General features: G+C 38.3%; 3 protein-coding genes across 4 annotated transcripts; 2 read left to right on the top strand and 1 right to left on the bottom strand.

Moving 5' to 3' along the window:
• The first annotated feature begins 14,345 nt into the window (after positions 1 to 14,345).
• LOC109239569 (uncharacterized protein At4g38062) lies at positions 14,346 to 20,174 on the top strand. Its single transcript, XM_019406148.1, has 2 exons — positions 14,346 to 14,500; positions 16,325 to 20,174. The coding sequence occupies exon 2, from the start codon at positions 16,358 to 16,360 to the stop codon at positions 20,018 to 20,020; it is 3,663 nt and encodes a 1,220-aa protein (XP_019261693.1). The 5' UTR covers positions 14,346 to 14,500; positions 16,325 to 16,357; the 3' UTR covers positions 20,021 to 20,174.
• A 3,080-nt stretch (positions 20,175 to 23,254) lies between these two features.
• On the top strand, positions 23,255 to 31,681 carry LOC109239570 (mechanosensitive ion channel protein 2, chloroplastic). The gene is made up of 14 exons (XM_019406149.1): positions 23,255 to 23,378; positions 23,968 to 24,203; positions 24,297 to 24,356; positions 24,800 to 24,957; positions 25,783 to 25,906; positions 25,992 to 26,089; positions 26,184 to 26,297; positions 27,944 to 28,004; positions 28,118 to 28,267; positions 28,420 to 28,530; positions 28,669 to 28,836; positions 28,934 to 29,047; positions 29,914 to 29,970; positions 30,305 to 31,681. The coding sequence occupies exons 2-14, from the start codon at positions 24,117 to 24,119 to the stop codon at positions 31,247 to 31,249; spliced, it is 2,247 nt and encodes a 748-aa protein (XP_019261694.1). The 5' UTR covers positions 23,255 to 23,378; positions 23,968 to 24,116; the 3' UTR covers positions 31,250 to 31,681.
• A 434-nt stretch (positions 31,682 to 32,115) lies between these two features.
• LOC109239571 (uncharacterized protein At1g04910-like) lies at positions 32,116 to 37,568 on the bottom strand. Of its 2 annotated transcripts, none has more exons than XM_019406150.1 (10): positions 37,227 to 37,568; positions 35,632 to 35,694; positions 35,451 to 35,532; positions 35,246 to 35,313; positions 35,056 to 35,144; positions 34,768 to 34,971; positions 34,401 to 34,671; positions 33,906 to 34,133; positions 33,591 to 33,788; positions 32,116 to 32,658 (listed from the first exon to the last, which is right to left on the bottom strand). In XM_019406150.1, exons 1-10 carry the CDS (start codon positions 37,323 to 37,325, stop codon positions 32,449 to 32,451), a joined length of 1,512 nt encoding a protein of 503 aa, XP_019261695.1. In that variant the 5' UTR covers positions 37,326 to 37,568; the 3' UTR covers positions 32,116 to 32,448. The 2 variants fall into 2 exon arrangements, with proteins under 2 accessions (XP_019261695.1, XP_019261696.1); XM_019406151.1 differs by having other exon boundaries at positions 35,246 to 35,316.
• Positions 37,569 to 72,089: the final 34,521 nt, after the last annotated feature.

Here is a 72,089-nt window from a genome sequence, read left to right on the forward strand (position 1 = left end):
TCTATAGATACCTTTTAAGGTTTATAGCAAAATATTTAATTTTGGTTACCTCCTAGCCGTAAGCCACTAAATACGCTAATGAGTTACACTATTTTCTTTCTCTCTCTACTTTGATACATCCCACTCTCTCCCCCATCCCATTAAAATTCCGTCTACCACCACGGATTCCCTCCAATTATGTATTTATTCCCCTGGCGTTCTCTTTTAGTATAAACAACAACGTCTGGGAAGGTTTCATCGACGCTCATTGATGCGATTCAATGACCAAGACTGTGTGATCCTCCATAAAGAATGCTTATTAAGAATCTATATAGAAAATCTATACTGAGAGTCTTACCTAGTTTGAGTCATGCATGTTCTATTTACGAGTGCTACAATGGTGATTTCCTTGTCAAAGTCATAAACTTTACACAGACACTTCCTCTCTACGTCCCGGACCTCAATTCGATTATCGGAGTATATGCATATTAGCAAGCGGTGGGCATATAGTTCAACGCCCCCACAATAAATCCCTCTGCTACGCCGGCGGTGACAACCGTGTTGTCTCTGTTGACCGTCGTACCACCGCCGCGTCCCTCTCCGCCCTTACTGCCCATCTTTCCCGTTCCCTTTACATTGTAATTTAATGTGTCTCGTTGTATTCCATGTATTTCATTGTATTCACTATCTTTTTTTTTCATTGTATTTCAATGTATCCCGCTGTATTCTATGTATTTCATTGTATTCACTGTCTCGCTATATGTCATGAATGTATTCATAAGTCTTTTTTAATTAATATAATTTATGTATTCAGATGTATTATTTAATTTCTCTGAAGATTGCTATATTTTTGGGGTATTTTTCGGTTGACAATCTTTTTTATAACTGAAAATACAAATTTTGTGTGTCATAATTGATTTTGTTGAGTTATATTAGGAGTCTATTATGTTAATTGATTCACTTTCCGTTTTAAAAATAGTATAATCCCCTATTTCACGCCGTGAATACAGTCGAATACAATAATCTGTCCAGCTGTAATCCCATGTTTCACTCCATGAATACAGTCGAATACACTCGAATACAACAACTGATTAGCTGGACTTCCCTGATTCACGCCTATTTTTGCTACTGTATTCATGAATACAATAGCTTAAATACATCAAATACATCTTATAACCACATAAAAGGTATCTATAATCCTTAATATAGCAAATGGTATCTATAGATCACTAATTACTACTAAAATGGTATCTATAGATCACTAATTACTACTAATCCTTAATATAAAGTCTTTGGTAAAATCTTGATCCTCCCCCCCCCCCCTCTTCCCCCCATAAAATTGGGTGGTTCGAAGTTTGAAGTCGTGCAAGAGGGAGGGTACGTGTAATAAAAGATTTATGGAGTGAAGTAGTTGAGAAAGGACATATTATGATTTATGTCCACATCATTTAGTAACTTAATTCCCTATTCTTCTTATACGATAAGTATGCAACTCTTAAGCAACAAATTCATATGAATTTAATATTTTTAACGTAAAATATGAATTTATATGTAAGAATTTATTAATTTTAATAAATATTACTTTTTAACTTAAAATTTTAAAAGTATAATAAATTTAATGCTAAAAGTTTAGAAAGTAATTTTTTGATTTGGCGAGTGACTTGCTACAACGTGTCCAAAGATAGATTGGCTGATCTAGAAATAATTTCCTTATTTAAAATTGACCATCTTATAGTAAAACTTCAAGTTGTCTTTGATAATTCTCCAATTACATCATCGAAAACAAAACAAGCCTCAACAAGAATAGATTGTTTGAAAAGAAAGCACTAAGGAATTTAGAGATAGACCTACTAAATAATCAGGTTTTAGCGACGGACAAGTTCTGTAGTTAAACAAAAAAATCCGTTGCTAATTTTATTTAGCAACGGATTAATAATGGATTATCAAGAAATTCTTCTAGCTATGAACGTTTTAGCGACATATTAACGACGATGTTCGTAGCTAATTCCATTTTTTTGGTAGTTACAAGGAAATGACTTTGGCTACGTCTATAAATTCCATTACAAGTTAAAAGAAGAAGACAATAATAATTGGAGAACAAATTCCATTACCTAATATATCCTTCCTATTTTAGCTTTTATTAGTTTTGTCAATAGCTCAATAAAAAGAAACTAATTCAGATCCGTGCCACGTAGGGACATTTGTTAAAGGGAAAGTACTCCTTATCAGAATCTGTAATTCTCAGGGCTTGAACCCAAAACGTCTTACTTAAAGTTGGATCGAATTTTATCCATTGCACGTGGTTCAAATTCTTAATGTGTGCGACATATACTTAAGTTCTTCTATATATCTACGTAATTAAGCAACATAGAGAGAATCTGTATTAGGCCTCATTTGTTTGCACTTAATAGAGGTCTGCATCTTAATCATTCAGATCTCAGACATTAGGTGCGTTTGTATTTAAAGTCTGGATCTTAATTATTCAGATCTTAATCATTAAGTGTGTTTGTTTTTTTTACTTTACAACCACTTAATGGGTCCGAATAGGCCTGTATGATTAAGATCTATAACAGAGACTTAATTTCATTAAGATGCTATCACATATTCAATATTAACTGCCGCCACCGCCTATCATTATCAACTACCACCATGCCGCCGCCACCACCATACTCAACCACCACCACGCCACCATCATCCTCAATCATAGTCGCCACCATTATCTACCATCACCACCCACTATCCCCACCACTCCGACCACCATCATTCTCTCCCACAATCAACACTCATCCACCTTAACTATCACAACTGACCACCCCATCACCATCAACAACCACAATCGACACTGCCCATCATTATAACCTACCACCACCAACCCACCACCTTCCTCAGTCACAACTATTACCACCCCCCGTCATTATTAACTATCATCAACCACCACCACCATCCTCAATCATAATCGCATCCACTACCAATCACTACTAGTTACCGGCATGAACCACCATCATCAACCAAAACTACCACCAACCACCGCCTCTAGTCGGCATTCACCCGTTAGCCATCACCACCAACAACTATCATATTTTTAAAAACTATATATTTTATTGATAGAATATTAGATTAATTATTTCATTTGAATTTTAAGTTTATTAATTTTGAAATAAAGATAAATTTTATACATTCAGATGTTAAAAATCAAACAGTCATAATTTTTTCTATTCAGATCTTAATACACATCTTAATCTATTCAGATGTGTAGTGAGATTCAGATGTCTCAGATTCAGACGTCTTAATTTAAAAAAAAAGACAAATGAGGCCTTAATCTACTTTGTTGAACGTCAACCATATCTTATGATTTGGATCACATTAAAGAAGCAAATATTTAAAGTTTTAGCATATATGCCCTGGACTAAAGCTTTGAGAAAAAGATAGATAAAAGTAAATAAGGATAACCTTCTTTCTAGCTTATCCTTTTTATTTATTGTTTTAATCAAACAAATTAGGTTTAAAATAGAACATCAATATTGCATTAGTTATCTCTTTCTTAAATTTATCACCGTTTCAATAAATGATCTATACATTCATTTTTTTTAAAAAGTCATACTAATTAATCTCATCAATTTTTAGAAAAAAGTTGAGAAGAGAAAAATCGTAATTTAATCAATAAAGAAGGCTGCTCGGTGCACAAAGCATCTCACGTTCATGCAGGGTTCGAAGAAGGGCGCACCCCAAGAGGACGTGATATAGGCAGCCTACCCTAATATAAGCATTAATGACTGATTTTATGGCTCGAACTCATGACCTATAGGCCACGCACAAACAACTTTATTGTTTTTTTTCTTTTTCTAAAAACTTTATTATTGCTTCCCCTTCATTTCAAACGATTAATGTTATTAAATAATTTTCTTAACATATATCAAAACCTTAGACGACAAATAAAAAGATCGAGGAAGTATTAAATATCATGAACGTATCTATGAGCATAAAGTTTACTGTCATTGCACAAATGATTAATGAATAGAATAATAATTTGCACTCACCAATATAATTTAAATTAATTTGGATATCTACTTGTAAACGTATATTATTTTTGTTTTTTAAATAAAGATGGTGATGAAAAGATTTTGTTTGTGCACGGGACCTTAGCCGCACTTTATTTAACTTTTCTCTTACTTTAAACCAAAATATTCTGTTTACCTTAGCCTGAAAGGGTCCTTTTCCTTGGCAATGATGAATATTTTTTAAACCATTTTCCTACCCATTGTAAATTGTCATAAATTCCTATTGATTGGTGCACTACCCAACTTTTCATAAAATTAATATAAAAAAAAATTGGTAAACCAAAAAGTTGCTTTTGCAGCTGTAAGAAACCATTTACGAGTAATAAGTTTAATAATATTTAATAGGAAGTAAATCAAGACTAACGTGAGCTAGAGGGTTTTTTCCTATTTTATTATCTTTTTCTTCTTTTTTTTTTTTTCTCTTTTGATTTTCATTTTATATGGGGTAGTGGGGTAACGGTTCTATGATTTCATGATCCGCAGGGAAACATATCACTCGTTCTTTCATTGGGGACATATGCACAAATGACAACTCCAAACGTTACATATTCATTGCCTACCTATAGTTTAGGTGACACCAGCAAGATCCAGCTAAGTAAGGAACTTTATGTTGCGATTACTTCGCTTCACTGCGTTGCAGTCTCATGATCTAAACTTTGTTGCCTACCTGCACCTAAAGCGAATGAACTTAGTTTAGCTGGCTATATGGATCCTTTATATTCATCTTAGATTATCTAGGGCACTTCTATTCAACTACACAATAAACAAAAGGGATCTTTATACAGCTAACCGGTCATATTCATTATTTAATTTTTTAGTTATATACATTGATTATACATTAATTATATATGAGTGTACACATATTAAACATAAATTATGCATATATTATACCTCTGCCGGCCATTTTTAATTTAAGTGATTGATTGGGCGGCTAATCGGATTAATTCTTCTAAACAAAATATGGTTCTGTAAAACATAAACGGTTTTTTAGATTTTTAATTTACATGTTTTTCCCTTTAAAAAATTTGGTTGACCAATTGATGGAATACGTTGTTGTATGTGATGGTTGCGGGGGGTGGATGTAACCCTATAGTAACGGGTTTAATTAAACTCATAACTTTTGACGCGGAGCAAAAATTTATATGCAAAAATTCACTGAAATTGCAATGAATGTAGATATGAACCCATAACTTTAAGGATATAATGAGTTCAATACTAAGAACCTTAAAAGCTGAACCTATAGAATTTAAATCCTGAATCCGCCTCAGAATGATTGGGTATATATATATCGTAGACAGCAGATGTTTACACCAATTGTCATGAACTCAAGTCTATAAATATGAAACTTTGTAGAAAATATATCGTATATTAGTTCCTATATCTCATTTTTATGTATTACTGTATACGATCGAAATCGGGTATGCCCAATTTCCCGGGCTTGAGGGAACACCTTAAGCCCGAGTTGAGGATGGATCGAGTTCGAGCTCGATGGACCAGGCTCGAGCTCGATGACAGAGTACAAGGTTCGAAGAACTAAGTGTTCGAGAAATGTCGAAGCCTAATATGACTGGCCTCGAGATAATGCCGTTGTGGATTTGTAACAGAATGAGCAAGATTCTTACCACGTCCCCAAGATCGTGGCGTAAATACCGGAATAGATTTGTACGATTCCGTACTAGGCGGTTAGACAGCCGTACCAATAATATTCCTTACTGTAAATAGAAATGTACCTTATTTAGGGGTTTCCTATTATAAAAGGGCACCCAATCATTTGTAACATCATCTCATCATTGGCAAGAATATACTATCCTACTTTTCTCTCTTACTGTTCATCAGAATTGTCCTTTACATTTTGTTGTTCTTACTTAATTGCTCTTAATCCATCTCGAGGTCACTAAGCTCGAGGTCACTACTGCTGAGTAACATTGGTTTGACTCACTTGTTTCTTTCACTTCTACTTCTTATTTCTTGATTATTAATTAGTACTGAACTAAATCACATATCTTTAAAACCACAAATTAAATTAAATTGTTACTCGTATTTTCGAGGTAAATAGTTTGGCGCCCACCGTGGTGCCAAAGATAATAGTGGTTATTTCTTTACTGATTCTCGTTATACACGTTATTTTTACACTTTTTCTTGTCAAGATTTTATGATTCTCAGGATTAAACATGTCAAACTCACAAAATACACCTGTTCATGACAACGAAGGTCTTGGATTTCATGGGGAAAACAACAATGCAGGGGTCGGTGTACCACCAATAAACCTTGGAGAAGTACCAAATCTGGAACCAGTTGACGTTAGTTCGCACATTGCTTTAAATGCAGATTTAGGCGCAGACCCCGGAGGAAGCGTGCGTAGGGAAGCCCGATCTGGGGGCCAAGGAACACAAGGTATAGGAGATGGGGGAGTCAGCCTCCAAGTGATATTCGAGATGCTGCAAGCTCAACAGATTGCCATCACTCAACTTCAGAGTCAGAATAAAACTCCGAGTATATCCGAACCACAAAACACTCGACGTACTGAACCGGCTCCAGAGAGGTCGAACGAGAATGGCTCGGGGACTGACCCCACAATTATGAGGATGCTTGAAGAGCTCACCAAGAGGATCGAGTCCTGGGAAAAAAGGATTGAGGATAATGACAAAAAAAATGGAGGCTTATAACTCCCGTGTCGATCAAATATCGGGAGCTCCCCCGATCTTGAAGGGACTGGACGCCAAGAAATTCGTGCAAAGGTCGTTCCCTCTGAGTGCGGCTTTGAAGCCCATCCCAAAGAAGTTCTGTATGCCCGATATACCTAAATACAACGGAACCTCTGACCCAAATCAACACGTTACTTCTTACACGTGCACCATAAAAGGAAACGACTTGGAAGACGACGTAATCGAGTCTGTACTGCTGAAGAAGTTCGGGGAGACTCTATCGAAGGGTAACTTAATATGGTATCATAACTTACCCCCTAATTCTATTGATTCGTTTGCTATGCTTGCAGATTCTTTTGAAAAGGCACACGCCGGAGCCATTAAAATTGCAACAAGAAAGTCGGACCTTTTCAAGATAAGGCAGAAAAATAACGAGATGCTCAGGGAATTCGTATCTCGGTTCCAAGCAGAGAGAATGAATTTGCCTCCGGTTACCGCTGACTGGGCTGTTCAAGCTTTCACTCAAGGTCTCAACACTCGGAGTTCCATAGCTTCACAACGGTTGAAGCAAAGTTTAATCGAGTACCTGGCTGTCACTTGGACCGACGTACATAATCGGTATCAGTCAAAGATTAGGTTCGAGGATGATCAACTGGGGATTCCTTCGGAGTCCGTTTATCCTAGCAGGACAAAGGATATGATCAAAGGGGATATCGATCGAGAGCCGAGGTCGAACGGAGATCGATATCAACCGTACAGCGGAGACCACAGAGGCAGCGGTTCTGGGCAAAGATTCGCACGAAATAAGAGGAAAATTGATCGAGGTCAAAATTCACGGGGGCTTGATGCCGAGGAAGATCACGTTAAGTATCCAGAGTCCGAATAAAGGCACGACCCCAGTTCAATCCTTTCCATTTTTTTTCAACTAACACCTGCAGGCTATCGACAAGGATCGGCACGAAGCTTTGGATCTTAAAGCACGTGATGCACTCTTTTTCCCTTAGACCGGTTTTTTGTCCCAAATGGGTTTTTCCGGCGAGGTTTTTAACGAGGCAACCATTGTTCGTGCTAACTAAAAGCAATTCAATGGTATCCGAGGTTCCCTACAATAAGCCTCAAATACTGGAGGGCGTTACTCTTGAATGTCTGCTCTTTGGCAAGGAAATCACTTCGTGACAGCGGGCCTCGATAGGAAGGGCCAAACGGTCAGATGAACCGTGCCCATATAGGTTACTCGAGCCCTAAAAACATGCGCGCATGTGTAATCATCTATCGAGAGAAGTACTTTTTCTTTGCCGATATCCCCTGCCTTTATAAAATTTTCATATTTTATACTTTTGATCTATTGTGTAAACATGCTTAAGGGCCGACCACGGCAGAAATTCGAACAACTGACCCATGCTTGAGGATTGCTGTCCAAAAGCAAACGGAATCAAACTACTAATATTTCGAGAACATAAGACCTTAAAGTCAATCCTCGACTTTACGGGCCACGACCACCCCACTCGAGGACTGACACTTCGGGCAAGCTCAAAGTGAAACGGAAGATAGGCCCAAAGGGCAAGTTCCGAACTAAAGAGGCTACGGCCAAATTAACGCGGATCGGAGATACCAGAAATCCGCAACAAATACAAAATCCCAAGGGCTACCTTAGCCCGAGTTCGAGCAAACTCCCACTCGGGGACTATCTATGAAAGCCCAAGGGCTTACTTTACTTCGAGTTCGAGCAAATCCCCACTCGATCATAAAATCCCAAGGGCTGTCTTAACCCAAGTGCAAGCATACCTCGAACACTCGGGGACTACCAACTCGAGCAATCTAAGTTCGAAATCATAAGACCTCAAAGAGGCACCCTCGATATAAAGATCAAGGCCATCACACTCAGGGACTAACATTTCGAACAAGTTCGAAATGTTAACGGGAAACAAGTCCAAGAGACATACCCGAAGGCTACGGCCATATTAAGACTACGGTCATATAAAAGGGCTATGGCCGAAATAGTGCGGCTCGGAGACGTCCGATTTTCGCCATAAAATAAAGGCCTTTAAACACTTTAAAAAAACCGGTTAAATCAGGCTACCCTCGGTAAAAGCAAAGATAAAGGGCTTCGATAAAATCAGCCCTCGAATAATTTAGAGGCTTCGATAACATCATCCTTCGAGAAAACCTCAAGAGGTATTCGATTATATTTACACAAATAAATTACTAATAAGGTTCTGATCCATCGAACCTTCGAAAAACCCAACGGGTACAAAAAACACATGCTAAGCCATACAAAAATTTTCACTAAGTCTTTTAGCCGAAAAGAGGGAAAAATTATAGCCACTTTTAGAGGCCGAATTGGCCCAACATAAAGAGCCTAAGGGCCGACTTAAAAGTGCCTAAGGGCCAATATACAAAGGCCTGAGGGCTAACTTTATTTCGAGTTCGAGCAAGCACTCACTCGACTACTAAGCCCAAGGGCTACTCGAGTTCGAGAAAATTCTCACTCCGGGACTATCTATGAAGCTTAAAGGATAACTCTATTTTGAGTTCGAGCAAGCACTCACTCGACTACTAATCCCAAGGGCTACTCGAGTTCGAGGAAATTCTCACTCGGGGACTATCTATGAAGCCTAAGGGCTAACTTTACTTCAAGTTCGAGCAAATCCTCGCTCGACTATAAAGCCTGAGGGCTATTTTTCATTTCAAGTTCGAGCATATACTCACTCAACCATCAAGCCCAAGGGCTACCTTACCTCATCGACTGTTTGGCCTAAGAGCTACTCAAGCTCAAGTTCAAATGGTTATTCGGGGTTCATTGATCAAAAACGGTCGAGGGCTGTACTTATTGTCGGCCATTACCATCTCAAAAGTTTGGACATTCAAAGGAAATTTTATGCTAAGACACTCTGACCCGCACAAAAAGGTAACAGATTCAGGAGCCATGAAAGGATAAAAGCTTTGTATAAACTTATTTACAAGGGCTATAGGTCACGATCAAGAATGCCTCACAAGGGTCGATCAGCCTCAAAAGCGAAAAATCACGAAGAACACGAAACCTAAGCAGCGCGGTCCTTATCGGCAGAAGCGTCTTCACCCTCAGAATCTTCTCCACCCCCGGGCTCGCTAGAGTTCTCGGAGTCGTCCTCGGGAAAGGCCAGCTTCCAAACCTTTGTTTCCTCAGTCGCTTACGCCACGATGATGATGTCGTAACAAATCGGGGTAAGGATCAAGGATTCAATTCGTTTCTTATCATCTTACTCTAATAAACGCGGGGATTATCTGTATACGGTCGAAATCGGCTATGCCCAATTTCCCGGGCTCGAGGGGACACCTTAAGCCCGAGTCGAGGATGGATCAAGTTCGAGCTCGATGGACCAGGCTCGAGCTCGATGACATAGTACAAAGTTCGAAGAACTAAGTGTTCGAGAAACGTCGAAGCCTAATATGACTGGCCTCGAGATAATGCCGTTGTGGATTTGTAACAGAATGAGCAAGATTCCTACCACGTCCCTAAGATCGTGGCGTAAATCGCGGAATAGATTTGTACGATTCCGTACTAGGCGGTTAGACAGCTGTACCAATAATATTCCTTACTGTAAATAGAAATGTACCTTATTTAGGGTTTCCCTATTATATAAAGGGGACCCCAATAATTTGTAACATCATCTCATCATTGGCAAGAATATACTATCCTACTTTTCTCTCTTACTGTTCATCAGAATTGTCCTTTACATTTTGTTGTTCTTACTTTATTGCTCTTAATCCATCTCGAGGTCACTACTACTGAGTAACATTGGTTTGATTCACTTGTTTATTTCACTTCTACTTCTTATTTCTTGATTATTAATCAGTACTAAACTAAATCACATATCTTTAAAACCACAAATCAAATTTAATTGTTACTCGTATTTTCGAGGTAAACAATAACATAATTATATAGTAAATGTAACGATTATTTTCAACACCTACTCACTTAAATATCTTGATTATAGAACTTTGCATGGTTCTTATCTTTCAGAATTTTAGCATGCATTTCTGATCAGAAGTGAAACGAATATGATAGGCTGCACACGTGTTACTTGTTGATTCATTATATTCCAATCAAGTTATAATTAATCAAAACTTGTACTCAGGGGCGAAGCTAGAACGCCCGAATCCAATAATATTAGTCCAAACTCTATATTTATCTTTAGAAATTTATTAAATATATGCAAGTTATTAATTTAGGACATAGTAACTTAAATAGACTAGAATCCTGAACCTATAATTTTTAAATTCTGATTCCATCTTTGCTGTTGTATTTTTATGATGTTTCATTCAAAGATCTCAAATTCATAATGTAACATGTGCTAATTCTAGAATCACAATTAAGATTGGTGAACGATTAATGGTTAGCCAAACCATCACAATCTTAGAAGATATATAGCAGACATATGTTCGTATATAAGCGTGACACGTTTTTCATAAGGAATTAAATATGAATGTGAAAGTTAAATATATTTTGAAGAAAAGTAACTATGATAATTATTGTTCATACTAACAAGAACATGATCATGGATATTTACACATGCCGATATCAGTCACGTTTATAATTAATTGGTATAAGTATAACTTTTTTTTTCCCAGTCATTTAAAAAATAACATAACTTACAGTAAAAACCGTATGATATTACTTAATTACAGATAGGGCAGCCCGGTGCACTGGGCTATGCGCGGGGTTCGGGGAAGGGTCGGACCACAAGGGTCTATTGTACGCGGTCTTACTCTACATTTCTGCAAGAGGCTGCTTGTTTTCAAGACTAGAACCCGTGACTTCCTGATCACAAGGCAACAACTTTACCAGTTACGCCAAGGCTTTTTTTCTAATAAAATATTAGTATGTGCAATATGTTAATTGTAAATTTAAATAACACATTTAGTGTGTTATATGTTCATTACCTAACAAGGAAGATGGAATTATTGTCAAGTCTTTCATTATCATATTTAAACTTTGGGCTAATAAAGGCATTTCTTGCCGCAATTTGACAAAGTATACTCATTAATAGTATTTTTGGCCTAATACCATGTTATTGCATATTAACATTTCTTGACTATTCTTTTTAATAACTAACTAGCCTCCTTGTATTAATTGTACTATTTGCATAGCTGTAGTATGAAAGGGAGCCATCTGATAGTCGGTGGCGGATGTAGCATTATAGTTAGAGGTTCAATTGAACCTATAACTTTCGAGGCGAACCATAAATTTATGTGTAAAAATTCATTAAAATTATAATAAATAGTAGATATAAACTTATAACTTTAAAAATATAATGAATGCAATGCAGAAAACCTTTAATATTAAACTCATAAAATTTAAATTCTGGAATCCCTCTGCCAATAATTAGGGGTGGGCGTTCGGGCAGTTCAGATTGGATATGAAAATTTCGGTTTGGATTTTTAATTTTCTGATTGAAGAAATGACAATCCAAATCCAATCCAAATAAGCTCGGATGGAATTGGATTCTTTAAGTTCAGTTTCGGATTAATCGGTTTGGATATTTTGGATTCTCGATTTTGAGCTTCAGATGTTCTTTTTTTTTTTTACAATGATGATTACCCAAATAAAATACCCATGTTAAATTGCCTGAAAAGTTCCTCATTCTCACCGCAATCAGCTAAATAAAGTATTCATGTAATGAAAGCAACAGAGATATTAGTATGGCCGATAAGAAGTAGCAATAGTAGAATCATATCCAAATAGAAAGTATTCTGACAGTAACTTAGTAATTAATATTGAATATATGAGATAATATCTAACTGATAGAGTATTGAATTTATTATTATTGCCATGTGAATAATTGACTAAATATAAAGTATAAAAAATTTGGATTTTCGGATATCCAAAAAGCTGAAATACCAAATCCAATATCCAATCCAAAATCCAAAATTTTTAAAAACTTAATCCAAAATCCATCTCGTACTCCAAAAATCCAAAAAAAAATTGGATTTTGATTTGGATTTCGAATTTGTCCAAACTATGCCCACTCCTGCCAATAATACTTGTCTTTAGGTAGCCAAAGTCCACAGTGTCACATGCAAATGCCCATGAAAGGAAAGAAGAGAACTAACATAAAAAGCAAGCCTGTAAAATAATTCTTAGTTAGGCAATTAAAAAGAGATATGTGCCTTTAGTACAAGTGGTTATACTTTCATTTTTAATTTCCTTTATATGAAATTGACCAAATCTTAGATAAGCAATTAAAAAAATCTTATATGGGTCCTCTAACATAATCACGAATATAAAATACTGTGCCCTCTATTGCATTATGTGAATATAAACTAATATAAACTAATGAGTTGTTAATTTGGACAATTAAAGTTGGAGGATAGAGTTGTTTATGTTATGAAATAAAAAGTTAAATTATCTACTGATTACGCGTTATCGTCGATGATTGGTATGGTTTGATATGTATTTGACCTTAAATTGGTTCATGTTAAATAATTGACTAGAAATTGTAGGATTTAATGACATATGGAGTATGGTGCCTTTTTTTAATACACTGTTTAAGTGATAAAACCTAGAGTAGTTGGAACTTATTAACATAATTTATATCCTAGTTATGAAGATTTTTTTGTTTTTTGTTTTTTGTTTTTGGTTGAAATAAGTTCTTTAAATAGAAACTTTGAGTACATAGTTAAGAGTTTGCTTTAATTAACTTAATTTAAATTATTGATATTAATATAAGACACGTGTCACCCATCCAAATAAAAACTTGGAAAAATGGAGATATTAGGAAATAAAGAGGAGTTAGATCCGGGGCCCTTTGGGTATGGTGAGTTTACATGGTTGAGCTTCAACACCATCTTATTCATTTGACAATCGTATAACTTGATTTGAGATATATTCAAGTCTGATACTAAATTTTATTTTTTTTAATAACATGACCATGTACATATGTATAAAATTACACTCGATAACCTTGAAAATAAATGGTCTTAATTTTTTGTCCCTTGCTTGTCTCATAGGCAAACCTTTAAGGTCCAAAATCAAAAAGTGTTGCTCATGAGGGAAGCGACGGGCAACAATTGTTAAACTTAAAGTTTTACCCACGAGGTAACCGGTGTCAAGAAATTAATAGTAGCACTGAAGTGTCCTATTTGTGTAAATCACCCTTCTTGAATTTCACTAGGTCCAGAAAAAAAGAGAGGCAAAGATCAGTTTTAGCTCGCGGCTGAAACTATTTTATATTCAGTAGTCGCAAAAGTGCATAAAATTTTTATATTTTGTATTTACATTCGGCTATTATTTTGAAAGCGGCTATACAGTATCATTTTTCCCACAAAAAAAATATTTGGGCTTTTTTAACTTTTAGCCCGCGCCAGAAACTATTTACATTCGGTAGGCGAAAAAGTGTATAAAATTCGTATATAACATACAGAATATATATATAAAAAATAAAAAAAACCGGCTATTACTTTGAGAGCGGCTATACAATATCACTTTCCCACAAGACATAAGATTTTTACTAAGATTTCTGATTTGGGCCTCTACTTTTTGAGCCCGAATCTGGAAATTATACAAACGTTGAATGGGCTAATGATGTCAACGGCTAGTTAACAAGAGATCCGAAACCAACGGCGTTAAACGACAAACGGTAATTCCGATCGTCAATCTTCCCCGTTAACGAAATTCAAATCTATAAAAACACTTTCCATTTCACAACGGCTACTATCTGACATTTCTCATCTTTAACAACACAAAAAAGCCCATCAATTGAATTTCTTCAACCTCCAACTTAAACCCAAATTCTCTTTTTCTGTTGAATGGAATACAACCCAAAATCTTACTGTCAGGTATTTTCATAAACACCTAATTTCTTCATTCTTATTTCTTGATTATTGCAATAAAAAGCTTTGATCTTGTTCTGTTTAAGTTCTTGCTGGTTTTTTAATATGTGGGTATTCAATAAATTCATTGGATTTTTCTGTTCTCTTTTTTTGTTTTCTTTCTATCTTGATTCTGCAAATATGTGGTTGCTTTATACTAAGAAATTGCAGCTTTTGATTTTTGTGGAAGTGTCTGAATAAACTAATAATGTTGTATAAATGTATGTATAATGTTGGAAATGAGGTTAAAGGTTTTATTATTCTTAGACTGTAATTGTATAACGTGGAACTTTCTGAACTTCCATTCCAGAATGTGATTAATTTTAGTTTAGAAGGGGAGCATTGACGTAACTGGTAAAGTTGCTGCCATGTGACCAGTAGGTCACGGGTTCGAGCTGTGGAAACAACCTCTTGCAGAAATGCATACAATAGACCCTTATGATCCGGCCCTTCCCGGACCTCGCGCATAGCGGGAGCTTAGTGCACCGGGCTGCCGTGTTTTAAGGCGTGAATTAAACTAGGTCATGGTTGTGCTAATTGTTGTCATTTAGTTATCATGTTTTAAGAAAAATAGTTGTTTCAATATATTTGCCATTTAGAAATCCAGAGAGAATTAATTATTAATTTTTTCACCTTCACCTGTACTCTAATGAATGTGGGGAGACTAATATGGTGAAAGCAAAAGTAGTTCTTAATAAATTGAGATCAAAAAATAAATAATAGTAAGTTAGTTAAATAATCCTTTTAATTAATGTTTTCTTAAGAGGTGCGCAAAAAGCAAATATAACAAGTAAAAAGGGTATAAAAGGAGTATACTTCTACTTGTGTGGATTGTTTAGTGCAAATCCATGGATGGGGAAATAAGTAAAGACTGCCAGATCATGTTTATAGAGTGAAGATGTCCATAATTTTATCCATTTCATTATAGAAAGATTAAAAGTGTCACCTCTGAACAGAAAAAGCTTAAATCTTGGACTTCTGTGGAGACAGATTGTGAACAAGGGCACCTAGTTATAGGCAGTTTATTACGATATGAAAACTCAGCTCCTTTGAACCTTTCCAAAGGTCTAGTTTTTGGGAGTAAGAGCTTGTGGGATCAACACTTAGCTGCTCCCCCTATATAGTTTTTGCTTTTGGAGATTCTAGCTTAACTCAAAAGCTGCAGTGTAAATGCAAAAACCTTTTGCCAACAGCTTCAATTTGTTTGTTTCAGATTTTACCTTTTTGTAGGTTGAGATTATAGTGTATGCAGTTTATGTATGCAATAAACTTATGGTAGTTTGTATTCTATTATTGGTAAATCTGTATTACTACCTATTGATCATTCCGCTTGTTTTCTTATTATCTTATTGTTGTTACTGCTTGTTGCTACTGCTTTCTTTTCTTTTTTCCTTGAGCCCGGGGGTCTATCGGAAACAGCCTCTCTACTTTCAAGGTAGGGGGTAAGGTCTGCGTACACTACCCTCCTCAGACCTCACTTGTGGGATTATACTGGGTTTGTTGTTGTTGTTGTTTTTTGTTATGTTGTTAGCTCTGATTTTATGATTGTTTGTGTATATGCTTATGCATGCAATAAACTTGTGATATTTTATTTGTTTCAGTTCTGATCTTTTTTGAGATTGATATTATAGTTTGTCCAGTTTATGCATGCAATAAACTTATGATTGTTTGTTTGTTTCAGTTACTGATCCTTGTTGAGATCGCTATTATAGTTTGTCCAGTTTATGAATGCAAGAAACATAAGAATTAGATCATGTTTTGATGCTGGAATTATCTCTTATTTGCAAACAGGTGATTTAGTAGATCTAGCTGTGGCTTGAGGAAATGGAAACAGTACATGAAGCACTAGATGAGGCCAAACTTGAAATTGAAAAGCTCAGGGCAAACTACCAAAGTAAAGCTGAGTTATGCGATAACTTGAAACGAGCCCAAAACGAGCTAGTAACCAAGAATCGGGAGGCAAATTTGAAAGTAGAGAAGCTCACTCATGAATTGACTGGGAAAGAAGATGAACTTGCTGTCACGAAACAACTGTACGAAGCAATTGAGGCGAAACTAAAAGATAAGGAGACTGCTGTCAAGCATCTAAGCTCTACAAATGATAAGCTTCGTGCTGACTATGCTGAGATGCTTCGAAAATGTGAAGAAGAGAATAAAGGGTTGGCATTGGCTTTAGATGGTGCCAATGCAACCAATATGGATTTGGAGCATCAGGTTCGTTCTCTCAAACAAGAAATTGAAGGGCTAAGGAAAGATGCATCGGCTTCACAGAAGAGAAAGTCCTCGGAAGATGAGAAGAGAGCCAAAGACACCAAAGAGCTGAGAGACAATAACGATATGCTACTGGATATAGAGGAGGAAAACAGGAAGCTCGCGGATCAACTAAAATGGAGGAAGGAACAGTTCATGAATCTGGAGGAGGCTCATGGCAAGCTCAGGCAACAACTTCAAAAATGTGAAGAAGAGAATAAAGGGCTGGCATTGGCTTTAGATGGTGCTAACTCAAATAATATGGATCGGGAGCAACAGATTCGTTCTCTCAAACAAGAAGTTGAAGGGCTAAGGGAATTTGTATCGGCTTCACAGAAAAAGTCCTCGGACGCTGAGAAGAGAGCCAAAGCATCCAAAGAGCCGAGACACAATGATGATATGCTACTTGATATGGAGGAGGAGAACAGGAAGCTCGCCGATCAGCTAAAATGGAAGAAGGAACAGTTCAGTCATCTAGAGGAGGCTCATGGCAAGCTCAGGCAACAGCTTCGAAAATATGAAGAAGATAATAGAGGGCTGGCATTGGCTTTAGATGGTGCAAATGCAACTAATTTGGATCAAGAGCAACAAATTCGTTCTCTCAAACAAGAGATTGAGGGGCTACGGGAATTTTTATCATCTTCACAGAAGAAGTCGTCTGAAGCTGAGAAGAGAGCGAACGCATCCAAAGAGCTGAGACACAATGATAATGTGCTACTTGAGATGGAGGAGGAAAACAAGAAGCTCACCGATCAACTTAAATGGAAGAAAGAACAGTTCAGTCATTTGGAGGAGGCTCATGGAAAACTCAGGCAACAACATCAAGAGGAGGAGAAAGAATGGGTAAAGGAGAGATGCACATTGCTGGATGAGATTTCTAAGCTGCAGTTGAATTTAGATTCTCAGCTTAGAATATCAAAAGATCTTGAAAGCCGATTGTGGATTTGCAATCAGGCTTTAGCTCATGAAGAAAGCAGGAGAAAGCTACTGGAAGTTCAACTTGCCGAGTCTAAAACATCCTTTGATAGTGTCTGTGCAGAGTATGAGGAATCAAAGTCTACAATTGAGAGCTTGACAAGTCAGAGGGACAAAGAAATTGCGAATCTAAGAGACATATTGGGCACAAGGGATGCACTTCACAAGGAAATGGAGTACCAATTCAGGAGGCTAGAGCAAGAAAATCATGAACTGATGACATCCCTTAAAGAATTCCAGGAAGCAAAAATTCAAGAAGCTGGAGCTTCTTCTTCTTCCTTGTCAAAACTCCGAAACAAGCTCAAAGGCGTGGAGCAGGTGCACAAGGACTGTTTTAGAAATCTCAAAGCCAAAGAAGCTGAATGGGCTTCTAAATTGGAGCAACTTACGTGGGAGCTTGATTGCTGCAAGTCTTCATTACAGAGCAAAGACACTTTAATAACTGAACTTCAAGAGGAGTTAGAGACATGTGAATCACTGACACTGCAGTTAACACTACAGAATGAGGAGACTTCAATGATGCTGTTAGTGTTAAAATCTCAGTTTTTGGAGCTCCATCAAAGAGTTGCTGATGATTATGCTTCTATAGAACTGGAAAAGAGAGAAGGAGTTGAGAATATTTCTACTCTAATCAAGCAGCTGAATACGAAGAATGAAGCTCTTGTTAGAGTTCAGAAAGATCTTGAAAAGGAGCGTGAAAAGGTAGCACTGCTATCAGAAAAGGTCGAGTCGTTGAACTCTGAAGAACAACAACAGCAGCTTCCTTTACAAAGAGAGGTTGATACACTGAAGAAAATGCTAAAAGAAGCATCGGCTTCTCAACATCATTTAAAGGAGCAGGTATTGCATACAAAGAGTGACTTGAAACAAGTTCGCGATGCCTTGGATAGAGCAAATGAAGAACTAGCTGAAAGTTTCAGTGAAGGAAATGAACTGGAATTTGAATTGCAGGTGTGGAAATCTGTTGCTGAAAAGTTGAAAGCCAGCCTGGAAGAAAACCAACAAATGAGGAGACAAGTAGAAGCCTCCCTTCTTGCCCAAGCCGATGTTGAATTTGACCTCAAACTAGAGACAGAAAGCCTTGAACTCAAGCTAGCAGAAAAAGATAGAAGAGTGAATGAACTCCAGCAGCAGCTCTTCGACTTGAATGAGGAACTCCAGAGAAGGGAACAGAAAGCACTGCTCAATGATGATGACAAGAAGATCTCTCAGGATCTTCAGAAGGAGGTGGAGTATTTGGAGCAAGAATGGGTGAGAAAAGAGCTTGAAGGTGCCATTTTAGCACAAGTGGAAGCAGAAACAAAGCATAAGAACGAGAAAGAGAACCTTCATCAGCTTGTTGACCTTGAACTCAAGCTGGCAGAAAAAGATAGAAGAGTGAATGAACTCCAGAAGCAGCTCTTCGACTTGAACGAGGAATTTCAGAGAAGGGAACAGAAAGCACTGCTCAATGTTGATAAGAAGATCTCTCAGGATCTTCAGAAGGAGGTGGAGTATTTGGAGCAAGAATGGGTGAGAAAAGAGCTTGAAGGTGCCATTTTAGCACAAGTGGAAGCTGAAACAAAGTATAAGAACGAGAAAGAGAGCCTCTACCAGCTTGTTGAAGAGAAAGACCACAGAATATATGATCTCCAGCAGCTTGTCAACTCACTGGAAAATGAATTTGAAAGTTTAACTAGTTCATTCTCAGTCAGACTCTCAGAGATGCAAGCAGAGGTTGATATGTTTCATAAAACTTGGGAGAAGATGAGAACAGCTGAGATTCTGAAGGAGATTGAAATACAGATGAGGAACTTGGTGATTGCTGAGTTGGAAAATGATTTGTCCGTTTCTGTTGGAGAAAGGACAGAGCGTGAAGCTGAGCTAGAAGTGAAAAGATCAGAGATAGACGTGTTGCAGCTTAGACTTGAAAAACAAATAAGAAGTTCGGATATTGTGATCAAGAAACTTCATGGAGAAAAAGCGAAGCTTCTTGACGATGTCAATGAATTGTCATCAGACAAGGACAAGTTGCTTGATACTTTCATGCGACTATCAGAAAGAATTGACCTGATATCTAAGGAAGATATGCAGTTAAGTGAGAGTTTGGAAAGGATGGTACAAAACTGTGACAACAGCAGTATGTTGGAAACAGACTTGAAATGGGATGATGAATTTGATCCTGTTAAAGAGAATAAAAATAGACGACAGCCTTCCACTCCAACCAAGAGATTAGAAGCTATTATTGATGATAGATCGCCGTTGAGATCTCTCAACAATTAGCTTGTGTAATTCAGAATAGGGAAGAGAAGTTATTTTTTGTATAGCTTCTTGAAAAATGTAGTCTTTAGTCATCTTTGTTATTTACTTATTTAAGAAACCAAGGAAAACTGTCATTTACATCTGCATTTTGACTTCTAATCTTCCATTTTCTTTATCTTTCAGCACCAATCAAACATAAAAAAGAGAAAAATAACCTCATCAAATACCATTTTCAAAAAGGAAGAATTTAATAATAAAATGAAGAACCAAGATATGACTTCTCTATGAGCAAAATATTTGGTATTCTCAGTCATATCCACATTCTGATAGGAACTCTACTCACTATTCAATGGCATTGGATTTTCCTTTGGGAATTCTTGGGATTATCAATTTATAATTACCAAAGTAGGAGTTGTAAATATAAGCAACCATGATTTAGTTAAAAGTTTCTTAGGTTGATTGTGCAATTTTCACATCAAAAAGTTGTAAAAATATTCTTATTTTATGCTCTTACAATGTGCATTCCTACATGCAAGTGCAAACCAGCAGGAGTAGAGTAGTTAGTTTATACATTGTATGTCAGCAAGAAACAACATCAAATTTCAACAATTAATTTTAAGCAAATCTTAATTAGTAGGATCGCCTTGATCTTAAAGAGCAAAAGAGCGGCCGAGGAAATTCCTGGATTATAATACATGTTAACTTATCATGTCAGTATACGAGTAAAAAATATCTTATATAAGTCAAAAAAAGTTCCAGCTCTATATCAAGATCATTATCATTAGTATCGATCTCAGCATGTCGTAATAATGTAAGAGAACTCCACATACCGAAAAGAAATTGACCTTATTACTAGAACATAATATAAACATTGGTGAGGCCCGAGAGAATGAAAAAGTACTTATTTGTCTGGTTCTCAGGCAGACATCCAAAAAGGACCACCTTTATATATATATATATATATTATATATATTATTATAATATATATATATTATATATATTTATATATATATAAGGATACGCCCGTTGCGCGTGTATTCTTATCTAAATGAGTACAATTTTTAAAAAATTATATTAAATTTCTGATTGAATCATGAAATAGATGTTAAGAACAAACTTGATTCTTGATTCTATTTTGCTAACTCATTAAAAAAAGAAACTTTGTCCGACAGGAGTTCTCAGTCATCTCAGTCGATATATTTAACATAAATTTTATTTAAGATTTATACTTTTATTGCTTTAATTTTACAAGTTACGCATCCTTTTTAGTTTTAACTAAATCATATAACTTTAAAGATTTAGAATTATTATATTTTTATTTTCAAAAAGCTATATATTCTTTTGTTTGTTCTAATTAAAAAGACATAAACAGGATGTCATCTAACTAACATAAGACATTAATACTACCTAGAAGGAGTAAAAATATGAAATCCATGTAAAAATCAGATTTAGAGTTTATTCTTTCAATCAATTCTCACGGATATAGTGTGTTAGTTTTCTTGTATTTATATAATCAGTTTTTATATTTTAATTGGGACGTTTTAAAAGTTAGTCTAATTTGATTCAAAAAGAAAATTATAATTGTTTTTTAAAATATTTTCATGAGAAAATTGTTACCAAAATAATTTTCTTGTATATTTTTTTGTAATCTATATTTTTATTTTGTCATGTTTATAAGCGTGCTCATAAGTAAACGACCAAATTAAAAAATAAAAAATAACATTCCTAATTTCTTCGTAGCAATGTATGTGCACGTAGTATAGAATATACTACTCCATTTAAATTTGATTTCAGCCTCATTCAACTCTCTAAAAAAAAGTTGTGTAAGACTATAAATATTTAATTAGAATTAAAAGCTAAACTAATAATAACGTGGACCATCTTTGAACAATTGTGGTTATATTTTTTNTATATATAATTTAATGAGTATTGTTGAAAAATTAGACAAGTGAGGATGTGAATGAATGAGCACTCGGTTTTATAAAGTACAAAAAATTGAATGAATTTAACGTTGATTGCATCACAACTGAAATGAGAGAACCCAGAAAATATACTTCCTCCGTCCCAACTTATGTGACTCCTTTTTTTAGTCAGCTCCCTTTCTATTATTGGTAACAATTCAACTTTAGATTTTCCTTTTTAACCCTTAATTAGATGATTTCTCGCTCACAACTTTCTACGATTTATTTAAGATTACAAGTTTTTAAATCTTCCTTTATTTCATAAACTCCATGTCCAGTCAAACACTTTCATATAAATTGGGACGACGAGAGTATAATTCATATAAGGAAAATAAATGATAAGTTAAATTATTAGATATAGTTACACAACTAACTAATGAATAGAGAAATATAATTCAGTAAAACGTAAAATAAGATTGACAGAAAATTATTTTGGTTGTATTAGTTAGTGAGAGAAATTGAGGTATTAAAAATTAATATGACAATAAAGATATAAATTTATCAATAATAAGAAATAATTGTATAAATAATCTGCTATATATAGAGAAATGTAATTTTGAGGCCCCCTTCCCCCACTAGCTAATATAGAAAGAGATTCCCGAATAGTAGTAGTCTCTATGAGTCCGTTTGGCTTAGCTGATTTAGAGTAGCTCGTAAACATTAGGTGTTGAAAAGCACTTTTAAGTGCTGAAGCTGATTTAAAAAAATAAGCAGTTACGTGTTTGGATAAAAGTGCTGAAATTAATAATAAGCAGCTGAAGAACTGGGTATACGAAAAGTTTTGTTCTAAAAAGAAGTATTTTAGGGATAGAATAGTAAATATTTTGGTCAAACCTAAAATGCTTATAAGCTGAAATTTGATAAGTTGGGGGAGACCAACTTATGACTTTTGGCTTATTTTTGGCTTATAAGCACTTTTAATTTTACCAAACGCGTAGATAAACCAAAAAGTGTTTATAAGTCAGTTTGACCAGCTTATAAGCTTAGCCAAACACCCTCTATGTCTCTATGTGAATCTCTTCCCTGATTCGGCCTGAATTTTATTTTTTTGACTGTCGCGCTTAAAATTTCATTTTATTTAACAGATGAAATTGTCATCCTATAATTCTAATTTTCTTTTTAATTTTCAAGAAATGTCATTTTATAATTGACCTTGGTGTTTTCTCATCACCTCACCTCAACCTCAAATTCCTATTATTCCAATGTGCCACGTGGCCTCGTTAATTGTATTTTTTCTTGTGGGACCTACTTTTGCAAAACACCATAGATCTCTCTCTTCTTACCACCTCCATCAACTTTTCTGTTGTTTTCTTGTTCTTGCAACCCATTATAAATACGACGTCGTTCGCCGCGTCCAATTCTATTTTTAGGGATTTCCCCCTCTCTATTCCCTCGATTAAGAGTCTGAATTTTGCGAGGTTAGCATCATCATCTTCTTATTCCTGTTAGCATTTCACTTATTTATTTTTTTATCTTTTGGAAGTTAGGGTTTTTGCTCAATTTTGCTAAAACTTTTTATTTTACATAGCAAGTTAAGGCTAGAAAATTGAAGAGACCCAGTTAAAAAGAGTTGATTTGTCATTCAAATTCAGCTTATGCCTTTTATTTTATTTTATTTTTTCAAAGTTGGCTTTTCTGCTCAATTTTGGCATAAAAATGCCACCCTGCTATAACTTTTTAGTAGTTTATATTGGAAGCCATTAGGCTAGAAATTTGAATTCTGTGAAAAAAAGAAAATACCCAGTTAAAAAGAGAATTCAACTTTTGTTTTTATTTTATTTTTATTCCTTTTGAAAGTTGGCTTTTTGCTGAATTTTGCTTCAAAAATTCAATCTTGCTATACTTTTTCAATTTATACTGGAAACTCCTTTAGGTTAGAAATTTCTATCCTGTTAAAAAGAAAAAAACAATTAAAAAGATTTGATTTTTCATTAAAATTCAACTTCCAAAGGCACATTAGTGATTCAATTTCAATTCTGATGCTGTTTCAAATTCTGGGTTTTGCAGATTTTTCCAAGAGAAGTAGAGGTTGTAGGGGAATCATCAATTTGATATACTTATTTTGCAGTTAGAAAGACTCTTGATGAATGTGGAGTAACCTATTTATTTTATATGCTGCCATTGATAGTTAATTGTCTGCTTAGGTTTGTCCAATAATGGCTGCTGCTGGTTCTTTGCAATTGTCTCATTATTTAGGGACTTGCAAGAACCATGAGCGCCTTAAGAAATATTCACCTGTACAGGTACCTTCCCGACTTGCTTATGTTTTTTTTTTCCCCGCATCACTAGTTCTTTTTACCATGTCATTTGACTTAGTCGGACTTACTTCCTTATAGAATACAATAGGAAGGAGCAGGTGGCGTTCTTGCTGCACGAGTTTGTCATCTTTATCATCGGTAAGGACTTTTGATTGCACATGGATGACTTCTTTGGATAACAGAAAGATTGGTGTAAATTGTGTTTAACTTCCTTCTCCCTCTCCTCTTCCCTTGCCCGTACTGTTCTTACTGAGGATTGCGTTGGAAACACTGCCTTATTTATCTCATTTTATAGAAACTCTTTGTCGCTTTGCCTTCACTATCCTGGTTAAAAGAAAGAAAGGAAAACTCCAAGAGAAAAACGAGGTGGCAATCTTGTAAACATGTAAAAGAATTAGTTCGTTGGGTATTATTTCATAGGATAGTGTAATCTATGCAAATAATGTGCTTATGCTTTTTCCTTGTTGATATCTTCTCTGTTATTCTGGCGTGGTAACGCGCTTGAATAAAGAGGATCAGGGGTTCTGAAATTTAATCTAAACTCACTAAGTTTTCTCTTTTGTGTTTTGTTACATCTTCAGCGGCAGGACTCTTGGAGTATCCATCATGTAAGAGGATTGCAAGTGAAGAAACATGTGCTCCCATATAGAAGCCATTTGTTCAAGTGTAATTCTTTCCTAAAACCAGAGCAAGCTTTTGACATTTCTTCTGTAAAGAATGCTGCTATTATACTGAAAAGGTAATTTTCGTTTGTATTCAATCACGCAAGATTATGCATGTATCATTTTCTATATGTACCTGCATAAATACAGATTTGTGTTAAGATGAAAAAATGAAATTTAAGGTTAGATGAGGATAGTTTGAAGAACGTTGAATTAGGAGGATTGCTATATGCTATATTAAGTTAAAGAAGCATGTACATCATGTGGCGGAACCCTTTACTTTTTCTGGATATAATCATATTGAAGTTGAGTTTTGGTGTGTTATAATGGTTTTCAAACTATTGTAAATAGGATGAGGTCCGCCTGCTGATTTTGAGGAGAAAGCAATTGTGTCTTTATGCACAATTTCAACTCATATGAGCATGTGCTTAGCGGCAGCAGCCAGATTTCACCGTGTTTACTTTTTTAACATAGGATGGAATCGAATAGCGAATGCACTTGCGGTTAAGACAGGTCCTGCATCTCCTACCTAATGCAATTGACCGACCCGCCATTTCTTTCCTTCAATAATGCCTTCGCTTTCACTCCCCGATGGGGGTCCTTTTCACTCTTCCCTCACGGTACTACTTCGCTACCTCTTTAGTTGCCGCCCCCTACTTTTCGCAATTACTACCACAAGAAAGTCGCCCCTATCTCTATAGGGGCTTATGCACTCCACGACCTTCTTATGTTATGGGGTCTCGAAGACTGAATTTAGTTCTTTTTTGAATTTCCTCAGTTCGGATTCTTGTCTGCGGTGGGAGATGCATTCTGGTGCGATGTCTCCGGTTTAGACACCAGGCGATAGTTTATATTGTTTCCTCTTAAAGGTTAATTAAGAAGCTTATTGTTGATTCATGCAGATCATACAATAGCTTACAAGGCAGCCCACTTATGCTTAAGTTGCTTCCAGCAATTGGAATCCTTGCTTTTGCAATTTGGGGTCTTGCGCCAGTACTGCGTCAAAGTAGAAACATACTCCTCCATGTATGAGTATGTTTTAGTTCTGTTTCTTTCTATGTATAACTCTTTGGCTTTTTCAGTTTGACAATATTGTCTGATTACGCTGCAGAAGAGTGATAACAGCTGGGGAAAGAGTGGTACATATCATGTAACGACCTTTTATCTTCAACCTTTGCTGTTGTGGACTGGGGCAATGCTTGTCTGCAGGTTAGGTCATTTAAATGCAAGCATATATCTTTCCCTCTCGTTGACTGATATACTTCTTGATGGCAAGCTGATGCATGAAATATATTTCTTACAGAGCATTGGAACCCATGGTGCTACCCACAGAAGCTAGTCAAGTTGTTAAACAACGACTTCTGAATTTTGTAAAATCATTGTCTACTGTGCTAGCCTTTGCATATTGTTTGTCCAGGTAATTGTGGTTTCTGATGATCTTAAAAGAATCCCTTTGTAGCCAATCATTTATCTAGTATTAATATTTATGATTTATGGGCGAACAACGGGAATCGAACAAGTATCTGTTTATAAAGCTCCAAAATGGTATTTTCTTTTAACCCAAATTTTTTCTCTTGTTATCACTCAGGAAAAAATCGGAAGATATAATCAATAAATAGAAGTACGTCTTGTTCATTAACATCTTGGAAATATTCCGCCATAGTTAGGGCAGTCAAACCTATGCTCGAATATCAAAATATTTTGAACATGGGTTTTCATGGTTCAAGTGTATCTTGTCTTTAGTACGACTTATATTTAAATAAAACCTCTTCAACCAACTAATCTTGTACAAAATTTTATGATGAAATATGAAAAAATTACAAAATAAATTTTTTAGAGCAGAAGACATTTTGTGAGACTTTATGAAGAAATCATGACCACCAAAATCAGTGGCGTAATGCTAAGGTTTCTACTGATTTTTGTGTTAATATTGTCTACTTGGAGTGTCATATTGCAATTGGGTAAACAGTTGTCCATATATTGGCATGTGTCTTGTGCTTTCATTTTCTACTCCCTTCTAGTTAGGTGACTGCATTAACTTGCAGCGAGATCAAGTGAAGAAAGTTTTGGAATATATAATATATATAGATATGCATTATATCAGAATTGATAAGATGTGTGTTTAAAAAGTACTTTGCTAAACTGTGAGTCAAGACTAGCATAAGATAAAGTAGCGGTATCGTGTATTTGTTTAATATCTTAGAGATGGAGAGCCAGGTCAGGTCAGATAAACTGGAACAGATTAGAGAGCGAAAAGCCTCTTACATTGCTGTGGGAGCATCTCTTAAGCTTTCTTGTACCATTTTGTTACATGACTGGATGTTAGTTATTTTACAATAATCACGAATTTGATAATACCATTTCCGTAAAGCTGTAATGCTGCTTAATAAGTGCCTTAGTATCCTAACTTCGCTCCAATAAAATTCTCTATTTAATACATGTAACTGTATTGACTATACTACAGTACTTGGAATCAGCGGATGACCTGCTTTGATGTCTTTTTTCTGTATGAGATTGGCAATATGTTAGCACTCAGGGGTCGTTTGGTTCGAAGACAAGTTATACGGGGATTGTAATGCAGGGATTAGTTATGCAGGGATTAGTAATACATGGATTACCTCTTGTTGGGTGTTGGCTTTATTGCACAAAATTGGATGTAGAAGTTATCATTTAAAAGATTTGTTTTTTTTTAAAACTAAAAAGCAATGAGTTTACAATTATACCCTTGGATGCTTGACCTTCATTGGCTTCTAGGAAAAAGACAAGGGTACTTTTGTCCTTTTGGTGCTTTATCCATATATGAGTTATACATGGATAAGTCATTCCATGTTGGTGGTATATGGTGTATTAAGTTATGCATGATTCGAATTACAAACCAACCATTGGTTTAACTTATACCAAATTATATACCGTGATTATTTTCCATATACATCATACTGAATGACCCTTCAGTGTTCTCTGTTCTCCTGCAGTTAAAATTTATTTATACCAATGTAATTTTTGCTTCACTAATAACTGTTTGTTGTATCTTCTTAAGAGTAAGCCTTGAATGATTGAATGCAGTGTTATTCAACAAGCACAGAAGTTTTTCATGGAGACAAGTGATACAAATGATACTAGAAATGTAAGGACCTATTGGATTTGTTAGTGTCCTTCAATATATTTTGTTTCTTTTGATGAAAGTAATTATTGTTAGTCTCAATTGATATAGTAATTTTGTTTATTGCTTCTTGGCAGATGGGCTTCCAATTTGCTGGTAGAGCTGTGTATACTGCAGTCTGGGTCGCAGCTGCGTCATTGTTCATGGAGTTGCTAGGTTTCTCTACACAGAAATGGTTAACAGCGGGAGGACTTGGTACTGTCTTGCTGACACTTGCTGGACGTGAGGTCTGTTTCTCAGTTTATCTTGCTGTAACCAATATTCAAGCTCATCTTCGTCTAGACATGGAAAAGGCAGTTTATAGTTTATAGTTTATAGCTCTTGTTCGAGTTTGATGAAGATGGTGATGCAATTACTCTTGTGATTTTGTTGTTGTCAGATATTCACCAATTTTCTTTCAAGCATCATGATCCATGCCACGCGTCCATTTGTTCTTAATGAATGGATTCAAACCAAGATTGAAGGCTATGAAGTTTCTGGCACAGTTGAGGTATGAAGTATGAACTTGCTCTTGAGGGAAAACCCTGCTTTTAATGTTTGAGATCAGAAGAATGAATGAGCTTTTTCCTCTAGCATTCTCTTTTAACTTTACCACGACTCATACAAATTTCGATATTGGTTTTCATAGCATGTGGGCTGGTGGTCCCCCACAATCATAAGAGGCGAGGACCGAGAAGCTGTTCACATACCAAACCACAAGTTTACAGTTAATGTTGTCAGAAATCTGACTCAGAAAACTCATTGGCGTATTAAAACTCACCTAGCCATCAGTCATTTGGATGTCAGTAAGATAAATGTGAGCATTACTTCATTCTCATCTCCAACATAATATAGTGAAATAAGTTACACTATTGATGTTTGACTTCAATGCTATCATGACTTCTTTTCTGTAGAATATTGTAGCTGACATGCGCAAAGTTTTGGCGAAGAATCCCCAAGTTGAGCAACAGAGGTTGCACAGAAGAGTATTCCTGGAGAATGTCAACCCTGAAAATCAAGCCCTGTTGGTTAGTGTCAATATTTGAGGATTAACATGCTGTGACTTTTGGATGGATTGTCGTTATCAGTGCAAATGCTGCTGCTTTAGTTACCTGTTTTTCTGACCAGTTTGTTTTGGAAATGATCTTGGGTACTAAATTCTTTTCTCTCGAGTTTAAGAGTACCGGTCTGCTTCCAAATTTACTTTTTTTAGAGTAAATTTGGTTTTCCATACCCCGTGGCTCTGCTGCTTTGGTTCTTTCCTGATATAAGGGGCTAGAATTGTATCTTGATTGAAGTTGGTAGACTGTTTTGACGAAGAAGTAGGGCTGTTTATACTTCCAAATTAAATGTTTCTATTGCAGTTCCCAAATAGGATGCATAGAAAGAAAGCATAATGTGTAAACTCAAGGCAAACTAATTTATGCCAACTTACTGAAGACTTGTGCTTTATGGTTATCAGTGAGACTATCTATAAGTGCACCGTACCTCAAGACCAATTTACCTTGAGTGTGTGAATATTATCGAATTGATGGCCTTTCCATTTGCTAGTCACCCTGCTTGCCTGCTTTCTATGAGCTATCACTTTGGGTTGTGGCTAACCCATCCATTTGGCGTATGACACCAATGGTTGTTTGCATGTGTGTGTGTGTGTGTGTGTGTGTGTGTTTATATCGGTTCGGTAAGTGAGAGACTCAGAAACACTCAAGGACAGGGCCATTTGTGCTGTTCGAGATGTTCTCCGTTTCTGTTTGTCTCTTTCAGTCTCTCTCTCTCTCTCTCTCTCTCTCTCACACACACACACACACACAAAATGCTGCTTGACATTCTTGAAATGTTATTCAGTTGGTGGTTCTTTTTCACTCTTAAATATCTGCTTCATTTTTTTGTGCAGATCTTGATATCCTGCTTTGTCAAGACGTCACACTTCGAAGAATACTTGTGTGTCAAGGTGAGGGAAGATCCTGCTACAACTTAATTTTTTTTTCAGGAATTCTCTATGCAAGAATTTCTATAATCCAGAGTATTTTGTAAAACAGTAAAATGATCCATCCTCAATTTGCAGTCACTGTTTTCTGTAACTTTAGTATTTCAACAGTAAAATGATCCATAACCCTCCCATCCCCGTTCCCAAAAAAGTCAAGTAATTGATGAAATGAAAGTTGGAACCTGCTTGTTAAGTGGTCATTTAATTTCAGGAAGGATGCTTCTTTATTGCTAGTCGGTTTTGTTTGGAGATTTGCTCATTTAGATTTGACTTTTTCTTTTTTCTTGGATGATATTAGGAAGCTATTTTGTTAGATCTTCTCAGAGTCATTCGTCATCACCGAGCTCGGCTTGCCACTCCCATCCGTACGGTTCAGAAAATATATAGTGATGCTGACTTGGAAAACATACCATACGATTCTGCCTTCAACCGTGGAGCAGCATCAACTCGTCCATTGCTACTGATTGAGCCATCTTATAAGATCAACGGGGAAGATCGCACTAAAGCTCGACCGATTCGTGTGAATGGCGAAGAAGACACCAAGGAAAAGGCTACCACGAAATCGGCACCTGATAGCAAGGTTGAGACGAAGAGCGGACCTGCATCTGATCCTAAAGTCAAAGAAACAGTTCCAGCTAACTCTCATGGTAAAGATGTGTCAATTTCTGACTTGAAACTTGATCCCAAAGTTGACAAAGTGGCACATGCTGAAACCAAAGATGACCTTAAAACACCGTCTGATCCAAAACCGAGTAAGGTGACAGTGAAAACCACCTCAAAACCTATCTCCAAAGCTGATTCAAAGTCTGCAGAAGCACCAACTATTGATTCCAAAGATCTCTCAGAGAACAGCTCTAGCAACAAGCAAGTTAAGAGAAATACAGTTGATAATTCTGCAGCTTCTCCATCATCAGATGTGAGAGAGAAAACAGGCGGTGTCTCATCTACTTCTAAACGAGAGGATGAAAGGCTAGCAGCTACACAACCATCTGTATCATCAAAGCCTGCATTGGAAGAAAACATTGTTCTTGGTGTTGCTCTTGAGGGTTCGAAGAGAACTCTTCCAATTGAAGAAGAGATGTCGCTGCCATTAAATCCAACGGAGTCCAAAGAATTGGCTACTAGCCGTAGTAGTAATGCTTCTACCATTGCAGAGAAAGATAAACAAGATGGGCAGCGTTCAAATCGTCCTAATTCTGCAGCTCCCGATCAATCAGGCAAAAGGCCCTCTACTGGCAATTGACCCTGCCTGTGTTTTCACTAACCCGTGTGAAACTAATTCTTAGTCATCAATACCAGATTTGATGCTATATGGTACATTGAGATAGTTGTCTCGATGTCCATGATGGTGAAGTTTTTAGCCTATCACTCCAGTATAAAAATGGAGAAATTAGAACTTACTCATGTTAGTTTGTAGTGGTTGTGGATGTATGTATTATATTTATTAGTATGTCTCCAGTTTGACACTTCCAGTAGCAAAATTTTTGGCCATTGGCCAGCTCGAACAACTTCTATAGGAGTTGTGACATTCTCATTTATGCTGGTTAACAGCAGAAATACACATTGCTGCATTTGGGTGATGTATCTCTAACCAAATATCCTTCAAGATAGTCAACAGCTGGTCTGCACAATCTTTGTATTTCACCCTTAACCAAGAGTTTTGAATTTGGATATTTATTGTCTCGGATTTGAGTAAAAATTTGAATTATTCTGGCCAGTAAGTCTTACATACCAGATCATTAGAAAAAATAAAACCTCTCTTTGCATTTGTTCTGAGAATTATTTACACACCTTGAAAAGAAACAATTGCAGTGTTTTGTGGTTAGTGGTTAAGCAGGCTCGTATTTTATATGTGTTTATTCCTTTCGCTTCGATTGATCTATCACCTTTGCTTCTTGTCATTGCTACTTATGTTTCTGCTTCTTCCTCATTTTGTGTTGAACCAAGGGTGTTTCGAAAACAACCTCTGGGGCAAGATCTGTGCACACTCCACCTCCCTAGACTCCACTTCCACTTTCTGAGATTACTCTAAATTTTGTTATTGTTGAGACTTGCCCTCGAAGTGGAAACTGAACTGATGAAATTTAAGCAGGACATTAAATCAATCAATTAAGTAAAAATACAATATACTGGCTGCCATTTGATAATTATCGACCTCTACATACCAAAATGAAACACCCTTTAAAATAGTCTACAGAACTGACATACATAGTAAAATATCTTTAAACTAGAATACTACTATCTGTATATGCACTCTTCATAGGAGTAATACATATATTGTACACATATTCCACCCCTAAAGTAAAACTCACGTGGTAACACATAAATACTCCTATAAGTAAACAAAGGGGTGGCATCTTATTTAACTATTACATAGGCATAATAAACAATAATTTGAGGTCCAAACAATACAGATCTATATTAAAATCTCAGTAGTAACTTTCAAGCTTGGCACATGCAATCAGGAGCAGGATATGTATAAAGGGATTGCTTTGGTTTGCGAAGTCTAATTTGCCCTTGTCTGTTTTTGTGGCCTTCAACTACTGATTCTTGAAACTCAGGCCAAGTCAGTGTCTTATTCAGGAATAGCTGGCCTAATAATGCCATGTTTGGCCTTATTGTCTTCATATTGTTGTATGTTCTATGTCCCACCTGTCATTTCAATGTGTATTCATTAGCTCTGGACCACATGGGATACAAAAATATAACATAATGTGAATAGAAACAAAATTTGGGTTTGATTGGGAGAGTATACAACCTATACGCGTGTTTGACGGGACACAAGGTATAAGGGGAAAAAGTTGGACTTTTGCACATACCAAAAGTACCCTTAGAGATTTTGGTTTTAAAGGTGCCACGACATTTCTATGATTATAGGAGTAGATCAGTAACGGTAAAATAAGAAGTTTAAAGTTAACGAGTTTTCAAAAACAGAATAGACCAAAAAGAAGAGAGAATGATATCAAATGTAACATAGGGAGTAGTAATTCTTGGTTTACCAAATAGATTCTTCATCAGCAGCTACTTCTAGTATGGTAGTCTTTTGCCTTAGATTGCTAGTATTTTATGATGATTTCCTATTTTCTCCCGCTTCGGTCTCTTAGCACCTTGTTGTTGTTACTGCTTCTTTCCATTTAATTTTCTGGCTTTGAGATTGTTGTTATTATCTTTCTGGCCCATTTGTTGACACTACTTGTTTCTACTGTTTTTTTTTTATCTTTTTTGAGCCGAGGGTCTACCGGAAACAACATCTCTCTACCTTCCCAAGGTAGGGGTAAGGCCTGCACACACTACCCTCCCCAAACCCCACTTGTGTCCCCAAACCCCACTTGTGGCATTCCACTAGGTTGTTGTTGTTGTTGGGGTCAGCTACTTCTAATCAAACATGTTAATATTTGGGACACTAACTTAAAGGTAATCTAGAGCTTTAAAAGTTGAAGTTGTTAACCAAAGAAGAACCTTCTTCAGTTAAAATCCAGCGGCATTGTATATGCACTTATCCCTTACATCTTGTGAAACAGACTCCTGCCGTTGCAGTACAGCAATTAAACTGAAACTAGAAGATGAATAGTTTAAGTGCTTACCATCGCGTTGTGCATATTTCCAGGGGAGGCAGAAACAAATATATCACTGTGCATGCCGACATAATAATCAACTGCAGCTAATAAGGAAGCCTTTCCTTTGATAAGAGCTCTTTCCTCAGAAGATGCAAGGCTCTTTTTGTCTTCCATCAGGGGAAACAAATTTCTCAAGGCCGAAATACGGCGTTCCCCGCCAAAAACCTAGAAAAAACATGAACAAAAGAAAAGCTTCAGAACACAAAAGATATTGGCTTTACTTCAAGTATTTTAGCACCTTAACGAAAGGCAGTATATTCTATAAATGCTTTCAGTGTTCACCTTATGGGAGGCAAGATATAGGCGAGTGCTGTTGTCGAATCCCAAAGCTGCCAGCAGCAAGCCAACTTCTTCTGGGGTCAATGGGCACCGTCCTTGACTCCTTAACTCTTCATCAGTAAACTGAGAGTTGATGACCCTTCCTCCCCAAATTACTTGCCGGTATTTAGCTAGAGCCAAATTTTCAGCCTTGCCACCACCAAAATCACAAGCTGAATGAGCTGCCATATCCTGGAGAATCACAAGTCAAATTTTAAATATCACATTTTAAGTGGAGATAAAATTGCCCAAGTACAAAATACAGAAAAAGAGAGTACCGAGAGAAAAAATTCATCAATAAATAAGTAGAGTATATATTGCCATTAACAGGCATAAAGGAAAAAACAATCTTTCAGGAAACTAGAAGTACTGATATTAAATCGGGAGATATTGCAGCATAGCTAGACAGTGCAATATTCCACTAGAATTCAGATAACAGTACAAAGGCAGGCGCTTTACCTTGTCGAAGCGAAGGTGGAGAACAGCAAACTTGCCTGCTCCTTGTTTGGGCTTAAGATCGGTAACTTCTCTGAGGTAGTTGTTACTAACCATGTTGCCTTCACTAGGAGGATTCCTGAGGCGATTGATAAGGGCATCCCCGAGATGTCTGACGTGAGGAACAAAGGCCAATGCTTGAAAGTTGACTTTACATCGTAGGTGTTGGAGGTATTTGGGCATGTTGTCGAATGTCAGCCGATGAGAAAATGGCGCTATGGCAGCAATTCCGTAACTGATCCATTTATAAAATATTAATATACTAAAATTAATATAGGCCACATGACTACCATACAACTAAACTAAAATAGAAATCGATCATGTAACTAACCTCTGTAGGACAGGTGAAACATTCTCTAAGTACCAATTTGCTGAAGCATGAACTGGAGCAGTCTTGATTCTTGTAGGTCGAATAGCTGTGCCATAATATTCTCGTGTGCTCCAAGCGAATTCATCTGGCAACTCTTTGACTATAGATACGTCGTCTTTCAATACATTGATGAAGTGATCCACATCAAATATATCCATGAATGAGCTGTAGGAAAGAGGAAGATAAGTTTGTATATACTTAAAATTAAAAGTTGAAACTAAACCAATATTAGCAATATACTAAAAATACCTTGAATCTTGCCAAACAGGATTTACTTCCAACTGAGGGATCACAAGTGTGGCATTCAGAATTTTGGCAACGACAACTGCATCGCAAATCTTTTCCAAGAAATATAGATGTCAGTAATGAAGGGTCAAATTCTATAACAGATGGAGTTAATCATTAAAGGAACTATCAACAAAGGAAATACGATACGCACCCCCATCCTCTGTTGATTTAGTCCTCCATCAAGGAACACTTGAACGTATCCCTCGGACTTTTCAGGTACTGCTGCAGAGTGCAAGGAACAGTAATTAGACATTAGAAAATTAGATAGCAAGATTAAGTTGATGCTCAACTGAGAGATTGCTCAACACAAGCCACGAAACTAGATGTAATAGAAGACGTGATCCATAGATACTCACTGGAGGCACCATCAGATTCGGTACAAGGTTTCCATCCTTGGTGCGCCAAAGGCGTCCAAAGCTCTGACTGTTCTTCATTGGACTAAGAAGAAACCAAGCAAGACACAAAAACTCATTGACAGGAGAACAGAAGTTAATTTAAGAGGAACAAGTGAAATGTGATAAATAAGGTCTTACGCACAGTTTGGCGTTGTAAAGCACTCTTCGCAAGACGTGAGTGCCTGAATTTTGGAGCATTCAAATCCTGCACATGCAAATAAGCTTATACAATCAAATTTCTCTCTAGAGTTTAAGTTAAACTAGATACATTGATCAGTCCAACTTCTTTCGTATTTGCTTAGATATTTATGTTCTCTTAGTTAGCCATGTTAGGTTCTATTCAGAAAAGTTTGCAGACCCAAGTTAGTTACCCCTTTAATCCTTTTATGTCGTGCATAAATTTAAGACCTCAGTCAAGGAAGCAACGGCAGAAACCACGGTATAGCATTAAACCAAGCTTTTCATTATCAAACTACTAACTGAGATTGAAGCCAAAACCATGGATAGAAATAGTTATTATATTGCTCGGTTCATCAGATTACAGGAAAAAATAATGATTATTTCCTTTTCTTTGGGCTAGGATATGCATCTCTGCGCGATGTATTTCCCAGAAAATTATGCTTTCTTCTCTTTGAAAGAGAAATATAATCATCTTGTACCAAACAGAATTTTATTAATATTATTATAGTTTTGGGAAATAGCAACATCTTCCACTGTGTTGATCTACCAAACAAATATATTTTATCCCAAAAATTAGATCTTTTCATTGACTAAAGAATTCTTCTATACAGACTGGACAGTCAACAGATCCAAACTTCACATTCCTGTAAACCATGCAGCAAGTGGCATGAAGATAGGCTTATACCGAAACAAACCATTAAACAAATAACACTTAACTAGTCCAAGTCAACAGATCCAACTCAATGACTCACCAAACCCTTCCTTAAACACAAATTAGTCAAATACTGCTAGATTTAGAAATTATACCAAAACAATAATTTTTTTGACAGTTACTGCTTCAACTTGATAAGGATTTTGATATCAAAAGATACTACTAAATCAGCAAAATCCACCTAACAAAAATTCAACTTTCTTTCCACAATGCTAATAAACAAAACCCCAATTTCCATATTCAGAAAATTTCCCCAATTGCCATATCCACCAAAAATTCAAGATTCATCCTTTCTTCCTCAGGTAGAAAAGTCCACTCCTTTAAACCTACATTATAAACTGTATGCCTAACTCTAAGATCTAAACCTTTTAAAACCCTACCCCCCCCCCCCCACCTACCCCTCTTTAATTGATTTTAAATGTTAAATGACAATTTTTATCAGAATTTCACATACCTTATTCTACAACCATTTTCACTTCAAGATTACATTTTTACTGCTATTTCCTTCACCCTCTTTCTCCATCTACTATTTGTAGTCAAATCTCAAAAGACCAACAAGAAAAAGGTACAGTAAAGCAACAACAAAGCTAAATAACTATGTGGGTAATTCATGAGAAAAGAGATACAAAATCTAAAGAAAAGATTAAAAACACAAAAGATTACATTTTTCTACAACCTGTTTCACATCAAGATTACATTTTTACTGCTTTTTCCATCACCCTTTTTCTCCATATACCATTTTTAAGCATATTAAAGAAAAAACACAGCTAAATAACTTTGTGAGTAATTAAAAAAAAAGAGATAAAAAATCTAAAGAAAAGACTAAAAACAAAAAAGAAAATTACCTTGAGAATGGTGGGGGAAGCGTGGCTGAAAATACTAGCAAAGAAAATAGGCAAAAGAAGCATAAAAACACCAGCTATAGCACCTCCTCTCATTCTCATGCTGCTGTTTCTGTTGATACAAAATTTGGCTCAACCCCTGATGAATTATAAAGCAAAATAAAGAAAAGGGGTTGGCTTAAAATGCTCAAAAGACGTTAGAAGAAAGGAATACAAGGATAAAAGAAGTCTTTTTTCAAGAAAGAGAGAAAGAAGAGGAGAAATAAAAGAATCAGTAGGAAGAGGAGTAAAGAGGGGCCATTATTATTATGAGCCTCAGTAGAAGCATCTCACATGGGGACACCAATCTCTTTATATTATCAATCAACAACAACACATATATCAAAGTATTGGAAAAAAAATAAAAGGCAGTCTGATACACTAAGCTATGATAAAGGTCTATCGGATCCAATCGAACTTGGATGTGCCAAAAAGATTGGACCACAAAAATTTATCGTACGCAGCCTAATTTGTAACCTCTAACTTTCAATTACTTTGTATTTTTATAAAAGGCTATAACAACTTTACTAATTATGCAAAATATCATTCCTTCGTCAAAGTAAAGGAAAGGAAATGTAATAAGACCAAAGAAGAATACAGCAGCTTACAGCTGCCACTGAAGTGAATTTAATTTACTGCTATAATAATATAATAGTATTAATAATTCTTGATTGTGAGGAGTAAATGCTGGGGGTGGGGTGTCTTTGTCAAAATGCAGAGACCCAATACAGGAAACAACGGATAGATTCATTTCACATCATAGGGAGAAAATAAATAAAGAAAGTAATAAGAGCACCGCTATGTACGTGGCAAGAAATGAGGTGGGGTATGAGTCTTTTTCTTGATTAGCTTTATCGTGAATGTCACAGATAGACACTGCTTTAATACTTTATTAGTAAAGATATTTGTGCTTTTAATGTGACTACTAATAATGCTGGCAATGGCAAATTGGCAATTAGGTGCCGAGCCACCGACACTTTGCTTTGCTACAGTTTTCTAATTTTTAGAGGAGGTTGCGTGGTGGGGTTTGTGTCACAACTCACGGAGTACTAAGATTTTTTTAGTGGTGAATAGGTTGAGGGAAGGCTTTTGAGCCCCTATTTTTTGGGTTCCCCATTCCGATATTTGGAAAGCTTTGGCGTAACTGTTAAAAATATTGTCATAAGATCAGGAGGTCATAGATTCGAGTCGTGAAAATAATCTCTTGCAGAAATACAATAAATTTTTACAATATTTGAAACGCATATTGAGATCCGATTAAATTTAGAGTCGCGTCCAAAAATCTCACATTGAAGAATTTCATAACCAAGACTCTAATCTAAAATCTCTAATTAAGAATATAGGACTACTTATTACTCCCTCCGATCCAAAATAAGTGATTTTTCCAGATTTCAAGAATGAATTAATTATTTTTTTCCTACATTGCCCTTGGAGTAAATAGTGTTGGAGTATGTGTTAGGAGTGTTTATATGAAGAGATAGTAAAGGGTAATATGGTCAATTTTATTGCTAATTAATGTTAAAAGGTGAATTTCTTAATCTGTGTGAAAACAAATAAAAAATCACTTATTGTGGACCGGAGGGCGTACTTCATTACAACTCTTGCCAGTTAGCCCTTTCTTTTAACTGTTCTAGCTCCTACAACTTTTGGAGCCATTTTCTTCATTAAATATAGTAGTATATTTTACTTAATAAATTTCAGTTGGCTTACATTGAGTTAGTAGAGAGCACCGACGAGGATCAGAGGAGAGCGAATAGAGAAAGATATAAGGAGGCTAGGAAGGAGGCGGAATTAGCGGTCACACAGGCTAAGACTGCTGCTTTTGGTCGGCTTTATGAGGAACTTGGGGGCAAAGGTGGGGATAAGAAGTTACTTCGGTTGGCCAAAGCGAGAGAAAAGAAGGCTCGAGACCTAGATCAAGTGAGGTGCATCAAAGACGAGGACGGTCGAGTATTGATGGAAGAGGTCCAGATTAGGCAAAGATGGCAGTCGTACTTTCATAAAATTCTGAATGAAGAGGGGGGTGGAAACATCATGTTAGGGCACTTGAGGCACTCCGAAAGTCACCGAGACTTTAGGTATTGTAGGCGCATTAAGGTTGAGGAGGTCGTGGGTGCGATGGGTAAGATGGTCGGGGCAAAGCGACCGGACCAGACGAAATTCCAGTAGAGTTTTGGAGATATGCGGGTAGAGCAGGCTTGGAGTGGCTGACTGAGTTGTTTAATGTTATCTTCAGGACAAAGAAGATGCCTGATGAGTGGCGGTAGAGTACAATGGTTCCGGTGTACAAGAACAAAGGGGATATCCAGAATTGTAACAGTAATAGGGGTATCAAGTTACTAAGTCATACCATGAAAGTGTGGGAGAGGATGGTAAAAGGGAAGATAAGGAGGGCAGTGTCTATATCGGAAAACTAGTTCGGATTCATGCCGTGTCGTTCTACTACGGAAGCTATCCACCTTATCAGGAGGTTGGTTGAACTATACAGTGATAGGAAGAGGGATTTGCATATGGTGTTTATTGACCTAGAGAAGGCGTATGACAAGATTCCTAGGGACGTCCTTTGGAGGTGTCTGGAGGTGAAAGGTGTGCTGGGGGCTTACATTAGGGCGATAAAGGATATGTATGATGGAGCTATGACTCGGGTTAGGACTATGAGGGGTGACTCAGAGCCTTTTCCGGTTGTTATGGGGTTACACCAAGGATCTGCGCTCAGCCCGTTCTTATTTGCTCTGGCGATGGACGCACTGACACACCATATCTAAGGAGAGGTGCCATGGTGTATGTTGTTTGCTGATGATACAGTTCTGATTGATGAGACGTGAGGTGGTGTGAATGGGAGACTAGAGGTATGGAAGCAGGTCCTGGAGTCCAAAGGTTTCAAGTTGAATAGGACTAAGACGGAATATGTGAAATGTAAGTTCGGCGACGTGGCGGGGGAAGCAGATGTGGAAGTCAGGCTTGACTCATAGGTCATCCTCAAGAGAGAAAGTTTTAAGTACTTAGGGTCAATTATCCAGGGAGATGGGGAGATCGACGGGGATGTTACGCACCGTATTGGGGTGGGGTGGATAAAATGGATGTTAGCGTCTGGAGTCCTGTGTGACAAGAATGTGCCACCGAAACTCAAAGGTAAGTTCTATAGAGCGGTGGTTAGACCGGCCATGATGTACGGGGCTGAGTGTTGGCCAGTCAAGAATTCACATATCCAGAAGATGAAAGTAGCAGAAATGAGGATGATGATATGGATGTTTAGGCACACTAGGCCGGATAAAATTAGGAATGAAGATATTCGGGAGAGGGTAGGCGTGGCTCTTGTGGACGACAAGATGCGGGAAGCGCGGCTTAGATGGTTCGGACACGTGCGGAGGAGAAGCCTAGATGCACCGATTAGGAGGTGTGAGCGGTTGACTTTAGCAGGTACGAGAAGAGGCAGAGGGCGTCCTAAGAAGTATTGGGGGGAGGTGATCAGGCAGGACATGGCGCAACTTCAGATTTTCGAGGACATGGATCTTGATAGGAACATGTGGAGGTCGAGCATTAGGGTGGTAGGCTAGGGGTAGTCGAGAGTTCTTCCCTCTTTATACCGGGTAGTCTGATAGAGTTTTGTTTAGGTTTGTTAGCGGTCTATGTTGTGTTCATATTGTTGTTTTGCATAGTTTTGTGTTATTGTCCTTTCACTTATTCGTTGTTGTTATTTTCTTTCTGGCACATTTTGCTGTTACATGCCTTTTCTTTTGTTTCTTTTATGATATTGTTGTCTCTCTTGTCGAGCCAAGAGTCTCCGGGAAACAACCTCTCTACCCTTTTCGGTGTAGGGTAAGGTCTGCGTACTCTCTACTCTCCCCAGACCCCACTAGTAAAATTTTACTGGGTATGTTGTTGTTGTTGTAAATTTCAGCTGGCTAGTGATAAACAGATCAAAATTTAATAAATAATAGATTTTTTAATTTATTTAAATATTATCAATTTTTATTTACAAGATAATTCAAACTCGTGATATTATGTGTTGGATTCTTATATCTAATCAAAGCCTCGAGAGCTAAACAGAATATTGTTTTGCTTTTGAGAGAAAACAAAACCAAAAAATGAGTAAATTTCACATTATATTTTTAATCTTTGAATTTAAATATTCACGTTACCTTCACCTATTATTAAAAACAAAAATAAAAAATTATTGTATATATAGCCGGCCAGATTTAATATTTTACTTTTTCTAGTAGGTATATATAGATTATTCATGAATCCGGATATAATCGAGTTTCAATACGAATACCGAGTGAGAAACCAAAAAAAAAATCTCCTATGTTGTAATTTGTTGATATACAGAGTGGTTCCAGCACATCAATAATAATGGAAAACGAAACATTCAAAATAGAAGAGAAAATCTTTCTTAAAGCCCAAATCATGGAAGATTGCTTGGACGGAGAAAGAAGAATATTATAGATATCTCCACACGTGGTTAAGTCATATAAATTTTCTTAAATTTTTTTATTACGGGTTCGATCGAATTCAATAGCATTTTTTTTTACAAAATTTATTGAATATGTAAAATTATTAATTTTGTACTAAATAACTAAAAGGGACTTAGAATTCCGAATCCCAATAATTTCAAATCTTGGCTTATTGATGCTTGGTGCCAATTGTTTTGAACATGTGATCGCACCTTGAGTTGATCATTGACATAGCTACAAATTTGCAAAGAATATTATGCCTATGATATGATCATAAATTATAGTATTAAATGGAATCCTTAATGCAAATCACGACAAGCTAATTATTTGTTTGCTGAATTAATGGCTTTATGGTGGGGAAAAACAAGAATTAATTTCTTTATAAATACTTTACAACACACTCAATGCACCTAGCTGTAGAAATCAATCTAAAATATGTGGCATTTATAAATTCCTCTTTCACTAAAATATGTTTAAACATTACTCCTTCCGTCTCATATTAAAAGTCGTGGTTACTAAAAATAGTTGTCTTAAATTATTTGTCATTTTAGAAGTTCAAGACAAAATTGATTGTTTTGTTTTCTTTTTTACCCTTAGTAATAATTGTTCTTGAATATGAAGATAACACATAAATAGAATAAATATTTAATAAAAGAGAGATTACATCTTAAGACATAAATAAGGGTAGAATAATCCATTCCCTTTTTTAATTAATATTTCTTAAGGGACGTATAAAAAAGAAATATGCAAAATAATATGAGACGGAGGGAGTACATCAATTTGTGAGTAGTGCTTCGTTTAGAGTAAAAAAAGTGAGCGAATAAGTATTTTTAATTGTTTTTGAAGTTAGAGGAATACGTTATCTTATTCAAATGGTGAAGGAAATATTATTATCCAAGCTCGAACAATTAAAGAAATTAAGTGAATATTCAACGACTTTCCATTTGATTGACAAGTACAGAAACATGGAATATATGAATGAAATGTTCTTTTTTCGCATAAAAAGAAAATAATAAAAACTAATTTCACGAGATAAATTACCAGGCTCTAATATCGTACTTCATTCATTTCAATTATATGGCACTCTTTTTATTTTTGGAACTTTTATAATGTCTAAAAACCAATTTCATTAAATAAAGATTACATATTCAACTTTTATGAAGGGTTGCCTATAAATATTTTTCGAACTATCTAATAGTACAAAAATCTTTATATAATCGAATATATAAATTTAGTCATCTATAAATGAATTTACCAATTCTTATCTAATTAAAGCTCTTGTTAAAATAAAATGACGACAGAAAATACAAACCTTGCACAATGTATACGGAAAATAAGACAAGCCCAACGTCTACATACGACATTTTGATTCTTCTTTTAGCTAATAATTTATTTGTTTTACTCTTTTGTTTAAGGATCATATGATTAAATGAAGGGAGAATTATATGATTGAATAATAGGAAGATGAAAAGATGAAGAATCTTTAGCAAATTGTTAATAGACATTCACCTTATCATCTATATTTAATTTATAATTTTCTTTGTACGGCATGTTAACTTTTTGCTTATTTTTAATGGACTTTGTTTTTTTAACTAAGAGAAAAAAAGGAAAAAGAATTCCAAAAGGAATCGGACAAAGAATAATATTAAACGAGTTTTGCATTCCAAGTGGCGTCTCCTCGTAATATTAATAATTTAGGCCAACCAAATGGGTCCTGTTTGACCAAAGAGTGTTAAGCCTTTTGTTAAACTAATTAATGATGAAATGAGGGATGAATCTTAGTTAAAAATAATAAATTTTAGATCATATATTATGGGAGATCAGTAAGATGAACGGCATTTGAGAATATTAACTAGCCCGTTTATACTAAATGAGTATCAATAAATACGATAACATAAACATGCAATAAATGTAGATAATGACAATAAGTGTAATAAGAAGGAATCTACCACCCAATTATTGTATGATTTGGATGGTTCTTTCTCCTGACATCAACGTGGAAAGATGAGAAGTGAAGATGGCTAAGGAATCTTTGGATCTTGTGAACAAAAATTAATCAACGTGTGCTTGAATAAGATAATCAGTGAACAGGACTATGTTTGTATATTCTCTCAAGTCAACTTTTACAATGTGCTCTTATCAGAAAGTGTAGATCCCCTCTTTGTTTTCTATCTCTTGATAATTATAAGGGGTATTTCCAAGAAACCCTAAAAAGTACAAAATAAGAAATATCGTATTTATTCCAACTAGCATTCCACCTATTTTTCCTAATGCACCATTCACTGATAATCCACCTGATGATCCACCTAACCACACTAATACTTATATATCCCACAACATCAGTGATCAGGAAAACATCAACTCCCCAAGTCCTGATACATCACCTGCTACCTTCTCACCTGTATCTTCTTCATATGAGCCACAGGTTCCAGTAGAACAACTACAAGACATGGTTTCACCCCAACAATCACTAGAAGAACAACTGGGTTTTAGAAGATCTAATAGGGAACACAAACTCCCTTCACATTTGAATGACTATGTTTGCAAGATAACCTGAAATCTAACACTAACTTCTCCCTACATGCCATGTTCTCTCATAATAATCATATTGTTTATGATGCCCTACATCCTGATAGTCAGCACACTGTAAAGAACATTTGCAATGATAGAGAACCAACTTCACATGAAGAAGTTGCTATGTACCCTGCCTGGCAGAGTGTCGTGACACAGGAGTTTGAAGCTTTATATGCTAATAACACATGAGACCTAGTCCCTCTACCTAAGGGAAAACAGGCTATTGGGTGTATATGGGTGTATAGAGTCGAACATAGAGCAGATGGTAGTATAGAAAGATACAAAGCAATTTTAGTTGTTAAGGGGGTACACTCAACAGGCTGGTGTAGACTATACAGAGAACTTCTCTCCAGTGGTCAAGATGACCACTGTCAGGTCCCTCATTGCCATAACAACAAAGAAGAAATGGCAAATCTCACAACTAGATGTAAACAATGCATTTCTTCGTGGAGATTTGCTTGAGGAGGTGTATATGCAGGCTTGTTAAGTTGTGTGAGTCCACCAAACTATAGAGTACCTGGTCCTATATGAGATGATGCTGAGAATGCTATGAATGTTGGAAGTAAAGAAGACAAGGGATTTTTACGTGGAAACATCCCACACAAGGGGATCAAAAAACCACGACCTACTCTTGAAGGCTTTTAACTTCACTAACTTGCAATCTCCCTATTACAAGTCACTTTACAATAACCCTATTGAAAATACTTCAACTAACTTGTGATGCTCTCATCACAAGCCACTCTATAACTATCCTAGTTACAAAGGCTTTGACTAACTTGTGTGTTTCTATCATAAGCCACTTTGTCACACTATGGTTACAAAGGATTTTGCTTATGACTAAACCTAGCCACAACATAAACTCAGGGAGTTTACGAATTTTGATTTGTTCCTAAGACAAAGCTTCTAAGAAAGCAAACTAGGAAATACAATGAAGAGCAAATAACAAGATTACAACTCAACTACGGATGTACATAAACTCATTAAGAAACTGATCCTTAGTGGAGTTGTCTTCTTGTTCTTGACACACCAGTGACTTCAATGCAGGATGAACGCTGTTATGCTTGAGAGAATATCACTGAATGCACAAGGAAGAAGTTGTGCCTTGAACCAGGTTGTTATATCACAAAAGACATTACCATGGTGATGTCAATTCACAATGGATAGTGATGTCACTTCTTGGTACACACTTCTTCCTAATGACAAGTGACTGCTGCACTGTCTGCTGCACAATCACTTCTGTGCAATTGCGTTCCAGCTGGATAATGGACTTGTACTTGTGTCAGAGAACACAAACGAACCAAGTCCCAGTTGTGTTCCTCTTCTGTAACATTTGCGATATAGTCACTTTCCACTGTTACGTTCCGGCTGTTCTGTTAACTTGTACTTCTGCCAGGGAACCTTAGAGACTAGGTCCCTGTTGTGTTCCTCTTTGTAATGATTGCGAGCAATCACAGACTTGTAAATCTTTTAGAGAACTCTAAGGGACCGAGTCACCAGGTCCCTATTGTGTTCCTCCCCGAGGTCGTTCATGGATCAGGACAGTTGAAATGTAGGTCAGGTTCTCTATCTGGTTCTTCTCGACAAGTTTGTTAGATCATCAAAACATCAGAAGCATAAGGCGAAGGCATTGAGAACCCATCAATTTCCCCCTTTTTGATGATGAGAAACTTAGGCGTGGATGATATTATTTGATTAGAGCAAAAACAACCAGATAAGCTACCAGGACTACGCAAGTTCCCCCTGAATCTCAGATCCCCTTAATCTTTTGAATTTGAATTCCCCCTTACTACTATGCAATTTCCCCCTTTTGGCATCATTAAAAAGAAACACAAGCAGATAACCAGCATAAAGAAGTCCAACATAGCTAACTCATGCCACATATGTGCACACAACATGACAGAAAAGAGAAGCTAGAGGAAAACAACAATGTACATGCAAAAAGAGGAGCTGTGTCATTACTATTAACAATGGACTGAGCAAGACAGGAGCAATAATGGTGAATTCCAGCATGCCATCACTAAAATAAGGCAAACAGAAAGAAAACAACAGCCACAAAATGTTAGAGCAAAAATAGCTGGACACGAATAGGATCCTAGGGGGCACTAGAGGAAGGAGGCTTGGAAGAAGAGGCAACAATGGTTTTGAGAACCAGGTCCAGTCGAGCATTTGCAGACAGTTGTTCTTCAAGTAATTGTGCTCGAATTTTATCATTCTCCTTTGTCAGTCGGGCAACTTCTTCATTAACAAAATCAGGTCCTTTACTTGCTTGACTGAGCTGAGTCTCCAGTATGGCATTTGAGCCCTCAACCTTTTGATCTCTTCAGAAGCTATATTTTGAGCGTTGATCAGTTGAGAAATGGTCGAGATGCTTCCACCAACTCTTTCTACACATTCACATTCTTCTAAAGTGGTCTTAGAAAAGGTTTGCTTGCGTGTTCCTACTCTGGGGTTCCCCAAGGGGACCTTGTAGAATCTAAACACCTGAGCGAGGAGAAAGACATATGGTAACCCATGATTCCCACCTTTAAAGATTGCCACTTTTTGCATATGGTCTATCATGATTGCTGGCAGATTGATTGGGACAAACTCATCAAGCGATTCCATTAAGTCCATATCCGACTTTGTAGCAATAGACCGCCTCTCAGAACAAGGTAAGAGTACCTTATTGACCAATTCAAAGAGAAGCTGATACTCAGGAAGTAATACCTTCTTATGCACCTGTTCCCCCTGCTGAATAGCTTGCTCTTTTATGATTGCTCTCCTAAAGTTGACACCACAGACACCTTTGACTGAGGACATCCCTTCACATGGGATTCTGAGAATCTTTCCCAACGCTGAAGCACCGAGTACAATGTCTACTCCATTTACTAGCGCACAAATGTGATCCCCCTCAACATTGAAGAGAGATGCGTAGAAGCTTTGCACCGCATCTTCGTACACCAGAGGCATGTTTTCCTGAAACAAGTGCTCCCATTGCTGAAACTCAACAATCTCCAGAATTTGTCACATACCCGCCATCTTTAAAATTGTTGGGTCAAATGTACGACCCCACAATACTTTTTGAGTTCTTAGTCTCTGCTGCCAAAGACCTCTGTCACTGGGCAATGTCCTCAGAGCACTAGGTTCTCTAACAGTTTCCCGTTTTCGTTTGCTAGATCCTTCAACAGACTTTCCTTTCCAGCTTACTGGCCCCACAGTATCATCTCCAGACATGGCTTGCTCAATTTGACTCCTTTTAGACTTGTTGCTGCCCTTTAAGGATGCACCATTTTGTTTCTCAATAGTTTCATCGGAAGCTTTATCCACAGACTTCTGAACTTTCACAGATTGTTGCACTAAGGAACCAGGTTTCTTTAGAGCAATTTTGTCAGTGACGCTGTCTGAAACACTCTTGTTAGTAACACATTCCTTTTAATTCATCAACCTCCTTTTCCTTGTCTTGACACTCCTCCTATTTTTCTGCGCAGTGGACTCAAAACCCTCTTTCTGTTGTGACCTGATAGTGGGTGACTTGGAGGAGGATCCTAAGAGCTTAGGATGATCAGGAGATGCAGAAGTGGGTTTTCCTGGAAGAGAATCAGGTTCTTCAGCAGTTTTTTTTTGGGAGGGTCTCACGAACCAAAGATTCGAGGAGTACTATGGTTCTTACATCGCTCAGGAATGGAGTGTCTTCCCCCTGATACTCAGATGAGAGATATGCTCCTTCATTGATCAGACTCTCAGCAGCAATAGCCATGATGTTATGCGTTTCTTCCTTTTCTGGTGACTCTGTGAGTGTAACCAAGTCCAACATTGCAGAGTTCAGATACTGATCAGGATCGTCCTCAGAGACTTCAGATGCTTGAGAGGGAAAAGCTCCTGAGTGCTCCTTGATGAGATCAGAGGAGTGACGAAACATAGGGTTTTCAATGTGTGGAAGGAAGGCAGGGTTTGTCAGAAAAGGAAACGCTATAGGAATAGAGGAGGAACCAGGTGTAGATACACGAGTATTGGAAAGAGTGAAATAGTGATTCTCTGGGGATGATTTTAAGGATGATAGGGAAGTAGGTGTGGTGTTACTGGTGGGAGAAGGAAGCGATCGTTCGATGGCCATTAGAGGGGTATTTAGAAGACAAGTAGAGTGGGAGAGAGTGATGAAGGAGGATCACAGCTATATGGAAGAGCTGAAGGTTCATGACTTGGTGAGATTAGTTTTAGTGGAAAGAGAACTAATGATGAGAAGAGAGAGAAACGGGTTCTAAATGATTTTTGAAAATGGCAGTAGGTTTGTGGGGAAACGTTATTGTGCAGAGGGGATGAAGGAATTTGAAAGACCAGACATGTCATGCAGACTTTGAAAAGTTAGATGATGTGGCAGTTGAGTTAATTATGTTCCCATTTTGAGATGGAATGCATATAGAAACACACATTAATACTAACATGTGGTACATGGAACCTGATGCCCGAGCGATTTTTGAAAAGGTTTTGGCAGCTCTTCTTTCGCAGTCCATAAATGCACCTTTAGCTTCTACGATCATCATGCGTGTTTAACTCCAACAGTATCGATGTGAGTTAAGCTTGGTCAGAAACACTTTAGCTAATTTATTCCGAGAGTGTCTTGCACAACCAACAGTTGGAGAATCAGGTTCTTCATTAGACTTCTCATGACCCTATCTTCTCCTTGTTTCTTCCAGAATATTCTCCACACAAGGCTTTGGCGAAGATATTTGGGATCTTGTCTTCTTATCTACAGAACCCTCAAAAGATAATGCCACCCCTCAATGTGCTTAGTCCTCTTGTTCTGCAGTCTTCAGTTGTTGATGAGGCAATTGAGTTTTGTTTCCTAGTCCCCAAGGGAGTGAGTCATGATCATGACACGTGGACCACTCCATAGGTGCTCCTTTTCTGTATACGAGCTCTCCTGCATAGTTAACCATTAGCTTATTAAATAGGATTAAGCGGTACCAGGTCTTGTGTTCCCTCAAGATAACTCAAGACTTCTTTTGACAGCATTCCAGTATGATTCCTTGGGACTTGAGCTTGGATTCTATTCCTCAAAGAGAAACACAGAAAGGACTGGAAAGAAGAGACACAGATTTCTGATTTCTCAACCGAGTTCATAATGAAGAGGAGTGATTGTGTTATCAGGTGGATGGGAGTTTTGAGTTTCCAGTTTGAGACTGAAGTTTGCTTTGTAGGGAACTCGGGAGGTTAATTTGATTATTCTATACTCTTTGTTCTTCTGCTTGTGGAGCGCCATGAATTGCATCTCCGCTCTTTCTTCAGCCTCAGTGGTAGTAAGTGAAGTACCAGGTTCCATGTGAGAGGTGGAGGTTGATTTTGCATTGTATTTCATATATTTCCTTCATCTTACTCATCATGTCAGCCTCCCTATTTGAAACCTCGGATATTTCTTGGGGATCAGAGATGGTTCATTTTATTGATCATCACTGTCTCCTTCTTCGTTAGAGGAAGGTGTTTCGTTGAGTAGCATATGAATACTCCCTTCAACCAGTGTGCCCCTTTTGTTGTAGACTTTATGGCGTTTGCTTTGTGAATAGTATCCCAGAAGGATTCTTTCATCGCCTTTTTGCATCAAATTTCCCAAGTTGGTCCTTCCCATTGTTGAGAGCATGGCATCTTTAATCAAAAGGTCCTCAGATGAGTGCCTTTGATTTTCTTTCATTTGGCAGCTTGTAGTGGGTTTTGATTCAGGATGGACCTGATCATACACCTGTTCACTAAGTAGGAAATCAGTATTTACTGCTTTTGCCCTGAAACTCTTGGTGATGTTCAATTATGTCCCATGGTCGGATCTGATCTGTTCTCCTTCAGTTTTGTCTTTGTGAACCAGTGACCACGTGAATCTTGAGTTTGGCAGACCACGGACCAGGTCTTTCTGCATCAATTTGTTCAGAGGTGAGAACCTTGTATGCATCAATCCTTCATGCCAAGATTCTGACTTCGCCCATCTCATACCACCAGCTTATGGAGATTCATAGTCAACACAATAGATGTTCTTGTTTCCTTTGTCCACTGAGACCTCTTGGCCAGTTATCAAATTGGTAACTGTGCCCACTTCTTGATAAGAACTCTACTTTGTTCCTTCTATCACAGATTTGAGAGATACTCAGGAGATTGTACTTTAGACCATTCACATAGTACATGTTCCCAACTGAGTGCCAGAGTGCCAAAGAACCTTGCCAACTTTATATTCGCCGAGAATGTACCCTTTACTCCCCCTTTTTTTTGGAGGATACATTCCCTTCCTGCAAAGCTTTCAGTGAGAAGACTTCCATGATGCATTCAGTCACATGATTTAGGCATCCAAGTCCATGGTTCATTGCAGTCTGCTTCCTCTCATTGTTCCCTGCACATGCAAATCATGGGTAAGATTTAGGAACCCAAACTAGTTTGGGTCCCTTGTTATGAGAGAAAGGATGAATAAGGGCTTTCCTAGTCCATGCAGGCAACATCCGTTTCTTGCGAGTGGTACCTGGTCCCTTGTTAGTAGTCACTTTATCAGTAAACACTTAGTTTTTCTGAACAGACTGAACCCTGGCCTGGCAATTTTCCTTAAAGTGCCCATTGTTCCCACAGTGGGTACATAGCCAGTTATCAGGGATAGTGACGTATTTGCTGTGAGGGTTGTAAGGGGTTTTCTCCCTTTGGAATCCGATGCCCTGCCTGTTTTCACTATTGTTAAGATACATGGTAGTGACAGCATCTGAGGACCAGGTCCACTTCAGAGATTTCTCAAGATCAATTCTTACATTCTCCAATTCAGCTTGAAGTTGCTGATTCTTCTCAAGTTCACCACATATGCTAGTTTTCACAGCAGCTAATTCCTTTTCAAGCTTAATGTGTGACTCACTAGCTACTTCCTTCCCTTTACCAAGACTCACATTCCTATGTTCTCTATTGAGTTCCTCAATGGTTTCCTCTAGATCGGTGCTTATCACTAAAAGGTCACCCCTCTCTTGCTCTATAGTTTCAATTTTTTCTTCTAAGGTGTGTTTCTCATTGCTAAGACCTTCTATTGTTTCTTTCAGATCAACAACTACTACCATCATATCGTCTCTCTCATTTTCAACACTAGTTATTCTTTTGTTCAAGGCTTCTTTTTCTTTTTCAAGATTAGCTACGGTCTCATTTAGATCCACCACACACACCACCAGATCATCTCTAGATTGTTCGGCTTCTCCTAGTTCTATGGTCAGGATCTCTTTGTCATTAACAAGGCTATAATAGGCATCAATTAGGACATTTTCTAAAGACCTTAACTTCTTAGAAGAGTAGGATTTCAGATTTCTCTGAACATCCCTGAAAATTACCTCATCGTCTTCATCTTCTTCATCACCATCAGACTGAGCCATCAGCGCGAATAGTGAATCATACTTCGTTGCTTCAGTTTCCACTGCCATCATGGAACTTGTTTCTGCATCTGGTTCTCTTTCGGATTCACTAGAGGAGTCTCCCCAAGCAGCAAGAGCCTGCTTTACGATATTGTCAGCAGCACTTTTTTGATTGAATCGTTTGTCTGGAACCAGGTTCCGTTTTGCTGCTTTGTTTGGATTTAGTTTGTATTGCTCCTGTTTCACGAGTGGGCAGTCTTTGATGAAATGCCCTAACTTTCCGCACCTGTGACAAAGATAATTGTTCCTTGCTTTACTTGAACTGTTCTTCTTTGGTATACCACCATTTCTTCGAACCATCTTTTGAAATCTTTTAGTAAGATAGGCCATGTCACTATCTTCATCACTTGAGTCACTACTTTCAGCTTTGAGTACTAGGTTCTTCTCCTTCTTAGGCTCTCTTCTTTCGTTGTATTTCTTTCTTTTCATCTCATATGTCTTAAGATTACCAATCAACTCATCATGGTCAGAGTTTATAGATCTTTAGCTTCAGTGATGGCATTTACCTTACTTTCCCAAGACCCAGGTAGGACACTGAGGATTTTCCTTACAAGCTTGTTTCTGGGAATGACATCTCCAAGTGAATGCAACTCATTTATGATGGAGGTGAATCTGGTGTGCATATCTTGTATAGATTCATCATCCTTCATCCTAAAGAGCTCATATTCCGTGGTGAGTATGTCAATCCTGGATTGTTTGACCTGAGTGGTTCCTTCGTGAGCAGTTTGCAACACTTCCCATATTTCTTTGGCAGTGTCACAAGCTGAGACTCTGTTGTACTCATCAGGTCCAATGCCACACATCAAGATTTTCTTGGCACGATAGTTCTTTTCTACAACTTTTCTGCCGATGTCGTTGTACTCTTTTCTGCCTTTCGGCACCATTTGTCCTGTTTCTTCAAGCTTCTTCATAGGAATGTGTGGACCATCACAAATAATGTCCCTCAGTTCTGAATCTTCTGCCATCATAAAATCATGCACGCGGGTCTTCCACCAGCCATAGTACTGACCATTGAATCTGGGAGGTCTGTAGGTTGATTGTCCTTCCTCAAAGTTGGGTGGAGCAGCCATGAGGATCCTTCCTAGGTGTTAGCCTGATAGGAAGAACCTGCGCTGATACCAATTGTTAAGTTGTGTGAGTCCACCAAACTATAGAGTACCTGGTCCTATATGAGATGATGCTGAGAATGCTATGAATGCTGGAAGTAAAGAAGACAAGGGATTTTTACGTGGAAAAATCCCACACAAGGGATCAAAAAACCACGACCTACTCTTGTAGGCTTTTAACTTCACTAACTTGCAATCTCCCTATTACAAGCCACTTTACAATAACCCTATTGCAAAGACTTCAACTAACTTGTGATGCTCTCATTACAAGCCACTCTATAACTATCCTAGTTACAAAGGCTTTGACTAACTTGTTATGTTTTCACCACAAGCCACTTTGTCACACTACGGTTACAAAGGATTTTGCTTATGACTAAACCTAGCCACAACATAAACTCAGGGAGTTTACGAATTTTGATTTGTTCCTAAGACAAAGCTTCTAAGAAAGCAAACTAGGAAATACAATGAAGAGCAAATAACAAGATTACAACTCAACTACGGATGTACATAAACTCATTAAGAAACTGATCCTTAGTGGAGTTGTCTTCTTGTTCTTGACACACCAGTGACTTCAATGTAGGATGAATGCTGTTATGCTTGAGAGAATATCACTGAATGCACAAGGAAGAAGTTGTGCCTTGCACCAGGTTGTTATATCACAAAAGACATTACCATGGTGATGTCAATTCACAATGGATAGTGATGTCACTTCTTGGTACACACTTCTTCCTAATGACAAGTGACTGCTGCACTGTCTGCTGCACAGTCACTTCTGTGCAATTGCGTTCCAGCTGGATAGTGGACTTGTACTTCTGTCAGAGAACACAAACAGACCAGGTCCATGTTGTGTTCCTCTTCTGTAACATTTGCGATATAGTCACTTTCCACTATTACGTTCCGGCTGTTATGTTAACTTATACTTATGCCAGGAAACCTTAGAGACTAGGTCCCTGTTGTGTTCCTCTTTGTAATGATTGCGAGCAGTCACAAACTTGTAAATCTTTCAGAGAACTCTAAGGGACCGAGTCACCAGGTCCCTGTTGTGTTCCTCCCTGAGGTCGTTCATGGATCAGGACAGTTGAAATGTAGGTCAGGTTCTCTATCTGGTTCTTCACGACAAGTTTGTTAGATCATCAAAACATCAAAAACATAAGGCAAAGACATTGAGAACCCATCAAGCCTCCTCCAGGCATTGAAGTGCACTCTTTAGGGTAAGTGCGCAAGCTGTAAGTCCCTTTATGGTCTGAAACAGGCAAGTAGACAATGGTACGACAAGTTGACTGAAGTCCTATATTCAAGAGGGTATACACACCCATGCATGATTACTCTTTATTCTACAGAAAATAGAACTCTTCTATTGTTTTTGTAGCAGTGTATGTAGATGATGTGTTGCTCATAGGGAATGACTCTGAAGAAATTAACCAGCTTAAGGCCTTCCTACATGACAAGTTCAAAATTAAAGATTTAAGGCAATTACATTACTTCCTAGGACTGGAAATCCTCTACAAGCCAGATGGCATTATCATTTCACAAAGAAAATTTGTTTTGGACATGTTGAAGGAATATGAGTGTCTTCACTCTCCAGTTTTGACTTCTCCCCTTGACTCTACAGTCAAATTAAAAGCAAAAAAGGGAACCCCATATCTGATCCTACTTTCTACAGAAAGCTGATGGGAAAATCAAACTTTCTTACCAACACTAGATTAGACATAGCATATGGAGTTCAATATCTCAACCAGTTTATGCAAGATCCAAGGCAGCCCCACTTACAGGTAGCCTATCACATGCTAAGTGATGGGTTTTACTTAACCTTATGCTTCTTGGGTTTTGATGATTTAACAAACTTGTTGTAAAGAACCAGATAGAGAACTTGCTCTGCTTCATACACATCCTATATGAACTTATCAAAGCTTGAACATCAGCAATTGGATGGACGACCACATGGAGGAACACAACCGGGACCCGATGACCTTGTCCATTAGGGTTCTCCGACAAAAGGACAAGTCAGTGACTGTACACATTCAAGATAAAGAGAAACACAACAGGGATCTGCTCCCTTGGGGTTCTCTGACAAAAGTACAGCTCAAAGTGCATAGCTGGAATGTAGCAGAAGAAAGCCATCAAACAACTGTTACAGAAGAGGAACATAACTAGGACCTGGTTTGTTGGTATGTCCTGACAGAAGTATTAGACCTGGTTCATTGGTATGTCCTGACAGAAGCACAACGTCCAGCTGGAACGCACCTGTCCAGAAGTGGCTGTGCAGACAGTGCATCAGTCACTTCCCACTGACAAGAAGTACACTAAGAGTTGACATCACTATCTATTGTGATATCCTTTGTCATAAAACAACCTGGTGCATGACACACCAACTTGTGCATTTCAGTGATACTCTCTCAAGAAGAAGAAACATCCATCCAGTATTGAAATCACCGGTGTGTCAAGAACAAGAAGACAACTCCACTAAGGATCAATTTCTAAACGAAGTCTTATGTATATCTATAGTTGAGTTGTAATCTTGATATTTTCTTTACATTGTAATTCCTACTTCGCTTTCTTAGAAGCACTATTTTAGGAACAAACCAAATCAGTAAACTTTTGAGTTTGCGTTGTGACTAGGAGTAGTCATAAGTTGAATCCTCTATAACTAGGAGAGTTAGAGAGTGGCTTGTGGTGGTGCATGACAAGGTTAGTTTGAAGTCTTTGCAAAAGGGAGTTTGCAAAGTGGCTTGTAATAGGTAGATTATAAGTTAGTTGAGTTTAAAGCCTACTGGTGTAGGTCGTGGTTTTCTTATCCCCGTGTGTGGGATTTTTCCACGTAGAAAAAAACCTCTGGCCTCCTTTACATTCAGTCTTTACTGCTTTCACGTATCAATCTCATAGAGGACCAGGTACTCTATTGTTTGGTGGACCCATATAAGCTATCAATTGGTTTCAGAGCAGGTTTCTCCTATTAGGCTAACACCTAGGAGGAATCCTCAATGGTTGCTCCACCAAGCTTTGAAGAAGGACAATCAACCTACAGACCTCCCAGATTCAATGGACAAATATTACGGCTGGTGGAAGACCAGGATGCATGATTTCATTATGGCAGAAGATTCAGAGTTGTGGGACATTATATGTGATGGTCCACATGTTCCCATGAAAAAGATTGAAGAAACAGGGCAAATGGTACCCAAAGGAAGAAGAGAGTACAACGACGTTGACAGAAAAGCTGTAGAAAAGAACTACCGCGCCAAGAAAATCTTGATGTGTGGTATAGGACCTGATGAGTACAACAGAGTCTCAGCTTGTGAAACTGCCAAAGAAATATGGGAGGCATTGCAAACCGCACATGAAGGAACCACCCAAGTCAAGCAATCCAAAATTGACATGCTCACCATAGAGTATGAGCTCTTTAGGATGAAGGATGATGAATCTATACAAGACATGCATACCAGATTCACCTCCATCATAAATGAGCTACACTCGCTTGGAGATGTCATTCCCAGAAACAAGCTCGTCAGAAAAATTCTCAGTGTTCTACCTGGATCTTGGGAGAGTAAGGTGAATGCCATCACGGAAGCTAAAGATCTACAGACTCTGACCATGGATGAGCTGATTGGTAATCTGAAAACGTACGAGATGAAGAGAAAGAAGGACAATGAACGAAGAGAGCCTAAGAAAGAAAAGAACATGGTGCTTAAAGCTGAAAGGAGCGATTCCAGTGATGAAGATAGTGACATGGCCTATCTTACTAAAAGATTTCAAAAAATGATTCGAAAAAATGGTGGTATACGAAAGTGGGGCAGCTCAAGCAAAACTAGGAACAATGATCTTTGCCACGGATGTGGAAAGTTAGGGTATTTCGTCAAAGATTGCCCACTTGTGAAACAGGAGCAGTACAAGCAGAATCCTGACAAGGCAGGAAAAAGGAACCTGGTTCCCGAGAAAAGATTCAATCGAAAAAGTACTGTAGACAATATCGTTATACAGGCCCTTGCTGCTTGGGGAGACTCCTCAAGTGAATCCGAAAGGGAATCAGATGCAGAAAATAGTTCCCTCTGGCAGTGGAAACCAAAGCAACAAAGTACGACTCACTGTTCGCGCTGATGGCTCAGTTAGATGATGAAGATTATGAAGAAGATGAAGATGATGAGGTAAGCCTTCGGGATGTTCAGAGAAATCTGAAATCCTATTCTTCCAAGAAGTTAAGGTCTTTATCAAATGTCTTAATTGATGCCTATTATAGTCTTGTAAACGATAAGGAGACCCTCACAATAGAACTAGGAGAGGCAGAACAATCTAGAGATGATCTAGTGGTATGTGTAGTAGACCAATATGAGACCATAGCCAATCTCGAACTAGAGAAGAAGGCCCTGAATGAAAAAACAACTAGAGTGGAGAATGAATGAGACGATCTGTTGGTGGTAGTTGCCGGTCTGAAGGAAACAATAGAAGATCTTATCAGTAACAAACACTCTTTAGAAGAAAAGATTGCCTCTATTGAAGAGGAAATGGATGACCTTCTTGTGATATGTGCTGATCTAGAGGAAACCAGTGAGGGACATAATAGAGAACATAGGAGTGTAAATCTTGAGAAAGGGAAGGGAGTAGCTAGTGAGTTGCACATCTTGCTGGAAAAGGAGTTGAATGTCGTAAAAACTAGTCTTTGCAAAGAACTCGAGAGGAATCACCAACTCCAAATTGAGTTGGAGAAAGTGAGAACTGATCTTGAGAAATCCTTAAAGTGGACCTAGTCCTCAGATGCTGTTACTGCTATGTATCTCAACAATGGTGGGAAAAAGCAGGGCATCGGGTTTAAAAGGGAGAAAACTCCCTACAACCCACACAGCAAGTATGTCACTGTACCTGACAACTGGCTATGTACCCACTGTGGAAACAATGGGCATTTTAAAGAAAACTGCCAGGCCAGGTTTGAGTCAGTTCAGAAGAACAAAGCATTCACGAATAGAGTGAGTACTAGCACAGGACCAGGTACCACTCGCAAAAAGCGGATGCTGCCTGCATGGACCAAAAAACCTCTCATTCACCCTTTTTATAGTAACAAGGGACCCAAACTAGTTTGGGTTCCTAAATCTAACCCTTGATGTGTATGTGCAGGGAGCAGTGAGAGGAAGCAGAACATGATGGACTATGGACAGTAAAATGCCTAAAAGCATGCAGTCGAAAACTTCATGAAATGCTTCTCACTGAAAGCCCTGCAGGAAGAGAATGTATCCTTGAGAAGAAAGTAAAGGGTACATTCTCAGAAAATGAAAAAGCAGAAGTGTTCCCTTGGAACTTGAATTCCTACCGAAGAACAGGTGCTGAACCAGGTCCTTCCTCAAAGCAAAACTCGCCAGGAACCACCAATTGGAGGAAAGTGCCTTGCTCTAGAAAACAGGAAGAATCATCTTGGGAAGCACAATGCAAACAGATGAGAGAAGGAATACTCCCTGAGAAATAATCCACAAAACAAGGGCACTCTCTCTCTCTCTCTCTGTCAAGAAAGAAACTGTGAAGATTAATGTGATGGACCAATCCTATCTCCGGGAAGTGCCTGAGGTTTCAAAATCAGGAAGATGATAAAGTGAGCAAGGTGTAAAAGACTGGCGAGAGACATCGCACCATCATAAAGAACCTGGTCCATTACTGACTATCTATGAAGCTGAAGGAAGAAGCGAAGATGTAGCTCTAGGCACTACGCAAACAACAGAACACATAGCATGGGAAGTCAAGTAAACCACCATATTTCTCTTCTCAACCAACTTCTGCCTCAAATTGGAATGCCAAAGTGTACCTGTGATGATTCATGCCTCTTCTTCTAGGAGACAAGAAAGTGAAATGAAATGGGCACACCAACAATTGGAACGAAGAGATCTTCCGTTGAGGATCAGTATAAAGGAGGGAATACTGTTCTATGGAAAGCACACCAAATTCCAGACCTCGGCAACAAAGCTTCAAGAAGTGAACATTCCAGAGAAATCAAAGAGAAGATGGAGTTACAGGAACCCAATGAAGAACCTGATCATCAATTTGTTGGTTGTGTAAGAGACCATCAGTTAAGGGCAACTAAGGTGTTTTCTAACCAAGCCTAGCTCACATCGATACCGTTATAGGTAAACATGCATAACGATCATAGAAGCTAAAGGTGGAGTTATCATCTGCAAAAAGGGGGGAGCCGTGAAATCCTGTTCAAAAGGACTGATCCATCATCAGGTTCTCGTCACTCAGGTTAGTGGTAATAAGTTTAATTTTTGCATGCACTCTCAAAACAAAAAAAAATGTAATAATTGCCCTGTAATTCAGCTGCCACATCATCAAACTTTTCAAGGTCTGTCCGTCATGTCTTGTCCGTCAAATCCTTTCACCTCTTTCCCACAAACCTGCCGCCGTCTCTAGGACTATTCACAACCTGTTTCTGTCTTCACTCATCATTAGATTCTTCTCAAATAAATCTTCCCTCCTAAGACAAGTCATGAACCTTCTTCTTCGTTGTACAGCTAGAATTCACTCTTCATCTCTTACCATCTCCTAGCTACCTGTCTGGAAGGTATTTTTGAAATGACGATCGAACAATCCTCTCAGTCTACCACCTCGAACACCGTCCCTATTTCATTGCCTTCATTGAAACCAAGTTCAGATCATTACTGTCTCCCGCACTCTAATACTCTACACACTTCTGATCTCTTCTCCACTCCTACTGTCTCCCATTTTCTACTAAACCCTGCCTACCATTATTTTGAGAACTCTATGTCCAATCAATCCCATTACTTTTCAAAAGAACATACAGAAGGTCTCACTTCTCTGGTTTCAGAAGCCCATGACGATGACCCTGACCAGTATATAAACTCCTCTATGTTGGACACTGTGACTCTCAAGGAGTCACCTGAAGAAGAAGCAGCTCACAACGTATTGGCCATAGTTGCTGAAAGTCTGACGAATGAGGAAGTTTATTTCTCGTCTGAGTGTCAGAGGGAAGATATCTCAGTTTTCGAAAATACAAGAACTACGAAACTCTTGGAGTCTCTGACTCGTGAAATGTTCCCAGAAAAAAAATCTTCAGGTAAACCCGTTCCTCCTCCAAGCAAACCCACTTCTGTACCCCTCATTCATTCCAAGATCATGGGATCTTCCTCAAAATCTCTCACAATTAGGCCTCTACAGCAAAAAAGCTTCGAATCTTCACTTCAGAAAAGCAAAAAGAGTGTTAAGCCAAGAAAAAAGAGAAAAATGAACCCAAAGGATTTTATCAAAAGTGGGTCAGTAAACCAAGAAGACACAGATGCTTCCAAGGAACTTGGTTCCATAGAGCAACAATCCATGGAAAGGGGACTCGCTGAAATTGTTGAGAAACAAAAAGGACCATCTGTGACGTATAGGAGCAAGTCGAAGTGTGGTAAAATTGAGCTGGCTGCGTCTGAAGACAATAATGTAAGAATAGCAAGCTGGAAAGGAAATTCTGATGAAGATTGCGGCAATCAAAAGGTGGACACAGTAAAGGAACCTGGTCCGATAAGGTGCATGGCAAATGATGAGGGTATCTGGCAACAGAGACTTAGAACTCAGAAAGTGTTGTGGGGACGCACATTTGATCGAGCTATTTCGGAAATGACAGGAATGCGTCAAATTCTGGAAATTGTGGAGTTCCAACAATGGGAACACTTGGTTGAAGAAGAATGCCTCTAGTGTACGAAGATGCTGTACAAGCCTTCTACGCCTCTCTTTTCACTGTTGAGGGGGACCACATCTGTGCTCTCGTAAATGGAGTTGACATTGTGCTAGATGCTCCAACATTGGGGAAGGTTCTCAGAGTCTCGTCTGAAGGTATGAACTCAGTTAAGGGTGTTTGTGGAGTAAACCTTCGGGGAGCCATTATGAAAGTGCAAGCCATTCAACAGGGGGAACAGGTTCATAAGAAGGTAGTGCTTCCTGAGTACCAGCTTCTCTTTGAACTGGTCAATAAAGTGCTCCTGCCTCGCTCTGAGAGACGTTCCATTGCTACAAAATTAGACTTGGTCCTGATGGAAGCGCTTGATGAGTTTGTGCCAATCAACTTGCCAGCAATCATGATAGATCACATGCAAAAAGTGGCAAATTTTAAGGGTGGAAATCATGGATTACTTTATGGATTTCTCCTCACTCAAGTGTTCAGATTCTATAAGGTTCCCTTGGGAAACCCTAGAGTAGGGTCACGCAAGCAAACCTTCTCAAAGACCACTTTAGAAGAATGTGAGTGCAAAGAAAAGGTTGGTGGAAGCATTTCGACCATCTCTCAGCTGATAAACGCCCAAAATGTAGCATCTGAAGAGATACAAAGACTGAGGGCTCGAAATGCCATTCTAGAAACTCAGCTTAGCCAAGCAGGTCAGGGACCTGATTCTTTACATAAGGAGGTTGCTCAACTGAGAAAGGAAAATGAGAGACTCCGGGCTCAACTACTTGAAGAACAACTGGCTGCAAACGCCAGACTGGATTTGGTTCTTAAAACAATTGTTGTCTCTCCATTGAACCCTCCGTCCCTTAGTGCTCCCTAGGATCCTCCCTCAGTGTCTAACTATTTTTGTTCCAACCTTCTGTGGGTGTTGTTTTACTGGTGTTTATTTGTTTTTTTGTTGTGATGGCATGTGGAAATTACCCATTACTGCTCCGGACTTGGTCAGTCCAACGTAAACATTAATGAAACAACTCCCCTTTGCTTGCATGTACAATGCTGTGTTCCTTTGGCTTCTCTTTTCTGTTATGTTGTGTGCACATATGTGGCATGAGCTAGCTGTGTTAGACTTCTTTATGCTTATTATCTGCTGGTGCTTCTCTTTTCTCTATCTTTTTAATGATGCCAAAAGGAGGAAGAACACTTACATTAAGGGGGAACTTAGACCTTATACGTGGGAACTCATGTAAACTTCAATGTGATGAAGTTGTGAGAATGATGGATATCTTAGATTAAGGGGGAACTTCATCACTACTGGGTTATTTTTGCTCTAAACAAATGTTGTCCATAACTTAGTTTGTCATCATCAAAAAAGAGGAAATTGATGGGTTTTACTTAACCTTATGCTTCTTAGGTTTTGATGATTTAACAAACTTGTTGTAAAGAACCAGATAGAGAACCTGCTCTGCTTCATACACATCCCATATGAACTGATCGAAGCTTGAACATCAGCAATTGGATGGACGACCACATGGAGGAACACAACCGGGACCCGATGACCTTGTCCATTAGGGTTCTCCGACAAAAGGACAAGTCAGTGACTGTACACATTCAAGATAAAGAGAAACATAACAGGGATCTGCTCCCTTGGGGTTCTCTGACAAAAGTACAACTCAAAGTGCACAGCTGGAATATAGCAGAAGAAAGCCATCAAGAAAATGTTACAGAAGAGGAACATAACTAGTACTTGGTTCGTTGGTATGTCCTAACAGAAGTATTAGACATGGTTCATTGGTATGTCCTGACAGAAGCACAATGTCTAGCTGGAACGCACATGTCCAGAAGTGGCTGTACAGACAGTGCAACAGTCACTTCCCACTGACAAGAAGTACACCAAGAGTTGACACCACTATCTATTGTGATATCCTTTGTGATAAAACAACCTAGTGCATGACACACCAACTTGTGCATTTCAGTGATACTCTCTCAAGAAGAAGAAACATCCATCCAGTATTGAAATCACCGGTGTGTCAAGAACAAGAAGACAACTCCACTAAGGATCAGTTTCTAAACAAAGTCTTACATTGCTTTACATTGTAATTCCTACTTCGCTTTCTTAGAAGCACTGTTTTAGGAACAAACCAAATTCGTAAACTTTTGAGTTTGCGTTGTGACTAGGAGTAGTCATAAGTTGAATCCTCTGTAACTAGGAGAGCTAGAGAGTGGCTTGTGGTGGTGGGTGCATCACAAGTTAGTTTGAAGTCTTTGCAAAAGGGAGTTTGAAAAGTGGCTTGTAATAGGTAGATTACAAGTTAGTTGAGCTTAAAGCCTACTGGAGTAGGTCGTGGTTTTTTATCCCCGTGTGTGGGATTTTTCCACGTAGAAAAAACCTCTGGCCTCCTTTACATTCAGTCTTTACTGCTTTCACGTATCAATCTCATAGAGGACCACGTACTCTATTGTTTGGTGGACCCATATAAGCTATCACTAAGGTACTTGAAAAAGGATCCCACTCTGGGTCTATATTTCAGTAATGAGGATGATCTTTCACTAGCTGCCTATTATGACTCTGATTGGGCAGCCTACCCTGATTCTAGAAGAGTAGTGTCTGGTTACATTGTGTTCCTAGGGGGAAGCCCCATCAGTTGGAAATCCAAGAAGCAAGAAACCATATCCCTTTCCTCAGCAGAGGCAGAATACAGAGCTCTTAGAAAAGTTGTTGGTGAACTTGTTTGGCTATCCAGGTTGCTTGGAGAACTTACTGTGCCAATTGATTTGCCAATGCCTGTACATTGTGATAGCCTTTCTGCTTTGCACATTACTAGGAATCCTGTGTTCCATGAAAGGACTAAGCACATTGAAGTAGATTGCCACTTTGTGCGTACCAAACTTCAGGAGGGGCTTATCTCTTTGCATCACATTGGTACATGCCAGCAGCTTGGAGATGTGATTACCAAAGCCCTCACTGGGATCAAACATTGTTGTGTACTTAGCAAGTTGGGGGGGGGGGGTATTAAGACTATTGAGTTGTGTATTGTATTTATCTTTGTAATAGTGCTGAGTCAGAATCTTTTGCTTTAGCTAGCTAGTAACGTTAGTTAGTTAGTTTTAGTATTGTGATTAGTTAGCCCATAGCTTTGTATATATATTGAACAGTGTTAGTTACATTCACTGTAATATTCATTTCACAGCCTAATCAACTTTCAGCAGCTCCCCTTTTTCTCTCTCTCTTCGAGCTTCTTCTCTAAGCTTCTGTATCCTTCATTGGAGGGGATTCAGAGCTCGTTTCACACTCGAAATCTCGAAATTATCATCCATATTTAATTTATAATTTTCTTTGTACGGCATGTTAACTTTTTGCTAATTTTTAATGGACTTTGTCATTTTAACTAAGAGAAAAAAACGAAAAAGAATTCCAAAAGGAATTGGACAAAGAATAATATTAAACGAGTTTTACATTCCAAGTGGCGTCTCCTCATAATATCAATAATTTAGGCCAACCAAATGGGTCCCTCAACTAAAAGGGGGAAAAAACAAAAAAATGTGCGCCAATATTAAGAGCATTAAATCGTTTCTTAAGCAAGTAATGAGAGAGAGGAAAAAAACTAGTATAGTATATTTTCATAGGGTAAAAACTTATCCATATCGGTTGTATACACCCAATTTAGTTAAGTTAACTGATAGATCTTAAACATTCTTGCCTTATATTTTGATGATCTAACAAACTTACCGCTTTGATCCAGTTAGGGAACCTGACTTACTTTGGATTGTTGCAAACTCTAACGGACTCCAATAAAAGATGAACTGCAACAGATTCGGGAGCTAGGAACCAAACAAGGACCTGATGCTCCTATGGTTCCTATATAGCAGTACAGAGTCATTTGGACACAGCTGGAACTCAAGTGACTGACAGCACTGTTTCTGCCGCACTGCACCACACTGTCAGCCCACTCATTCTCTAACCAAACAAAGTACTCACATCATTTCAAGTGATGTGATCAAGATGTACCAAAGGGGCTTTATACAAAAACATCACTGGAAGGTTTCGGTTTCTCATTCAAGCCTCTAGCAAAAACAGAAAGTCATTCTCTCAAGCTTGAAGAACAAGGTTGAACGCCACTACGGACCAGTTCCTAAAAGATTGATTGTTGCTGTCCTAGTTGAGTTGTAACCTTGTTATTGTACTTACTATATCTCCTAAATCGCTTACTTAGAAGCATACTGATTAGGAATTCTCTTGTAAATTCGTAAACTCGTTGAGTTTATGTTGTGACTAGATTTAGTCATAAGGAAAAGTCTTTGTAATCGTAGAGTTACAAAGTGGCTTGTGGTGACAACACCACAAGTTATAAAAAGCCTTTGTGACTAGGATAGTCACAAAGTGGTTTGTGGTAAAGGTACCACAAGTTAGTTGAGTAAATCCTTTGCAATCGGAAGTATTGTCAAGTGGCTTGTAATAGGTAAGATTACAAGTTAGTGAAGTTAAAAGCCTACAGTGTAGGTCGTGGTTTTTTGATCCCCTTGTACGGGATTTTTCCACGTAAAAATCCTCTACCTCATTTACTTACTGCTTTACTAAGTGCTCTCAGCTGAAACTTGTAGAGAACCAGGTACTCTACGATTTGGTGGATCCAGACAAACTAACAATTGGTATCAGAGCGGGTTCTTCCTATCAGGCTTACACCTAGGAAGGATCCTCATGGCGGCTCCACTAAATTTTGAAGAAGGTTAATCCATATACCACCCACCAAGTTTGATGGAAAATACTATTGGTGGTGGAAAGCTAGAATGCATGATTTCATCATGGCTGAGGATTGTGAGCTTTGGGATGCCATCTGCAATGGTCCGTTTGTTCCAATCAAGGTACTAAATGAATTTCCATTTTCAATAAAAAAAAAAAAGAATAACCTGAAGCAGACAAGAAAGCGGTGGAAAAGAATTTTCGTGCCAAGAAAATTCTGGTACATGGTTTGGGACCTAAAGAGTACGACAGAATCTCTACATGTGACACTGCTAAGGAAATATGGGAGGCTCTGCAAATAGCTTATGAGGGAACTACACAAGTAAAACAAGATAAATCTAATACTGATGATAGTTCCACGATACCAGTTGAAGGCGAGGAGATTGGATATGACTCAACGCTTGCTTTGATGGCTCAATCAGATACTGATGAAGATAATGGCAAAGAAGAGGTAAGCTTCAGGGATATTCAGAAAAATCTGAAATCCTATTCTCCAAAAAAACTCATGTGTTTAGTTGATGTCTTAATTACTGCCTTTTGTAGTCTTGCGGAGGATAGGGATTCCTTGATCTTAGAACTAGAAGAATCTGAACGCACTAGAGAAGACTTAGTGGCTGCAGTTACTGATCATAAGAAAACCACTGAAACCCTTAGAAAAGAAAAGAGCGATTTGTTGGCAGAAATTGCATACCAAAGGGAAACAATAGTAAAACCATCTACTAAGTCTGAACCTGAAAGTTCTGTAGGAGGAAAGGAGATAGCAAGTGAGGAATACCTTAGGCTTGAAGATTAGGTGAAAGCTTTGAGACGTAGGATGAGTGCTGAAATTGAGAAAAACGAGCTCCTTCAAGAAAATCTAAAAAAATTAATGAATGATCTTGAAAGGTCTCTAAAGTGGACCTGGTCCTCCGAAGCTACCACTGCCTTACTTACAAATGATAGTAAAAAAAGGTAGGGAGCAGGGTTTCAAAGGGAGAAAACTTCTCACAACCCTCACAGTAAGAGCGTCACTGTATCTGATAACTGGCCTCGTACCCAATATGGGAACACTTTGCGCTTCAAGGAAGGTGCCCAGGCCAAGAATCAATCAGTTCAAAAAGACAAAGTGACTGCTGAAATCGTGACTACAAAAGAGGAACCAGGTTCCACTCACAAAAAATGCACATTACCTGCATGGACCAAGAGAGCTCTTATTCATCCTCTTGCTTACTATAAGGGACCCAAACTTGTTTGGGTTCCTAAAACTAACTCCTAAATATTTTGTGCAGGGAACAGTGAAAGGAAGCGGTCAACAATGGTTCATGGATAGTGGATGTTCGAAACACATGACTGTGAACACCACAGACTTTCTTTCACTAAAAGCCCTACAAGGAGGGAGTGTATCCTTTGGTAATGGCAAAAAGGGATACATTCATGGAGTTGGAAAAGTTGGGAAGTCGCTAACTCACTCTATTGAGAATGTGTACTATGTCAATGGGCTTAAGTACAGTCTCCTGAGTGCTTCTCAAATTTGTGATAAAGGAAACAAGGTGGAATTCTTGTCCAAAATATGTACAGTCACTGACCTTGTGACCGGTGAAATAGTACTGGTGGCCAAAAGATACAAGAACATCTATGTTGTTGATTTTGAATCTTTACAGAATGGTGATCTGAGTTGTCTGAAGTTTGTTGACGATGATGTTGAACTTTGGCACAGAAGATTGGGCCATGCAAGCTTTTCTCTTCTGAACAAACTAATTCAGAAGAACCTGGTCCATGGTCTGCTTGTGTCACAATTCAAGACTCAAAAGGTCTGTAATGCATGTGCTAGAGGAAAACATGTGAAGTCCTCCTTTAAGTCAAAAAGAGATGTGAGCACCTCAAAGCCGCTCGAGCTCCTGCATATGGATCTGTGTGGACCTATGAAGGTGCAAAGCAGAGGAGGAAAGAGATACATTTTCGTGATTGTGGATGACTATTCCAGATTCACATGGACTTGTGGCTATTTCTCATAACAAAAGATGAAACTTTTGAGGTATTTGTGGCCTTTGTGAAGAAAATCCAGGTAAAGATGGAGTTTAGAGTTGTTTGCATCAGATCAGATCATGGAACAGAATTTGACAATGTCAAATTTGATGAATTCTGCAATGAAAATGGAATCACTCACAACTTCTCAGCTCCCAGAACTCCCCAGCAAAATGGAGTAGTAGAAAGGAAGAATAGAACCTTGGAAGAAATGGCAAGAACAATGCCGATTGACAGTGGACTTGCAAAGTTTCTGGGCTGAAGCTGTCAACACTGCCTGCTATTTAGTGAACAGGTGTATGATCAGATCACTTATGAATAAGACACCTTATGAATTGTTGAATGGAAGAAAACCCAAGCTGACTCATCTTAGAACATTTGGATGCAAATGCTATGTTCTCAACAATGGAAAGGATCAGCTTGGTAAATTCGATGCCAAGAGTGACGAAGGAATATTTCTTGGGTACTCTTCTCAAAGCAAGGCTTACAAGATATATAACAAGCGGACTCAATGTGTTGAGGAGAGTGTCCATGTTATCTTTGATGAATTTTATCCATCATGTGAGAAGAGTGCTGAGGAAGATCAAGATGGAGAACCCTTACTTGTTCCTGGTGAAGTCATTAACATGACAAACGGAAAGACAGACATGATGAGTCAAATAAAGGAGCCAAATGAAGACAATGCTGCCTCATCATCAACAAAACCAAACACCTCAATCACGAACACAAAAGCTGAAGAAAGGGTGGTTGATGCAGGGAACTCCACTAGCACGTGAAAGAAGTATAGAGGAAAATTAGCCAAACATACTTCCCTCCTCTCAGAGTGAACTTCAGGTGTCTAACTGGAGACACCAAAGCTCTCACCCTATAGACAACATCATCACTCCTCTAGACTCTGGAGTACAAACCAGGTCAAGAGCCAGAAAATTCACTTGCCTTCTCAGCGTTTCTCTCCCAGATAGAACCCAAAAACATCAAGGAAGCTTTGAGAGATGCAGATTGGACTACCGCCATGCAAGAAGAACTACACCAGTTTGAGAGAAACAACGTGTGGCACCTGGTACCCAGAACCCCAGATAAAACTATTATAGGAACCAGGTGGGTGTTCAGAAACAAGCTCGATGAACATGGAATTACCACAAGAAACAAGGCAAGGCTAGTTGTCTACAATCAAGAGGAAAGGATTGACTATGATGAAACGTTTGCTCCAGTGGCCCGGATGGAAGCTATCAGAATTTTAATCGCTTTTGCATCTCATATGGAATTCACCTTGTTCCAAATGGATGTCAAAAGTGCATTTTTGAATGTAATCCTTAAGGAAGAAGTCTATGTGAAGCAACCCCCAGGGTTTGAATGTCATGAGCACCCTGAATATGTGTTCAAGCTGGACAAAGCTCTGTACGGGCTAAAGCAGGCTCCTCGAGCTTGGTATGAAAGATTGTCAAAATTTCTCTTAGAAAATGGTTTTAAGAGAGGGAAAATTGAAAATAATCTTTTCTTAAAGAAACAAGGAAGGAACCTGCTCATTGTTCAGGTTTATGTTGATGATATCATTTTTGGGGCAACGGCTCACTCGCTGTGTGAAGAGTTTGCAAAACTTATGGGAAGTGAATTTGAAATGAGCATGATGGGAAAATTAAACTTCTTCTTGGGTCTTCAAGTAAAACAGTCTCCAAAGGGTACTTCCATTTGTCAGCAAAAATACATTAGGGAACTTTTGAAGAGGTTTGACATGGAAGCATGGAAGGTGATAGACACTCCCATTGCAACTGCCACTCGACTGGACATGGATGAAGCTGGAACTCCTGTGAATCAAACAATGTATAGAGGCATCATTGGGTCTCTCCTTTATCTCACTGCCAGTCAACCTGATATTGTTTTCAGCGTGGGGCTGTGTGCAAGGTTTCAATCAAATCCTAAGGAATCTCACTTGAAGGCTGCTAAAAAAATAGTGAGATATCTCACAGGAACGCAGGACCTGGTGCTGTATTATCCATCATGTGACAGTTTTAATCTAATTGGATATGCTGATGCAGACTATGCAGGTTATCTTGTGGATAGAAAAAGTACTTCTGGAATGGCTCACTTTTTAGGCTCATGTCTTGTCTCTTGGGGTACAAGGAAGCAAAATTCAGTGGCTCTTTCAACAGCTGAAGCTAAATATGTAGCTGCAGCATCCTGCTGTGCTCAGCTTCTATGGATCAAGCAACAACTGGAGGATTTTGGAGTTCTCACTGAGAGTGTGCCTCTCCTATGTGACAACACCAGTACACTCAACATGACAAAGAATCCAGTCCAACATAAAAGGACCAAACATATTGATGTGAGGCATCAATTTCTTAGAGATAATGTGGAGAAAGGGTTGATATGCATGAAGTTCTGCAACACAGCAGATCAAATTGCAGACATTTTCACCAAGGCACTAAGTAGGGAACAATTTGAAAGAAATAGAGTAAAGCTGGGACTGTTGAAGCCAAATTAAGAACCTGCTTCCTCTTAGCTGGCTAGCATTCTTAAGAAATAATTAGTTCAAAATGTTTTCTAGTCCTTGTCTAACTCACTTCAATACTGTTGCAGGTAGACACGCATAAGCATAGACGCAGTACATGGCTGATAAAAGAGGATTAATTCTTTTAAAAAAAGGGGGCTTGAAGAAAATGTTTTTCAAAGAACCAGGTTCTTGTACTAAAGGTTAGTAGCTCTGTGCATCCTTTAATACACGTATTAAAAGGTACAAAATACAACAACCATATCATCAACTTTTTAGATCCGGATGTCACGTCCCTTCAATTCAAAACGTTCCATCTCCCTCTGAAACATCACAATTCTCCACTCCCAACCGCCGTTTCAGAACCGGTGCCTATTCTTCTTCCTTCATAATTATCCTCTCTGTTTTCTTCACTTCTTAACCATTAGCCCTATTCTAAATTCACCCAAAAGGAAAGGATCATCACACCACCTCTCCCCAATGGCTGAGAAAACTTTCGATCTCTCTGCCTCATCAATAACCACCTCTGACCCATCTATGGAACCTCTAGCCATCTCTGAGTCTCTGTCACCCTCTATCACTCTTACTGCTCTAGTCACACCTTCCCTAGTTTCCCAACCTCTTCCCAACTCAGAAACCCTTGACACTACTATTCCGTTCTCTCCGTCGTCTGTTGCCCACACCAGTCAAACCCTAAGTGGAGAACAAGGTAAAAATACTGAGTTCACAAAAGGCTCCGCCATCGTTGCAGTCGACTCCATGGTTGTGGAAGCCCCGGTTGAAGAAGAAAAGACTGTGTTTGTGGTATCCGCTAATGGGGTATTCATAAGGTCATTTCCCAGAAACACGAGTCACAAAGCGTAAGGGAAGAAGGGGCCATTATGGCAATTGAAGGAAATGCAGTAGCATACACTACTGGGGCTTCACATGGGGAACCTGATCCCTCTCATGAGGATCCAGGTCAGGAGTCTCATCCCCAGGACAATGCTATTCCTGCATTCGATGCTGTGCCCCTAGAAATTCAAGGACCAGAAATGCTATCTAGTGATGAAGAAGACCTGGACAACGTGGCCCTTGACGCATTCATAAGCAAGCGAAGGGTTGTTTCCACCCCTGAGTCTGAAATCAAGCGCCCCACTACCAGGATTCAAGTAAAAGTGGCCTACGATTCTGCACTCCAAAAGAGCAAAAAAAGTCGTAAGAAGAAAATAAGAAAGTTGGTGAAGGATGGTGTACCTGTAGGTGATGACGCTATCCCTGTTGTTGAGGTGGAAGAAGGAACTCCTGAGGAACCCGGTTCCCTTATAAGGCGGTCCTCGAAAAGGGCTGAGTCTGTTTCCATGGAGAAAGGGTCTACTTCTAAGTCTAATATGAAGAAGGTAATGAGTGATGAGGATACTCTTGTCAAGTCCAAAGGTAAAGGTAAAGTCAGCGGAGAAAAGCATAGGAAACGCAAGTATGAAACAGTTGAAGAACCTAGTCCTAGAAAGAACGCACGACGTGAGGTCTGCCTTGGCTCTGAGCGCTTAAGGCATCAGAAAGTTCTGCTAGGTCATACGTTTGACCCAACAATCTCAGAAATGGCCGGAATGCGCCAAATCCTGGAAATGGTGGAGTTTCAACAGTGGACGCATCTTTTCTACGTTGATGCTCCTAAAGTGTATGAGGAAGAGGTACAGAGTTTCTTCACCAGTCTGTTTCCAGTCGATACTGACCATGTTTGTGCTTTGGTCAATGGTGTGGACATTGTCTTTGACGTGCGAGTGCTTGGATAAATTTTGCAAGTTCCTACAGTTGGAGTGACGAGTGTCCGAGATGTTTGCCAGTACAACTTCCGAAATGCGGTGGTGAAAGATAATTCTAATCAGAAAGGGGACCAGATCCATAAGAAAGCACTGCTTCCTGTCTACCAGTTGTTGTTTGAGCTGGTTAACAAAGTCCTGTTGCCTCGAGCAGAAAGGCGATCTGTAACTTCAAAATCTGATTTATTCTTAATGGAGCAATTGAATGGTTTCACCCCTGTGAGTCTGCCTGCCATAATGATTGAGCACATGCAGAAGGTGGCTGATTTCAAGGATGGCAATCACGGGCTTCCCTATGGATTCTTGCTCACGCGAGTGTTCAAACACTTTGAGGTTCCTTTGGGAACAGGTAAAGTAGGGACCCGTAAGCAAACATTCTCACAAACAACCCTGGAAGAGTGCGAGTGTATTGAGAAGTATGGGGGTGTAGGAAGCACTTCAACTGTGTCTCAGCTCATCAATTCCCAGAACAGTGCAGCTGAGGAAATACGTCGATTGAAGGCCAGAAATGCTATCCTGGAAGGCCAGCAAGCTCGAGCGGTTCCCATGTCGAATGATGAGGTGATCCGTTTGACCCAAGAAAATGCTGACCTCAGGCCGCAAGTTGAGAACCTGAAGGCTGAACTGC

The sequence above is a fragment of the Nicotiana attenuata genome, unplaced genomic scaffold (assembly GCF_001879085.1).
Source record: "Nicotiana attenuata strain UT unplaced genomic scaffold, NIATTr2, whole genome shotgun sequence".
In the NCBI taxonomy this organism is placed as follows: Eukaryota; Viridiplantae; Streptophyta; class Magnoliopsida; order Solanales; family Solanaceae; genus Nicotiana; species Nicotiana attenuata.

What these genes read in the sequence shown, in the direction of transcription:
- LOC109239569 (XM_019406148.1), top strand. Translation starts at nt 16,358, where the DNA reads ATGGAAACAGTACATGAAGCACTAGATGAGGCCAAACTTGAAATTGAA.
- LOC109239570 (XM_019406149.1), top strand. Translation starts at nt 24,117, where the DNA reads ATGGCTGCTGCTGGTTCTTTGCAATTGTCTCATTATTTAGGGACTTGC. An exon ending in GCTGCTATTATACTGAAAAG is followed by an intron (nt 24,958 to 25,782) that starts GTAATTTTCGTT and finishes TGATTCATGCAG; the next exon opens with ATCATACAATAGCTTACAAG. An exon ending in GTAGAAACATACTCCTCCAT is followed by an intron (nt 25,907 to 25,991) that starts GTATGAGTATGT and finishes ATTACGCTGCAG; the next exon opens with AAGAGTGATAACAGCTGGGG.
- LOC109239571 (XM_019406151.1), bottom strand. Translation starts at nt 37,325, where the DNA reads ATGAGAATGAGAGGAGGTGCTATAGCTGGTGTTTTTATGCTTCTTTTG. An exon ending in CTTCCCCCACCATTCTCAAG is followed by an intron (nt 35,695 to 37,226) that starts GTAATTTTCTTT and finishes TTGCATGTGCAG; the next exon opens with GATTTGAATGCTCCAAAATT. An exon ending in TATATCTTGCCTCCCATAAG is followed by an intron (nt 33,789 to 33,905) that starts GTGAACACTGAA and finishes TGTTTTTTCTAG; the next exon opens with GTTTTTGGCGGGGAACGCCG.